Genomic DNA, 64669 nt, shown 5'->3' on the forward strand with positions numbered 1-64669 from the left:
TCCGGCCATTTGGGACTGAACGAGACGGGCCGGACACTCCCTGGAGCCCTCCCGCGGTCCCTCCCCAGCTGGCCAACCTCCCGTGTCCCTCGCCGGCCCCGATCATGCACCCGTGGGGTCCCTCAGCCTGACCTGCGCCCTCTCACCATCTGGGACCCCTCGGGGGATGTCGGAGAGCTGGTTTCGGCCCGATCCCGCAGGCCAGGCCCAGGGACCCCACGGGTGCATGAATTCGTGCACCGGGCCTCTAGTATGAATATATTGCTCTAGCTGGTTTGGCTCAGTGGGTACAGCGTCAGCCCGCGGACTGAAGGGTCCCGGGTTCGATCCCAGCCAAGGGCAGGGAGCTTGGTTGCAAGTTCCCCAGGCCCCGGTCAGGGTGCGTGCAGGAGGCCACCCATCAATGTGTCTCTCTCACATGGATGTTTTTCTCTGTCTCTCTCTACCTTCCACGCTCTCTAAAAAATCAATGGAAAAATATCCTTGGGCGCCGAAACCGGTTTGGCTCAGTGGATAGAGCGTCGGCCTGCGGACTGAAGAGACCCGGGTTCGATTCCGGTCAAGGGCATGTGCCTTGGTTGCGAGCACATCCTCAGTGGGAGGTGTGCAGGAGGCAGCTGATCGATGTTTCTCTCTCATCAATGTTTCTAGCTCTCTATCCCTCTCCCTCTCTGTGAAATATCAATAAAATATATTTAAAAAAAAAATCCTTGGGCGAGGATTAACAACAACAACAACTATCTATAGCTATGCTAATAAAAGGGTCATATGCTAATTAGACCGGACGTCTTCCGGACGACCATCCGACGTCCTTCCGGACAAAGCCATGGTGGCGGGGGCGAGGCTGAGGCAGTTAGGTGCCATCAGGCAGACAGAGTGTTTAGGGGCGATCAGGAGGGCAGGCAGAGTGGTTAGGGGCGATCAGGCAGGCAGGCAGGTGAGTGGTTCAGAGCCAGCGGTCCCGGATCGCCAGAGGGATGTCTGACTGCCGGTTTAGGCCCGGTCAGCAGTCGGACATCCGGGATCGGGCCTAAACCGGCAGTCCGACATCCCCCCAAGGACTCCTGGATTGGAGAGGGTCCAGGCCAGGCTGAGGGATAAACCCCCGCCCCCCCACGGTGCACAAATTTCATGCACCGGGCCGCTGGTCCTATAGATTAAAGAGGTAATATGCAAATGTGACCCTCACGCCATCACAAGATGGCTGCCTACGACCAGGCCGGCAGGGGCATTAGTGAGGGATGACCAAATGACTGAACAGTGGGCTGTGTGGGGCGACCAGGCTGGCGGCGAGGGGCAGTTGGGGGTGACCAGGCCAGCAGGGGGGGGGGCAGTTGAGGGCAACCAGGCTGGCAGAGGGGGGGCAGTTGGAGGTGTCCAGGCCGGCACGCAGAGGCAGTGAGGGGTGGTCAGGCCGGAAATGGGGGCAGTTAGGAGCGACCAGGCAGGCAGGTAGGTGAACAGCCATCCAGAATGGTGAGAGGGGATTGGAGAGGGTGCAGACTGGGCTGGGGGGACCCCCCGCTGTGCACGAATTTCGTGCACCGGGCCTCTAGTATATATATAAAAGGCTAATACACAACGTGTCCCCTCAGGAGTGACCACCAGGGGGCAGACGCTCAGTGCAGGAGCAGAAACCACAGGCGTGAATACAAAACAGACGGATGAATCTCAGAGGGAGGCGGGGAGGCGGGAGGGGAGAGGGTGGGAAGAGACGAACCGAAGATCTTATATGCATATTGGAGGCCCGGGGCACGTGCCCCAGGGGGGTCCCTCGGCCTGGCCTGCGGGGATCAGGCCAAAACCAGCTCTCCGAAATCCCCTGAGGGGTCCCGGATTGCAAGAGGGTGCAGGCCAAGCCGAGGGACCCCACCGGTGCACGAATCCATGCACCGGGCCTCTAGAATCTATACTAATAAAGGGGTAATATGCTAATTAGACCGATTAGACCAGACGCCTTCCGGACGTCCTTCTGGACAGAGCCACGGCGGCGGGACTGAGGCAGAGGCGGTTAGGGGCGATCAGGTCAGCAGGGGAGAGCGGCTAGGGCCGTGGTCGGCAAACTGCGGCTCGCGAGCCACCTGCGGCTCTTTGGCCCCTGGAGTGCGGCTCTTTCACAAAATACCACGGCCTGGGCGAGTCTATGTTGAAGAAGTGGCGTTCAAAGGAATTTACGTTTAAAAAATGTGGCTCTCCAAAGAAATTTCAACCATTGTCCTGTTGATATTTGGATCTGTTGACTAATGAGTTTGCTGACCCCTGGGTTAGGGGCAATCAGGCAGGCAGGCAGAGTGATTAGGGGGCGATCAGGCAGGCAGGCAGAGTGATTAGGGGGCGATCAGGCAGGCAGGCAGAGTGATTAGGGGGCAATCAGGCAGGCAGGCAGAGTGATTAGGGGTGATCAGGCAGGCAGGCAGAGTGATTAGGGGGTGATCAGGCAGGCAGGCAGAGTGATTAGGGGGTGATCAGGCTGGCAGGAAGAGTGATTAGGGGTGATCAGGCAGGCAGGCAGAGTGATTAGGGGGTGATCAGGCTGGCATAGTGATTAGGGGGTGATCAGGCTGGCAGGCAGAGTGATTAGGGGGTGATCAGGCAGGCAGGCAGAGTGATTAGGGGGTGATCAGGAAGGCAGGCAGAGTGATTAGGGGGTGATCAGGCTGGCAGGCAGAGTGATTAGGGGTGATCAGGCAGGCAGGCAGAGTGATTAGGGGTGATCAGGCAGGCAGGCAGAGTGATTAGGGGGTGATCAGGCAGGCAGGCAGAGTGATTAGGGGGTGATCAGGCAGGCAGGCAGAGTGATTAGGAGGTGATCAGGCAGGCAGGCAGAGTGATTAGGGGGTGATCAGGCAGGCAGAGTGATTAGGGGGTGATCAGGCTGGCAGGCAGAGTGATTAGGGGGTGATCTGGCAGGCAGGCAGAGTGATTAGGGGGTGATCAGGCTGGCATAGTGATTAGGGGGTGATCAGGCTGGCAGGCAGAGTGATTAGGGGGTGATCAGGCAGGCAGGCAGAGTGATTAGGGGGTGATCAGGCTGGCAGGCAGAGTGATTAGGGGGTGATCAGGCTGGCAGAGTGATTAGGGGGTGATCTGGCAGGAAGGCAGAGTGATTAGGGGGTGATCAGGCTGTCAGGCAGAGTGATTACGGGGTGATCAGGCTGGCAGGCAGAGTGCTTAGGGGGTGATCCGGCAGGCAGGCAGAGTGATTAGGGGGTGATCAGGCTGTCAGGCAGAGTGATTACGGGGTGATCAGGCTGGCAGGCAGAGTGCTTAGGGGGTGATCCGGCAGGCAGGCAGAGTGATTAGGGGGTGATCAGGCTGGCATAGTGATTAGGGGGTGATCAGGCTGGCAAGCAGAGTGATTAGGGGGTGATCAGGCAGGCAGGCAGAGTGATTAGGGGGTGATCAGGCAGGCAGGCAGAGTGATTAGGGGGTGATCAGGCTGGCATAGTGATTAGGGGGTGATCAGGCAGGCAGAGTGATTAGGGGGTGATCAGGCTGGCATAGTGATTAGGGGGTGATCAGGCTGGCAGGCAGAGTGATTAGGAGGTGATCAGGCAGGCAGGCAGAGTGATTAGGGGGTGATCAGGCTGGCAGAGTGATTAGGGGTTGATCAGGCTGGCAGGCAGAGTGATTAGGGGGTGATCAGGCGGGCAGGCAGAGTGATTAGGGGGTGATCAGGCAGGCAGAGTGATTAGGGTGTGATCAGGCAGGCAGGCAGAGTGATTAGGGGGTGATCAGGCAGGCAGAGTGATTAGGGGGTGATCAGGCAGGCAGGCAGAGTGATCAGGGGGTGATCAGGCAGGCAGGCAGAGTGATTAGGGGGTGATCAGGCAGGCAGGCAGAGTGATTAGGGGGTGATCAGGAAGGCAGAGTGATTAGGGGGTGATCAGGCAGGCAGAGTGATTAGGGGGCGATCAGGCAGGCAGGCAGAGTGATTAGATGGTGATCAGGCTGGCAGGCAGAGTGATTAGGGGTGATCAGGCAGGCAGGCAGAGTGATTAGGGGGTGATCAGGCTGGCATAGTGATTAGGGGGTGATCAGGCTGGCAGGCAGAGTGATTAGGGGGTGATCAGGCAGGCAGGCAGAGTGATTAGGGGGTGATCAGGAAGGCAGGAAGAGTGATTAGGGGGTGATCAGGCTGGCAGGCAGAGTGATTAGGGGTGATCAGGCAGGCAGGCAGAGTGATTAGGGGTGATCAGGCAGGCAGGCAGAGTGATTAGGGGGTGATCAGGCAGGCAGGCAGAGTGATTAGGGGGTGATCAGGCAGGCAGGCAGAGTGATTAGGAGGTGATCAGGCAGGCAGGCAGAGTGATTAGGGGGTGATCAGGCAGGCAGAGTGATTAGGGGGTGATCAGGCTGGCAGGCAGAGTGATTAGGGGGTGATCTGGCAGGCAGGCAGAGTGATTAGGGGGTGATCAGGCTGGCATAGTGATTAGGGGGTGATCAGGCTGGCAGGCAGAGTGATTAGGGGGTGATCAGGCAGGCAGGCAGAGTGATTAGGGGGTGATCAGGCTGGCAGGCAGAGTGATTAGGGGGTGATCAGGCTGGCAGAGTGATTAGGGGGTGATCTGGCAGGAAGGCAGAGTGATTAGGGGGTGATCAGGCTGTCAGGCAGAGTGATTACGGGGTGATCAGGCTGGCAGGCAGAGTGCTTAGGGGGTGATCCGGCAGGCAGGCAGAGTGATTAGGGGGTGATCAGGCTGGCATAGTGATTAGGGGGTGATCAGGCTGGCAAGCAGAGTGATTAGGGGGTGATCAGGCAGGCAGGCAGAGTGATTAGGGGGTGATCAGGCAGGCAGGCAGAGTGATTAGGGGGTGATCAGGCTGGCATAGTGATTAGGGGGTGATCAGGCAGGCAGAGTGATTAGGGGGTGATCAGGCTGGCATAGTGATTAGGGGGTGATCAGGCTGGCAGGCAGAGTGATTAGGAGGTGATCAGGCAGGCAGGCAGAGTGATTAGGGGGTGATCAGGCTGGCAGAGTGATTAGGGGTTGATCAGGCTGGCAGGCAGAGTGATTAGGGGGTGATCAGGCGGGCAGGCAGAGTGATTAGGGGGTGATCAGGCAGGCAGAGTGATTAGGGGGCGATCAGGCAGGCAGAGTGATTAGGGGGTGATCAGGCAGGCAGGCAGAGTGATCAGGGGGTGATCAGGCAGGCAGGCAGAGTGATTAGGGGGTGATCAGGCAGGCAGGCAGAGTGATTAGGGGGTGATCAGGAAGGCAGAGTGATTAGGGGGTGATCAGGCAGGCAGAGTGATTAGGGGGCGATAAGGCAGGCAGGCAGAGTGATTAGATGGTGATCAGGCTGGCAGGCAGAGTGATTAGGGGTGATCAGGCAGGCAGGCAGAGTGATTAGGGGGTGATCAGGCTGGCATAGTGATTAGGGGGTGATCAGGCTGGCAGGCAGAGTGATTAGGGGGTGATCAGGCAGGCAGGCAGAGTGATTAGGGGGTGATCAGGAAGGCAGGCAGAGTGATTAGGGGGTGATCAGGCTGGCAGGCAGAGTGATTAGGGGTGATCAGGCAGGCAGGCAGAGTGATTAGGGGTGATCAGGCAGGCAGGCAGAGTGATTAGGGGGTGATCAGGCAGGCAGGCAGAGTGATTAGGGGGTGATCAGGCAGGCAGGCAGAGTGATTAGGAGGTGATCAGGCAGGCAGGCAGAGTGATTAGGGGGTGATCAGGCAGGCAGAGTGATTAGGGGGTGATCAGGCTGGCAGGCAGAGTGATTAGGGGGTGATCTGGCAGGCAGGCAGAGTGATTAGGGGGTGATCAGGCTGGCATAGTGATTAGGGGGTGATCAGGCTGGCAGGCAGAGTGATTAGGGGGTGATCAGGCAGGCAGGCAGAGTGATTAGGGGGTGATCAGGCTGGCAGGCAGAGTGATTAGGGGGTGATCAGGCTGGCAGAGTGATTAGGGGGTGATCTGGCAGGAAGGCAGAGTGATTAGGGGGTGATCAGGCTGTCAGGCAGAGTGATTACGGGGTGATCAGGCTGGCAGGCAGAGTGCTTAGGGGGTGATCCGGCAGGCAGGCAGAGTGATTAGGGGGTGATCAGGCAGGCAGGCAGAGTGATTAGGGGGTGATCAGGCTTGCAGAGTGATTAGGGGGTGATCAGGCTGGCAGGCAGAGTGATTAGGGGGTGATCAGGCTGGCAGAGTGATTAGGGGGTGATCAGGCAGGCAGGCAGAGTGATTAGGGGGTGATCAGGCTGTCAGGCAGAGTGATTACGGGGTGATCAGGCTGGCAGGCAGAGTGCTTAGGGGGTGATCCGGCAGGCAGGCAGAGTGATTAGGGGGTGATCAGGCTGGCATAGTGATTAGGGGGTGATCAGGCTGGCAAGCAGAGTGATTAGGGGGTGATCAGGCAGGCAGGCAGAGTGATTAGGGGGTGATCAGGCAGGCAGGCAGAGTGATTAGGGGGTGATCAGGCAGGCAGAGTGATTAGGGGGTGATCAGGCTGGCATAGTGATTAGGGGGTGATCAGGCAGGCAGGCAGAGTGATTAGGGGGTGATCAGGCAGGCAGGCACAGTGATTAGGGGGTGATCAGGCAGGCAGAGTGATTAGGGGGTGATCAGGCTGGCATAGTGATTAGGGGGTGATCAGGCTGGCAGGCAGAGTGATTAGGGGGTGATCAGGCTGGCAGAGTGATTAGGGGGTGATCAGGCTGGCAGGCAGAGTGATTAGGGGGTGATCAGGCTGGCAGGCAGAGTGATTAGGGGGTGATCAGGCAGGCAGAGTGATTAGGGGGTGATCAGGCAGGCAGGCAGAGTGATTAGGGGGTGATCAGGCAGGCAGAGTGATTAGGGGGTGATCAGGCAGGCAGGCAGAGTGATTAGGGGGTGATCAGGCAGGCAGGCAGAGTGATTAGGGGGTTATCAGGCAGGCAGGCAGAGTGATTAGGGGGTGATCAGGCAGGCAGAGTGATTAGGGGGTGATCAGGAAGGCAGAGTGATTAGGGGGCGATCAGGCAGGCAGGCAGAGTGATTAGGGGGTGATCAGGCAGGCAGGCAGAGTGATTAGGGGGTGATCAGGCTGGTAGGCAGAGTGATTAGGGGGTGATCAGGCTGGCAGGCAGAGTGATTAGGGGGTGATCAGGCTGGCAGGCAGAGTGATTAGGGGGTGATCAGGCTGGCAGGCAGAGTGATTAGGGGGTGATCAGGAAGGCAGGCAGAGTGATTAGGGGGTGATCAGGCTGGCAGGCAGAGTGATTAGGGGGTGATCAGGCTTGCAGAGTGATTAGGGGGTGATCAGGCTGGCAGGCAGAGTGATTAGGGGGTGATCAGGCTGGCAGAGTGATTAGGGGGTGATCAGGCAGGCAGGCAGAGTGATTAGGGGGTGATCAGGCTGTCAGGCAGAGTGATTACGGGGTGATCAGGCTGGCAGGCAGAGTGCTTAGGGGGTGATCCGGCAGGCAGGCAGAGTGATTAGGGGGTGATCAGGCTGGCATAGTGATTAGGGGGTGATTAGGCTGGCAAGCAGAGTGATTAGGGGGTGATCAGGCAGGCAGGCAGAGTGATTAGGGGGTGATCAGGCAGGCAGGCAGAGTGATTAGGGGGTGATCAGGCAGGCAGAGTGATTAGGGGGTGATCAGGCTGGCATAGTGATTAGGGGGTGATCAGGCAGGCAGGCAGAGTGATTAGGGGGTGATCAGGCAGGCAGGCACAGTGATTAGGGGGTGATCAGGCAGGCAGAGTGATTAGGGGGTGATCAGGCTGGCATAGTGATTAGGGGGTGATCAGGCTGGCAGGCAGAGTGATTAGGGGGTGATCAGGCTGGCAGAGTGATTAGGGGGTGATCAGGCTGGCAGGCAGAGTGATTAGGGGGTGATCAGGCTGGCAGGCAGAGTGATTAGGGGGTGATCAGGCAGGCAGAGTGATTAGGGGGTGATCAGGCAGGCCGGCAGAGTGATTAGGGGGTGATCAGGCAGGCAGAGTGATTAGGGGGTGATCAGGCAGGCAGGCAGAGTGATTAGGGGGTGATCAGGCAGGCAGGCAGAGTGATTAGGGGGTTATCAGGCAGGCAGGCAGAGTGATTAGGGGGTGATCAGGCAGGCAGAGTGATTAGGGGGTGATCAGGCAGGCAGAGTGATTAGGGGGCGATCAGGCAGGCAGGCAGAGTGATTAGGGGGTGATCAGGCAGGCAGGCAGAGTGATTAGGGGGTGATCAGGCTGGCAGGCAGAGTGATTAGGGGGTGATCAGGCTGGCAGGCAGAGTGATTAGGGGGTGATCAGGAAGGCAGGCAGAGTGATTAGGGGGTGATCAGGCAGGCAGGCAGAGTGATTAGGGGGTGATCAGGCAGGCAGAGTGATTAGGGGGTGATCAGGCAGGCAGGCAGAGTGATTAGGGGGTGATCAGGCTGGCAGAGTGATTAGGGGGTGATCAGGAAAGGCAGGCAGAAGCAATTAGAGGCGATCAGGCAGGCAGGCAGAGGGGTTAGGGGCGATCAGGCAGGCAGGCAGGCAGGCAGGTGAGCAATTAGGAGCCAGCGGTCCTGGATTGCGAGAGGGATGTCCGACTGCCGGTTTAGGCCCGTTCCCGCAGTCAGACATCCCCCAAGGGGTCCTGGATTGGAGAGGGTGCAGGCCGGGCTGAGGGACCCCCCTCACCCCCCCGTGCATGAATTTTGTGCACCGGGCCTCTAGTGTATATATATATTAAAGATTAACCATCGAGTTCTTATATGCCTCAGCCACTCCATTCCTAGGTATGGAAGCCACAGACACGGAAACACACGTCAACCCCAAACATTCTAAACGTGGAAGCCGCCCCCAACGTCCACAGATGGATGAAGGGGAAGCAGAGCGGGGTCCATCCACACGGCGGAATAGTACGCAGCCCTGAAAAAGGAGTGAGGCTCTGGCCCCGGCTACAGAGTGGATGCACCTGGAACACAGGAGGCTCAGCGAGAAGAGGCAGACACCCAAGGTCCCACGGTGTGTGACTCCATTTACATAAAACTAGAGGCCCGGTGCATGAATTTGTGCACCTGTAGGGTCCCTCGGCCTGGCCTGGGGGATCGGGCGGAAACCAGCTCTCCGACATCCCCCGAGGGGTCCCGAATGGCGAGAGGGAGCAGGCCAGGCCGAGGGGCCCCACCGGTGCACGATCGGGGCTGAGGAGGGACACAGGAGGTTGGTCAGCCAGGGAGGGACCGCGGAGGGCTCCAGGGCGTGTCCGGCCTGTCTCGCTCAGTCCCCATCGGCCAGACCCCCAGCAGCAAGCTAACCTACCAGTCAGAGCGTCTGCCCCCTGGTGGTCAGTGCACGTCATAGCGACCGGTCGACTGTCTGCCCCCTGGTGGTCAGTGCACGTCATAGCGACCGGTCGACTGTCTGCCCCCTGGTGGTCAGTGCACGTCATAGCGACCGGTCGACTGTCTGCCCCCTGGTGGTCGGTGCACGTCATAGCGACCGGTCGACTGTCTGCCCCCTGGTGATCGGTGCACGTCATAGCGACTGGTCGACTGTCTGCCCCCTGATGGTCAGTGCACGTCATAGCGACTGGTCGACTGTCTGCCCCCTGGTGGTCAGTGCACATAATAGCGAGCGGTTGACTGTCTGCCCCCTGGTGGTCAGTGCACACCATAGCAACTGGTCAACTGTCTTCCCCCTGGTGGTCAGTGCACGTCATAGCAACTGGTCGACTGTCTGCCCCCTGGTGGTCAGTGCACATAATAGCGAGCGGTTGAGCGGCCTTAGCATATCATTAGCATATTACACTGTGATTGGTTGAACGGCCGACCGGCCAACCAGACACTTAGCATATTAGGCTTTTACTATATAGGACTAGAGGCCCAGTGCACAAAATTTGTGCAGGTGGGGGGGGTCCCCTCAGCCCAGCCTGCACCCTCTCCAATCTGGGACCCCTCAGGGGACATTCCTCTCACCATCCTGAACCGCTGGGACCTAATCGCTCACCTGCCTGCCTGCCTGGTCACCCCCAACTGCCCCCCCTGCTGGCCTGGTCACCACCAACTTCCTCTCCCGACCCCCGCTGGCCTGGTTTCCCCCAACTGCCCCCCCCTGCTGGCCTGGTCACCCCACGCAGCCTGACTGTTCAGTATTTGGTCGTCCCTCACTAACCCCTGTGCCAGCCTGGTCCCAGGCAGCCATCTTGTGAGGACGTGAGGGTTAATTTGCATATTACCTCTTTCTTACATAGGATGTCCAAAAAAGGGTCCTGCATAGAGACAGGACATGGGAGGGGGGCGGTGACTTCTTCCCCGGGCTCACGAGGGGCGATGACAAACGTACTTTGGAACCCTCAAATCCTTTTCCATCACCTCGGCCTCCTGTATGCCCCCCTACTGGGGATCGAGACCCCCCCCCCCCAACCCGGGCACGTGTACCGATTGGACATCGAACCGTGACCTCCTGGTTCAAAGGTCGACGCCCGACCACCGAGCCCCACTTTGCCGGGCATGGCTTTAAATATTTAATGTGCCAGGGCTTCTCGGAATAAAAAGGAAATCTGATCCTTCGTGAAATTGTGTTTCTCATCAGTGTATCCCCGGAGGCAACAGACGTCCCCCCCCCTTTTTAATGTTTTTTTTTTATTTTTTTTTAAATTAAAAAGATAAAGAAACTCTTAATGTCTCCTTAGCCCAGAAAAATAGGGTGGTGGTTTCCCTCCCATTAAAAACCGCCAATGGGGTTACCGACTGGGGACCCAGGCGGGGGTGGGGACGGTGGCTTCGCCCGCCTGTGGCCAGAGGAATGGCTGGAGACAGATTGCGTTTTTGCTTTTTAAATGATTCAACTGAATTATTCACGTAAGCGGTAAGATTCATATTCGGTGTCAACCGCTGGACACTTTGTGATGGGAAAGGGCCCCTTCTTCATCCCGGAGAAGAACGTGATGGGATCGGGCAGTGGACCAGCGACGGCTTACAGACGGAGACCTCAGGGTCCGGCCTGTGTGGCTCAGTGGCTAGAGCGTCGACCGAGGAACCAGGAGGTCACGGGTTCGATTCCCGGTCCAGGGCACCTGCCCGGGTCGTGGGCTCCATCCCCAGGTGGGGGCGTGCAGGAGGCAGCCGGTCCATGATTCTCTCCTCCCCCCCTCCCCGTCCCTTCTTCTCTGAAATCAGCAAAAATATATTAAAGAAAAATAGCCTCAGGGGAGGATTTAAAAAAAAAATAATAGTAGGAATAAATTATACCTCAATGAATAAATAAACGGATAAATAAGTACATGATGGAGGGAGCATAATTCCTCCTTAAAAAAAAAAAAAAAAAGGGAAAAGATGGCTTTTGCCCTGGCTGGTGTGGCTCAGTGGGTAGAGCGTCGGCCTGAGGACTGAAGGGTCCCGGGTTCGATTCCCGGTCAAGGGCACATGCCTGGGTTTCGGCCTCGATCCCCAGGTGGGGGCGTGCGAGAGGCAGCGGATCCATGATTCTCTCTCCTCATGGATGTTTCTCTCTCTCTCTCCCTCTCCCTTCGATCTCTCTCTAAAAATCAATTAAAAATATTTTTAAAAATTGATAGCTGGAGGGACCACTGTGTGTGTGGGTGACTTGTGTACCCCATGTTCAGGTGAGTGTTTTCTGGGGACCCCAGCTTCCCCCGACATCCCCAAGATGTGCCTGTTAAGTGACAATTATTTGATCGTTTTAGCATCCTCCCGGGATTAACAGCATTGTTATATGAGGAATGATTCTCATCATGGATGTTTCTCTCTCTCTCTCTCTCTCTCTCTCTCTCTCTCTCTCTCTCTGTCTCTCTCTCTCCCCCTCCCTCTCCCTTCCTCTCTGAAATAAAATGCATAAATAATAAATAATATTGTCATAAATAATATTGTCATGTGTTAACAGTGATTTTTTTTTTTTTTTTTTTTTTTTTTTTTTTGCATTTCGGATGGTTCTGGGTCCTCATCGACGGTAGATAAATATATATGGTGACGAATTTATGCATTTCAGGTCTCTATTCTATGAGCTGAGACTTTATTGGATATTTTTTCCTATCACTTCATATTATTATTATTATTATTATTATTATTATTACTAGAGGCCCAGTGCACAATATTTGTGCATAGGGGTGTGTGTGTCCCTAAGCCCTGCCTGCACCCTCTCCAATCTGGGACATCCCTCTCACAATCCAGGACTGCTGGCTCCCAACGGCTCACCTGCCTGCCTTCCTGATTGCCCCTAACCGCTTCTGCCTGCCAGCCTGATCACCCCCTAACCACTCCCCTGCCAGCCTGATCACCCCCTAACCACTCCCCTGCCAGCCTGATTGATGCCTAACTGCTCCCCTGCTGGCTCAATTGCCCCCAACTGCCCTCCCCTGCAGGCCTGGTTCCCCCTAACTGCCCTCCCCTGCCAGCCTCTAACTGCCCTCTCCTGCCAGCCTGGTCCCCCCAAACTGCCCTCCCCTGCAGGCCTGGTCTCCCCCAACTGCCCTCCTGTGCAGACCCGATTGCTCCAAACTGCCCTCCCCTGCAGGCCTGGTCGCCCCCAACTGCCCTCCCCTGCAGGCCCGATTGCCCCCAACTGCCCTCCCCTGCAGGCCTGGTCTCCCCCAACTGCCCTCCTGTGCAGACCCGATTGCTCCAAACTGCCCTCCCCTGCAGGCCTGGTCGCCCCCAACTGCCCTCCCCTGCAGGCCCGATTGCCCCCAACTGCCCTCCCCTGCAGGCCTGGTCTCCCCCAACTGCCCTCCTGTGCAGACCCGATTGCTCCAAACTGCCCTCCCCTGCAGGCCTGGTCCCCCCCAACTGCCCTCCTGTGCAGACCCGATTGCTCCAAACTGCCCTCCCCTGCAGGCCTGACCCCCACAACTGCCCTCCCCTACAGGCTGGTCCCACCCCAACTGCCCTCCCCTACAGGCTGGTCCCACCCCAACTGCCCTCCCCTCTGGCCTGGTCACCCCTAACTGCCCTCCTCTGCAGGCCTGGTCACCACTAACTGCCCTCCTCTGCAGGCCTGGTCACCCCTAACTGCCCTCCCCTGCAGGCCTGGTCCCTCCCAACTGCCCTCCCCTACAGGCCTGGTCACCCCCAACTGCCCTCCCCTGCAGGCCTGGTCCCCCCCAACTGCCCTCCCCTACAGGCCTGGTCCCCCCCAACTGCCCTCCCCTGCAGGCCATCTTGTGGTGGCCAGATTTGATCACATGGGGGCAGCCATCTTGAGTGATGGAGTGACGGTCAATTTGCATATTACCCTTTTATTAGAGAGGACTATTCGTTTAACCATGTCTTCGTGATTTCTCCCTCAGTACGTCCACTGTCCTTTCGTTCTTCTACTTCTCTTTCCTGGACGCCATGTTCTTTGGAAACGTGTGCAGACCAAGTTTATGGCCATTTAGGTTGCCTCCACGTGAATAGGAGTTCGCTTTTTGAATAATAAGAATTCTATGTCCTGGGGGTGGGGGAGGGCATTGGGATTTTAAACACGCTTCGGTTGGGGACCCCTGGGCTGGGGGACCCCTCTGATCCCCGCGTGGGTCCCAGCCACACCCCCAGAGGCCCCCCACGGGAGCAGGGGACATATTAGCAGATGGGGACAGAGCAAGAATTGGAATGCCTTTTGAAAAAATAAAAATATCCCGAAGGCAGTTGGGCCAAGCCGGCTTCCCACTCGGGAGACGGAGCCCACACACAAGCCTCGGACAAGGGTCCCTGTGTCCGGCCGCTCTCTGGACACGGAAGAAAGAATGGAATGGAGGAGGGAGGTGTGTGTGGGGTGGGAAACGCAATAGAAGAACCCCAGACCATTTGGGGACATTTCTGGCCCCCGGGCGACCGGAGACTCATGGTCTCCTTCTAAGGAGGTGTCTGGGTCTTGGGTGTGTCCTCGAAAAGCCAAGGATTTGGCCCTGACCAAATTAACAATTGATTAAAAAAAAAAAAAAAAAAATATATATATATATATATATATATATATATATATATATATATATATATATATATATATATATTAGAGGCCCGGTGCATGAATTCATGCACCAGTGGGGTCCCTCGGCCTGGCCTGCGGGATCGGGCTGAAACCGGCTCTCCGACATCCCCCGAGGGGTCCCGGATGGCGAGAGGGCGCAGGCCAGGCTGAGGGACCCCACCGGTGCATGATGGGGGCCGGGGAGGGACACGGGAGGTTGGCCAGCCGGGGAGGGACCGCGGGAGGGATCCAGGGTGTGTCCGGCCCGTCTCGCTCAGTCCTGATCGGCCGGACCCCAGCAGTAAGCTAACCTACTGGTCAGAGCGTCTGCCCCCTGGTGGTCAATGCATGTCATAGCGACTGGTTGACCGGTCGACTGTCTGCCCCCTGGTGGTCAGTGCACGTCATAGCGAGCGGTTGAGCGGCTTTAGCATATCATTAGCATATGACGCTCTGATTGGTTGAATGGCCGACCGGACAACTGGACACTTAGCATATTAGGTTATTGTTATATAGGATTTTTATTCATTTCAGAGAGGAAGGAATGGAGAGAGAGAGAAACATCCATGAGGAGAGAGAATCACGGATCGGCTGCCTCCTGCACGCCCCCTACTGGGGATGGAGCCCACAACCCGGGCCTGTGCCCTTGACCGGGAATCGAACCCTGACCTCCTGGTTCATAGGTCGATGCTCAACCCACTGAGCCACACTGGCCAGACAGGAAGAGCAGGGTGTCTTAAACTATTCTTTAGGCTCATCATCATTTAAAAGTGACCACGGTCACGAACCCTGTCCTCTAGACCCTGTTAATTTTTTTTTTTTTTAATTTTTTAAAAATATTTTTTATTAATTTTTTACAGAGAGGAAGAGAGAGGAGAGGGATAGAGAGTTAGAAACATGGATGAGAGAGAAACATCCATCAGCTGCCTCCTGCACACCTCCTACTGGGGATGTGCCCGCAACCAAGGTACGTGCCCTTGACCGGAATCGAACCCGAGACCTTTCAGTCCGCAGGCCGACGCTCTATCCACTGAGCCAAACCGGTTTCGGCTAGACCCTGTTAATTTTTTAATGCTGGGTCAGTAGTTCAATTTTTGTTGCTGTTAATCCTCCCCAATTTTTGTATTGATTTGTAAAACCAATACAAAAAAATGAGGATATTTTTGTATTGATTTTTAGAGCGAATGAGAGGGGTGGGGGAGAGACACAGAGCGATAGAAACATCCATGAGGAGAGAGAATCACGGATCGGCTGCCTCCTTCACGCCCCCTCCTGGGGATCGAGCCCGCAACACAGGCGTGTGCTCTTGACCGGAATCGAACCCGGGACCCTTCAGTGCACAGGCCGACGCTCCATCCACTGAGCCACACCGGCCAGGGCTGGAGCCGATTTAATGGAATGGGTTTCTTAATGCATTTGTATTTTATTTTATTAAATACATTTTATGGATTTTTTATAGAGAGGAAGAGAGAGGGAGAGAGAGTTAGTAACATCGATGAGAGAGAAACATCCATCAGCTGCCTCCTGCACACCTCCCACTGGGGATGCGCCTGCCACCAAGGTCCATGCCCTTGACCGGAATCGAACCCGGGACCCTTCCTTCCGCAGGCCGACGCTCTACCCACTGAGCCACACCGGCCAGGGCATGCAATTCTTATTTTTTTTTACGTCCACCTTTAATGCCAATACCGTGTCCTCCTTACGCGATCTTTCTACCCGTCCTTTATTCTTGCATCGGTTCCTAAGAGACACGATTGTGCTATTTTATCCTCTCTCTCTCTCTCTCTCTCTCTCTCTCTCTCTCTCTCTCTCTTTCTCTCAACTCATCAATATCCTTTTCTCACCCAAAGTCAACTCCACGTGGGCCGTGCGGGCTGGAGCGACTTGAGGGACGGCGGGCCAGCGTGCGTTGAATGGGCAGATTGAGATACACAGAAAAAAAAGGAATTGGTGTTTGAAAAGCTACTTCCTCCTAGAGTCGTGGGCAAACTACGGCCCGCGGGCCGGATCCGGCAGGTTCTATCCGGTTCTCTTGCTCTCCCCTCCGCTCCTTTACTTTGAATTTATATTAGTTCACACAAACACTCCATCCATGCTTTTGTTCCGGCCCTCCGGTCCCATTGAAGAACCCATGGTGGCCCTCGGGTCAAAAAGTTTGCCCACCCCTGTATAACCAACAGGAGGGAGATGCTGTTCCTGAAACCGTCTCTCGGGGGGACGGCTTCTCAGAAGATGAACATCTCTGACAGGGTCTCAAATGCTGCTTTCATCGGCTGCCAATTCCCATAAAGACACGCTTCCCAGTCCGGCCCGTGTGGCTCAGTGGTTGAGCATCCACCTAGGAACCAGGAGGTCAGGGTTCGACTCCCGGTCAAGGGCACAGGCCCGGGTTGTGGGCTCCATCCCCAGTAGGGGGTGTGCAGGAGGCAGCCGATCCGTGATTCTCTCTCCTCATGGATGTTTCTCTCTTTTTTAAAAAAATATATATTTTTATTGATTTACGCCTCCTACTGGGGATGGAGCCCACAACCCGGGCATGTGCCCTTGACCGGGAATCGAACCCTGACCTCCTGGTTCCTACGTGGATGCTCAACCCCTGAGCCACACCAGCCGGCCTCAATATGGATGTTTCTATCTCTCTCTCTCTCCCTCTCTCTTCCTCTCTAAATATACACGGAGTGGCCAGATGAGGATGACCTCTGAACGCATCATCATCTGGCCACTCGGTGCATATCCTATAGAATAAAAGGCTAATATGCAAATGGTCCCCTCGACCAGGAGTTCGACCAGCAGGCAGGCCGGCCAACCGCCCATGTCCCCTCCCCCTGGCCAGGCTGGCCGGACCCCACCCATGCACGAATTCATGCACTGGGCCTCTAATATAAATATATATATATATATATATATATATATATATATATATATATATACACACACACACACACACACACACACACTGAGTGGCCAGATTATTATGTATATATATATATAATTAATATATATATAATTTATATATATATATATATATATATATATATATATATATATATATCAAGTGGTCAGATTATTATGCGTTCAGAGATCATCATCATCTGGCCACTCCGTGTATAATCTGCCCTGGCTGGTGTGGCTCAGTGGATAGAGCATCAGCCTGGGGACTGAAGGGTCCCGGGTTCGATTCTGGTCAAGGACACATGCCCGGGTTGTGGGCTCCATCCCCAGTAGGGGGCGCCCGGGAGGCAGCCGATCCGTGATTCTCTCTCGTCATGGATGTTTCTCTCTCTCCCTCTCCCTTCCTCTCTGCAATCAATAACAATATATTTTAAAAATAAATATATGGATATGATTTGATTGTCAAAAGAATTCACTACCAGACCTCAAACTTTCATTTCTATCATCGTTTAAAACAAACAAAAAAACACAAAATTGCAACTGCCCAGCAGGGGGCGTGCGGGAGGCAGCCGGTCCATGATTCTCTCTCATCATTGATGTTTCTCTCTCTCTCTCTCTCTCTCTCTCCCCTCTCCCTTCGCCTCTGAAATCAACAAAAATATGTTTATTTTATTTTTTACTCGCCAACTGAGCAGATCCTCTGAATCTCGGTCACATTATCTTTCTGTGGTGGAAACAATCACTTTTACGGAAACCCCAGGTCTCCATGGAGACGGTGGTCACAAAACAACAGAGTCCCAGCCTGAGTCATAACCCATCAGCTAAGGGAGGGAGGGGGGAGGGGGGAGCAGGGACTGCATCCTGGGGCCCCCTCCCCCTCCCCCTTCCCCTCCCCCTCTCCCTCTCTCTCTCTCTCTCTCTTCTTTGGTAAATTCATCACCGGACCTTGTTCTCCGGTGGGTGGTAAAACTCACCAGAAGTAATCCTGTTATTTGCAGATGTTAAACATTTCCTACAAGTTTTGTGATATTATACTTTGTTAGTGCAGTCTGGGTGATATTATTATATTTAAAAACCTTTTCTTTAAATGATGTTTAATGCATGTAATATTATTATATTTAAAATCTTCTCTTTAAATAATGTTTATTGCATGTAATATTATTATATTCAAAATCTTTTCTTTAAATAATGTTTAATGCATGTAATATTATTATATTCAAAATCTTCTCTTTAAATAATGTTTAATGCATGTAATATTATTATATTCAAAATCTTTTCTTTAAATAATGTTTAATGCATTTAATATTATTATTTTAAAAATATATTTTATTGTTTTTTACAGAGAGGAAGGGAGAGGGATAGAGAGTTAGAAACATCGATGAGAGAGAAACATCCATCAGCTGCCCCCTGCACGCCCCCACCTGGGGATGTGCCCGCAACCAAGGTACATGCCCTTGACCGGAATTGAACCCGGGACCATTCAGTCTGCAGGCCGACGCTCTATCCCCTGAGCCAGACCGGTTTCGGCTAAATTTCTTTATTGATTAAGGTGTTACCTATGTGTCCTTATTCCCCCCATTCCCCCCCCACCTCCCAGTCATGCCCCACCCCCCTGTTGTCTGTGTCCACTGATTAGGCTTATATGCATGCATACAAGTCCTTTGGTTGCTCTCTCCCCTAAAAAAATATTAAAAAAAAATAACACGTTCGCCCTGGCTGGTGTAGCTCAGTGGTTGAGTGTCGACCTAGGAACCAGGAGGTCAGGGTTCGATTCCCGGTCAAGGGCACAGGCCTGGGTTGTGGGTTCGATCCCCAGTAGGGGGCGTGCGGGAGGCAGCCGGTCCATGATTCTCTCTCCTCATGGATGTCTCTCTCTCTCTCTCTCTCTCTCTCTCCTTTCCTCTCTGAAATCAATAAAAAAAATATTTTAAAAAAATAACACTTTCAACCTGGCTGGTGTGGGTCAGTGGTTAGAGCCCCCACTCATGCACCAAAGGGTCAAGGGTTCGATTCTCCATCAAGGGCACATGCCTGGGTTGTGGGCTCCATCCCCTGTCGGGGGCGTGCGGGGGGCAGCTGATCCATGATTCTCTCTCCATCATCATCTCTCTCTCTCTCTCTCTCCTCTCTCTCTCTCTCTCTCTCTCTCCCCCCCCCCCGTCTTCCTCTCTGAAACCAATAACAATAAATTCAAAATGAAACGAAATAAAAGTAACCCTTGCAAAGTCAGGGTTTCTTTTTCATTTCCTCCTTGAAAATATCTTTTTGGATTCTGTCCTCTGTCACCTGTCCGGCTCCTGGGCCTGCAGACAGACACCCAAGGTGGGCGTGGCCTGCACGTCCCGCCCCATCTGGCCAGCCTCCCCGCTCCCTTCCTCCATCCAGCTTGAGTGACAGCTGCTGGTTCCTCAGGGCTAGGGCGTCTGGGGGATTGGGGGTGGGGTGGGGTGTGTCTGTGTGTGTGTGTCGGGGCGGGGGGGGGGGTGCTGAGTCACTCGGGGAGGAGAGGCCAAGTGCACCCAGAGATCCTGGACTTGGTTTGGAGGGTGCAATGCCAGAATATGAGTCAGGACAATTTCACCGTCTGAGATGCTGGCTCGGCACCCACTGCGGACACACGGGCAGAATTTGAAGCTGGATATCTTCCTCAAAAAGAAAGAAAGAAAGAAGAGATGGTTCAAAGGGGCAGTGGAACCGAATGGACAAAATAAACGGGTGGACGGAGTGGAACCAGGGACATACACGGAGTGGTCAGATGAGGATGATGTCTGAACCCATAATCATCGGGCCACTCCGTGTCTATCCTATAGAATAAAAGGCCAATATGCACATGGTCCCCTCGACCAGGAGTTCGACCAGCAGGCAGGCTGGCCAACCGCCCATGTCCCCTCCCCCTGGCCAGGCTGGCCGGACCCCACCCATGCACGAATTCATGCACCAGGCCTCTGATATAAATATATATGCACTGAGTGGCCAGGTTATTATGCATTTAGAGATCATCATAATCTGGCCACATCGGTGTCTATCCTATAGATTAAAAGGCTAATATGCACATGGTCCCCTCGACCGGGAGTTCGACCAGCAGGCAGGCCGGCCCCACCGCCCATGTCCCCCTCCCCCTGGCCAGGCTGGCCGGACCCCACCCATGCACGAATTCATGAACCAGGCCTCGAGAGAGAGAGAGAGAGAGAGAGAGAGAGAGGAGAGAGAGAGAGAGAGGCCAGATGATTATGCATTCAGAGATCATCATAACATCATAATCTGGCCACTCCATGTATGAGGGAAGGCGGGGAGGGAGGGTGGGTGGGAGGTGATCAACCAAGGACCTTATATGCGGACTAGACGCCCGATGCACCAAATTCATGCAAGGGACTCGGCCCTTGCAGTCACGGCTTCGTCCGAAGGTCGTCCGGAAGGACGTCTGGAAGATCATTCGGCTGTCTGGTCTCATTCGCATATTACACTTTTATTATTATAGATTATTATAGATTAGAGGCCCAGTGCACGAAATCTGTGCATGAGGGCAGTGCGGGGGGGGTGGGGGGGGGGGGGCGGGGGGGGGGGTTCCTCAGCCCGGCCTGCACCCTCTCAAATCGGGACCCCTTGGGGGATGTCTGACTGCTGGTTTAGGCCTGCGGGATCGGGCCTAAACCGGCAGTCGAACATCCCTCTCGCAATCCAGGACCGCTGGCTCCTAACTGCTCACCTGCCTGCCTGCCTGATCGCCCCTTACTGCCCCCCCCCCCCCGCCAGCCTGATCGCCCCTCACTGTCCCCCTCTCCCGCGGGCCTGGTCACCCCACACTGATCCCCCCTGCCGGCCTGGTCACCCCACACAGCCTGCTGTTCTGTTGTTACTGTGAGGGTGTCATGACCAATTTGCATATTACCATTGTATTCGTTTAGATCGTACCAAGAATTAGAGTTATATATATATAAAGAAAGAATCAAATAAAAATACTCATAAGAAACAAATATAGCCGGAAGCCACCGCCTGCCAGCACTACCAGGGACATGCGCCGTGGAATCGCTTCGATTCTTGACGACCAGTTTACAATCGCAAGGATTGCAGGAGGCCCAGGACCTTGGGCGTTCATTAGGAGGGCTTCTCCTGGGTGCCGAGGGTTCGATAATTTGGGTGAAGGCGTCGGTGGCTCGAAGCAATTTCCTGACCTCATAGGCCCCCCCAAGGAAATGTTTACTGGACCTTACTGATCCTTACGGACTTTTTTTTATTTTTATTTTTTTAAGATTTTATTTATGTTTTTTTAAAAAATATATTTTATTGATTTTCTACAGAGAGGAAGGGAGAGGGAGAGAGTTAGAAACATCGATGAGAGAGCAATCAGTACTTTATTCAGCCCAGGAACACAACTTGCTTTATAGCCAGGTGCACACATTTTACACTTTTTTAAAAAATATATATATATTTTATTGATTTTTTTGACAGAGAGGGAGAGGGAGAGAGAGTTAGAAACATCGATGAGAGAGGACACATCCATCAGCTGCCTCCTGCACGCCCCCTCCTGGGGATGTGCCCGCCACCGAGGTACATGCCCTTGACGGGAATCGAACCCCGGGACCCTTCAGTCCACAGGCTGGTGCTCTATCCACTGAGCCACACCGGTGAGGGCGAGTCTGAGGTTTTTAAAGGCCTCTAGGCGGGCGTTTTCTGGGCGGAGAATGCTCTGTGCCGGTGCGGATTCTTGGAAAGTCCAGAGGGGAGAGAGAATGGCCTTAGCAAGTGAATGTGAGCTATGCACGTGGAATGTCCATTGCGAAGTGGCCTTAAAGGTCAGCTCCCAGGATAGCGATTCAGTTCTCTGATCAGACCTGACCCTGTAGAAACATTCTATACCAATGAAAGGGTAATATGCTAATTAGACCGGATGTCTTCCGGACGTCCTTCCGGACAAAGCCACGATGTCGGGGGGGCCAAGGCAGAGGTGGTTAGGGGTGATCAGGCTGGCAGGGGAGGGCAGTTAGGGGGCGATCAGGCTGGCAGGGGAGGGCAGTTAGGGGCGATCAGGCTGGCAGGGAAGGGCAGTTAGGGGTGATCAATCAGGCTGGCAGGGGAGGGCAGTCAGGGGTGATCAGGCTGGCAGGGCAGGGCAGTTAGGGGTGATCAGGCTGGCAGGGGAGGGCAGTTAGGGGTGATCAGGCTGGCAGGGGAGGGCAGTCAGGGGTGATCAGGCTGGCAGGGAAGGGCAGTCAGGGGTGATCAGGCTGGCAGGGAAGGGCAGTTAGGGGTGATCAGGCCAGCAGGCAGAGATGGTTTGGGGCAATCAGGCAGGTAGGCAGGCAGGCGAGTGGTTAGGAGCCAGCGGTCCCGGATTGTGAGAGGGTGCAGATCGGGCTGAAGGACCCCCTCCTTTGTGCATGAATTCATGCACCGGGCCTCTAATATATATATATATATATATATATATATATATATATATATATACACACACACACACACACACACACACTGAGTGGCCAGATTATTATGTATATATATAGAATTAATATATATAGAATTAATATATATATAGAATTTATATATATATATATATATCAAGTGGCCAGATGATTATGCGTTCAGAGATCATCCTCATTTGGCCACTCCGTGTATATAATATATATATACATATATAGGTAACAAAGTAGGTACATGAAATCAATGTACATAGTTTGAAAGTCCCTATTTTAATGAATCTTTAAGACAGTATCAATTGTAAAGGTTTTGTAAATAATCAAATAAAAAATATTCATTAAAAAAACAAACTATATCTATCTAGATCTTTCTTTCTTTCTCATCTATTTATCTATCATCTGTTATCTATCTATCATTTCGGGCCTGGGACAGGGATTTTCGGGGACCTGAGCCCCCCCTCCTCTATGGGAACTGGGGGAGGGGTCGCCTGTGCCCCAAAGCCCGCCCCCACCCAATCTGGATTTCTGTGGGGAGCAGGAGTGCAGGGGGTGGCAGTCCGCCCCAACTTCTCCCCCAAAGATAGAGGATTTCATTCCCTCTCCTTTGGCGCATGAGGGTCGGAGGGGGTCCCGTTAGGGTCTGGAAGGGGCTGTGGAGAGAAGAAGGGTCCCCCCCCCCCCCCGGACCCCATTTGCTGAGAAGGGAGGGGGTTTCCCTGTGTTACGTAGAAAAACCACGCTGGAGTGGGGGGGGGTGTGCGCCTTAAAAAGGGGGGGCGGGTTGAAGAGAAGGTATGGGGATCGGGTCCCCCCCCCACACACCCACTTTCCGGGGCAACCCGGGGGTTCCCTAGGAGCAGATACAGGTCCCCCAACTTTTTCTGATCTAAGCCGTCCAGGGGGAGACCCGCCCCGCCCCTGCCCCCCCCCCTTTCAGCTCCGCGCGCGCTCAGCCGGGGACCCGGGTGGCCACAGGCGGGGGGGGGGGGGGGGGGGGAGGGGGGGCCCGGGCGCAGAAGGGACAGGGTGCCAGGGCCGCGCCCCTTCTGCTCCACCAGCCGCCGGCTCCGCCCCAAGGGGCGGGGTGGGGTGTGTGTGTGTGTGGGTGTCGGGGGGTGGGTGGGGTCGGTCCCCGGGCTACAGCCCGCGCGCGCAGGACACTACGGATCGTGCCTGCGGCGAACCGGCCTCACCATGGCGCGCTGGGCAGCCCTCGCGCTTCTGTCGATTGGCCTCCTGGACACGCTGGTGTCCAGCCAAGGTGAGCGCGCGGCCGGGCTGTTGGGGGGACCCAGGGGGCGGACCAGGTCCCCCGGGCGGGCCGAGGACGCACGGGGTGGGAGGGGGCGCCCGGGGTAGGAGAGGCCCTTGACGAGGCGCACGGGGTGTGAGACGGTGGTAGGGGGGGGCGCACCGGGTGGGGGGAGGCGCTGAGAACGCGCACGGGGTGGGAGGGGGTCCTGGGGGGCGCGCATGGAGTTGAAGGGGGCGCACTGGAGCGCACGGGGCGGGATGGGACCCTGATGGGGCTCGCGGGGGGCCACTCGCGTTCTCTCCGCCGCCGCCCGCGCGACTCGCGGTGCCCACGGGTGGCCAACGCCCCGAAGAGGCAGCGGGCTGTGTTTCCTGAAACTTTGTTCCTGGGCCGCGGGAAACATCAGGTTTTTTTTTTGTTTTTTTTTTTCCCCTCTTCCTCCCCAAATCCCCAGCTCTGAACAGTCGCAAGGGCCTGAGAGAGCGGTGGGATTCGGCTTACGAACGCCGGGGAGGTGGGGGTGTCGGGTGTGTGTGGGGGGACCCGCCTTGGCGCCCCCTCCCACTCCGCGTGGGCTGGGATCCCCCCAGAGCGCGCCTTTGTTCAGGGGCGGCCTCGCGCTGCCACGCCCGGCCTCCCCGGCCTAAATTTGGACGCGCGGCTCGCGAGCCTGACAGCCAGGCGGGGGAGGGGAGGGAAAGGTTAGACAACACTGGGCCTTGGACACGGCCAGAAACACGTTGAGAAACACGCTCGCAAACACGCCGTGCGTCTGCAGGTCTCCGGGATTGGAGCGCTGGCCGTGGGGGCCGACGGCCCTGGAGAGACCAGCAACGGGTCCTCCGTGGATAACAATGTTGCCAACCGACCCTCACTGGATACAATGTTGCAAGGAGAGGATTCGGGGAAACACAAAGCTTCCCGGGGAAAGACCGGATAGGGTCCTCATTGGATACAATGTTGCCAGCGGGTCCTCAGTAGATACAATGTTGCAAAGTAGAGAATTCAGGAAACGCAAAGTTTTCTGGGGAGGAAAACTCCGCGCCTCACCTCCTTCTCCCCACTCCCCCCGCCCCGCACCGCTGTCCCGGCCTATCCCAAGTTTGCGATTTTCTTTCTCTTTTTAAAATGGAAGTTGGATCGGTCTTGTCTGCCCCTTCTTCGTTTTAAAAGGAAAAGTTGGCGTTTTGTCGGCCTCTCCTTCCCTCCTTCCCTTCCTCCCTCCCTCCTTTTATTTTACTTTATTTTTTTTAAAATATATTTTATTGATTTTTTTTACAGAGAGGAAGGGAGAGGGATAGAGAATTAGAAACATCAATGAGAGAGGAGCGTTGAGCCCTCGCGGGCTTGGCTCAGCCGATAGAGAGTCACCCTGCGGACTGAAGGGTCCTGGGTTCGATTCTGGTCCAGGGCACATGCCCGCGTTGCAGGCTCCATCCCCAGTGGGGGGCGTGCAGGAGGCAGCCGATCCATGATCATCTCTCCTCATGGATGTTTCTCTCTCTCTCTCCCCCTCCCTTCCACTCTCTCTCTGAAAATCAATGGGGGAAAAAAAAAAAAAAACAATCCTAGCGTGAGGAATAACAATAAAATAATAATAAGAAGAAAATAAAATAAAATGGAAGTAGGATCTATCTTATCTGCCCCTTCCCTCGTTTTTAAAAGGAAAGTTGGGATTTTGTCTGCCTCTCCCACCCCCCACTCCCTCCTTTTAAAAGGAACTTTGGCCCCCACCGGTGTGGCTCAGTGGATAGAGCGTCGGCCTGCGGACGGAAGGGTCCCGGGTTCGAATCCGGTCAAGGGCATGTACTTTGGTGGCGGGCACCTCCCCAGGTGGGGGGCGTGCAGGAGGCAGCTGATGGATGTTTCTAACTCTCTCTCTCCCTCTCCCTTTCTGTCTGTAAAAAAAGCAATAAAATATAATTTTTTTTTTTTTTAAAAAAAAAGGAACTTTGAGACTGTGGTGAGCCAGCGGGCGTGGTATTGGATAACTCTCTCCAGCTGTTTAACGGCCTCCGCGGTAATAAACAGACACTCATTTAAGCGGCCAGCGGGGTGGGTGTGGAGTTTCAGGGCCGGTGGGATGGGCGTGGAACATTCTTTTAGGACCAGAAATGGGAGGGACGACAGAGGAGGCGTCCGGAGAAAAAAAATGACACCTGATTCTTTTTTTTTTTTTTTTAAATATATTTTATTGATTTTTTACAGAGAGGAAAGGAGAGGGAGAGAGAGTTAGAAACATCGATGAGAGAGAAACATCCATCAGCTGCCTCCTGCACACCCCCCACTGGGGATGTGCCCGCAACCAAGGCACATGCCCTTGACCGGAATCGAACCCGGGACCCTTCCGTCCACAGGCTGACGCTCTATCCACTGAGCCAAACCGGTTTCGGCGACACCTGATTCTTGGGGGACATCTCTCTCTCTCTCTCTCTCTCTCTCTTTCCTACATGTCCTTTCTCATCCCCTGTGGCTGCCCCACCACAGAAATCATTTCTTTCCTATTAAAAAACGCTTTTTATGGATTTTAGACAGGAAGGGAGAGGGAGATGGGGAAAAACATCACCTCAATGATGATGAGAGAGAGTCATGGATCGGCCGCCTCCTGCACGCCCCCTCCTGGGGATCGAGCCAGCAACCCGGGCCTGTGCCCTTGACCGGGAATCGAACCCATGACCGGGAATCGAACCCATGACCTCCTGGTTCCTAGGTCGATGCTCAACCCTTGAGCGATGCTGGCCAGTTCTTGGGGTTGACTATGGAGTGTGTGTGTTTACAGAGGGAATTTCCAGAGCCTCATAGAATGAGACGGACACACGGCACCGAGGCACAAAATCCATCTTTTTTCTTTCTTTTTTTAAAAAACTATATTTTATTGATTTTTTACAGAGAGGAAGGGAGAGAAATAGAGAGTCAGAAACATCGATGAGAGAGACACATCCATCAGCTGCCTCCTGCACGCCCCCTCCTGGGGAGGTGCCCGCCACCAAGGTACATGCCCTTGACCGGAATCGAACCCGGGACCTTTCCGTCTGCAGGCCGACGCTCTATCCACTGAGCCACACCGGCTAGGGCACAAAATCCATCTTTTTTCTATTGGCTTTTACAGAGACAATGGGATACAACGTGTTTTTTTTTTAAGAGACCCTCTTGTAGTGTTGGTAAGAGTTACACACATTTGAAATGGACAGAAAAAGAAATTCTGAAAGAAAAGGAGGGACTGTTATTATTATTATTATTATTATTCCTCTTCTTTTTTTTGGGGGGGGACTGATATTTTAATATATATATATATATATATATTTGTATTGATTTCAGAGAGGAAGGGAGAGGGAGAGAGAGAGAAACATCCATGAGGAGAGAGAATCGTGGATCGGCTGCCTCCTGCACGCCCCCTACTGGGGATCAAGCCTGCAACCCTGGGCATGTGCCCTTGACCGGGAATCGAACCCTGACCTCCTGGTTCCTAGGTCGACGCTCAACCCCTGAGCCACACCAGCCGGGCTGTGGCAGAATTTACAAAAGTCTCAGCGACCCCGGCCCGGGATGGCTGGGTGGCCCACTCACCCAAGGATGGAGGCCATGATCTCATTTAGGAAAAGAGGTCGGCCTGACCCTCACCGGTGTGGCTCAGTGGGTAGCGCGTCGGCCTGGGGACGGAAAGGGTCCCGGGTTCGATTCCGGTCAAGGGCATGGACCCTGGTGGCGGGCACATCCCCAGGTGGGAGGTGTGTGCAGGAGGCAGCTGATGGATGTTTCTGTCTCATCATCCATGTTTCTAACTCTCTATCCCTCTCCCTTCCTCTCTGTAAAAAAAAAAAAAATTTTTTTTAAATCAATAAAATATGTAAAAAAATTTTTTTAAAAAATCAATAAAATATCTAAAAAAAAAAAAAAAAAAAGGTCAGCCTGTGGCGTCCCTTCGACCCATCCCCCACGGAGGGAGGGGTCATGGCGGGATTCTGTGGACGATGCTCTGAACCTATTTTTCCAGCTGATGTTTTTTTCCCCAAGGGAGACGCACGGACACCCACGTGGAGTTCCGGCTACTCCTTCCCCCCCCCCCCGCGCCCCCCCTGGCTTTTGCAATCACGAGGTGCAGTTTTTGGGGTGGAGGGGTTTCCCTGTGGGGTGACTGGGCCGGCCACGAGATGCACGATGTGTCTTGGGAGAATGGAAAGCTATCGGGCGGTGATTCTGGGCCCACGTTGTATTGTTCAGACGCCCAGATTGATATATATTTTTTAATATATTGTTGTTGGTTTTTACAGAGAGGGAGGGAGAGGGAGAGAGAGAGAGAGAGAGAGAGAGAGAGAGAGAGAGAGAGAGAGAGAGAAACATCCATGAGGAGAGAGAATCATGGATCGGCTGCCTCCTGCACGCCGCCTACTGGGGATCGAACCCACAACCAAGGTCCATGCCCTTGACTGGAATCGAACCCGGGACCCTTTCATCGGAGGCCTGATCCTCTCTATCCACTGAGCCTCACCGGCTAGGGCATTAAAAAAAAAAATTATATACACTGAGAGGCCAGATTATGATGATCTCTGAACACATAATCATCTGGCCACTCAGTGTATATTTATTGATTTTAGAGAGGAAGAGAGAGAAAGAGAGAGAGAGAGAGAGAGAGAGAGAGAGAAACATCCATGAGGAGAGAGAACCATGGACCAGCTGCCTCCTGCACGCCCCCTCCTGGGGATGGAGCCCACAACCCCGGGCATGTGCCCTGACCGGGAATCAAACCCTGACCTCCTGATTCCTAGGTCGATGCTCAACCCCTGAGCCACACCAGCCGGGTGGGGGACTGTCATTTTATTTTTTAATTTTTTTAAAATACATTTTTATTGATTTCAGAGAGGAAGGGAGATGGGGAGAGAGAGAGAAACATCCATGAGGAGAGAGAATCATGGACCAGCTGCCTCCTGCACGCCCCCTCCTGGGGATCCAGCCCACAACCCGGGCCTGTGCCCTTGACCGGGAATCGAACCCTGACCTCCTGGTTCCTAGGTCGATGCTCAACCCCTGAGCCACGCCCGCCGGGTGGGGGGACTGTCATTTTATTTTTTAATTTTTTAAAATACATTTTTATTGATTTCAGAGAGGAAGGGAGAGGGAGAGAGAGAAACATCCAGGAGGAGAGAGCATCATGGACCGGCTGCCTCCTGCACGCCCCCCCCCACCCCCTGCTGGGGATGGAGCCCACCACCCGGGCACGTGCCCCCGACAGGAATCGAACCCGGGACCGCTCCGTCCACGGAGCCAAACCCGCTAGGGCTCATTCCTCTCTCTCCAGCGAGTCCCGCTCAGGAGTTCACTTTCTTGAAATTCCTGTTCTAATTCTTCGCCTAGCTGGGTCCTCTCCTCCACCCCCCCCACCCCTCCCTGCCACACCCCCCTCCCCCTCCTTCCCCCCTCCCCCCACCCCCCCAGTTTTGGGAGTGTCACACGTGGGTGTGCTTCAGTTTTGTCTCCCAATGACTCAGCCTTGCCACCATCCCTGGTGTGGTCTCACGAGTCATAGTAGGACGATTTTTTTTTTCTTTTTTTTTTTAAAATCGAAATCCCCTAAACAGGAAACATGCCACTTCCTTCTTACTCACCCGGGAGGTGGAGGCAAACCGTAAGGCAGACTTCGGCGAAAAGCCCATCGAGACCCGTGGGTGGGCTGCGGGTTGGGGCAGGTGGGTGGGCCGTGTTCAAGACGAGAATTGAGCCCTGGCCGGTGTGGCTCAGTGGATAGAGCGTCGGGCTGCAGACGGAAGGGTTCAGGGTTCGATTCCCGGTCAAGGGCACAGGCCCGGGTTGTAGGCTCCATCCCCAGTAGGGGGCGTGCAGGAGGCAGCCGATCCATGATTCTCTCTCCTCATGGATGTGTGTGTCTCTCTCTCTGCCTCTCCCTCTCTGAAATCAATCCTCTATAATAAAAGCCTAATATGCTAAGTGTGCGGTCGTCCGGTCGGTCATTCAACCAATCACAGCGTCATATGCTAATGAGATGCCAAGGATGCTCAGCCGCTCGCTATGACGGGCACTGACCACCAGGGGGCAGACGCTCCGACCGCACGGAGGGACGCTCCATGCTCTCCACGTCCCTCCGTGCGGTCTCAACGGGTGAGAGACACACCTTTTTCACGGCTGCGTAGTATTCCACGGTGTCGATGGACCATCATTTTTTTAATCCACTCGTCTACGGATGGGCACGTGGACTGTTTCCAGATCTTAGCGATGGTGAATGGTGCTGCTGTGAACAAAGGGTCCCGGGTTCGATTCTGGTCGAAGGGGTGCCTCTATCCTTTCTGATGGGCGTTTCTGGCTTCTTGGGATATATGCTGATGGGGTCTGGTGGATCGGGACTGAGCGAGCTGGGCCGGACACGCCCTGGTGCCCTCCAGCGGCCCCTCTCCGGCTGGCCAACCTCCTGCGTCCCTCCCCGGCCCTGATCCTGAGGGATTCCCCCCCCCCCGCTGAGTGCATGAATTTCGTGCACTGGGCCTCTAGTATATATATATATATATATATATAAAAGAAAATAAAAAAAGAAGAGAATTAAGTAACCCTCGCCTGTCTGGCTCAGTGGATAGAGCGTCAGCCTGCAGACCAAAGGGTCCCGGGTTCGATTCCGGTCAAGGGCACATACCTTGGTCGCAGACTCCCCCCTGCCCCCCCGGACCCGGGCCCTGGTTGGGGCATGTCCAGGAAGCAACCAATTAGATGTTTCTCTCTCTCTCTCTCTCTCTCTCTCTCTCCGTCTCTCTCTCTCTCTCTCTCTCTCTCTGTCTTTCTATCTCTCTCAAATCAATGGAAACATATTTTTGGGTGAGGATTATTAAAAAAAAAGAGAGAATTAAGTAGATTAGAGTGGGAAATACCTCAGCCAGCACGTCACACACACACGTCCTGTTTGGTGAGTGTGGGTACGAATTTAAAATATATATATATTTTATTGATTTTTTTACAGAGAGGAAGGGAGAGGGATAGAGAGTTAGAAACATCGACCAGAGAGAGAAACATCCATCAGCTGCCTCCTGCACACCCCCACCTGGGGATGTGCCCGCAACCAAGGTACGTGCCCTTGACCGGGAATCGAACCCGGGACCCTCCCGTCCGCCGGCCGACGCTCTATCCACTGAGCCACACCGGTCAGGGCCACAGTATTCATTTTAAATGTGTCGAGCGAACTGGCTGCCTCGCCTCTGACCAGCCGGGACTCTGTTCTCTACGTCCACGAGTCCGTTTTTATTTCGCTTGTGAGTGTATTTGGTTCATTCGCTTCCACGCAGGAGTGAGGACATGGGAGATGCGTCTGTCTCTGACCGGCGTACGTCCCCCAGCATCATGGTCTCCAGGTCCCTCCGTGCTGTCTCAACGGGTGAGAGACCCACCTTTTTCACGGCTGCGTAGTATTCCACGGTGTCAATGGACCATCATTTTTTTTTAAATATATTTTATTGATTTTTTACAGAGAGGAAGGAAGAGGGATAGATAGTCAGAAACATCGATGAGAGAGAAACATCCATCAGCTGCCTCTTGCACACCTCCTACTGGGGATGTGCCCACAACCAAGGTACATGCCCTTGACCGGAATCGAACCCGGGACCCCCCAGTCCGCAGGCTGACGCTCTATCCACTGAGCCGAACCGGTTTTGGCAGGACCATCATTTTTTAATCCACTCGTCTACGGATGGGCATGTAGACTGTTTCCAGAACTTAGCGATGGTGAATGGTGCTGCTGTGAACATAGGGGTGCCTATATCCTTTCTGATGGGTGTTTCTGGTTTCTTGGGATATATTCCTAGAAGTGGGGTCCCTGGGTCCAATGGGAGTTCCATTTTTAGTTTTTTTTTTTGAGGAAACTCCATACTGTTCTCCACAGTGGCTGCCCCCCGTCTGCATTCCCACCAGCAGTGCACGAGGGTTCCCTTCTCTCCGCCTCCTCGCCAGCCCTTGTCGTTTTAATTTGCATCTCTCGGATGCTGAGTGACTTTGAGCATCTATATACACGGAGTGGCCAGATGATGATGGTCTCTGAATGCATTATAATCTGGCCACTCAGTGTGTGTGTGTGTGTGTGTGTGTATATATGTGTGTGTATATATATTAGAGGCCCAGTGCATGAATTCGTGCATGGGTGGGGTCCAGCCAGCCTGGCCAGGGGGAGGGGACATGGACTGGTTGGGGAGGGCAGTAAGGGGTTACCAGGCCTGCAGGGGAGGGCAGTTAGGGGTTACCAGGCCTGCAGGGGAGGGCAGTTGGGGGCAACCAGGCCTGCAGGGGAGGGCAGTTAGGGATTACCAGGCCTGCAGGGGAGGGCAGTTGGGGGGACCAGGCCTGCAGGGGAGGGCAGTTGGGGGCGACCAGGCCTGCAGGGGAGGGCAGTTAGGGGTTACCAGGCCTGCAGGGGAGGGCAGTTGGGGGGACCAGGCCTGCAGGGGAGGGCAGTTAGGGGTGACCAGGCCTGCAGGGGAGGGCAGTTAAGGGTGACCAGGCTGGCAGGGGAGCAGTTAGGCATCAATCAGGCTGGCAGGGGAGGGGGGCAGGGGTGGGCAAACTTTTTGACTCGAGGGCCACAATGGGTTCTTAAACTGGACCGGAGGGCTGGAACAAAAGCATGGATGGAGTGTTTGTGTGAACTAATATAAATTCAACGTAAAGGAGCGGAGGGGAGAGCAAGAGAACCCTCCGCTCTTTTGGCTCTGCGGGCCGGATAGAACAGCCGAACGGGCCGGATCCGGCCCACGGGCCGTAGTTTGCCCACGGCTGGGTTAGGGGGTGATCAGGCTGGCAGGCAGAAGCGGTTAGGGGCCATCAGGAAGGCAGGCAGGCGAGCAGTTGGGAGCCAGCAGTCCTGGATTGTGAGAGGGATGTCCCAGATTGGAGAGGGTACAGGCTGGGCTGAGGGACACACATCCCCCTCCCACCCCCCACCCCCTGTGCATGAATTTTGTGCACCGGGCCTCTAGTATGTGTGTGTGTGTGTGTGTGTGTGTGTGTGTGTATATATATATATATACATATATATATATATATACATATATATATATATATATATTTTATTATTTATTTATTGATTTCAGAGAGGAAGGGAGAAATAGAAACATCAAAGGTGAGAGAATCATGGATCGGCTGCCTCCTGCACACCCCTCCTCCCTCCCCACTGGGGATCGAACCCACAACCCAGGCATGTGCCCCTGACCGGGAATCGAACCCGGGACCCTTCCGTCTGCAGGCGGACGCTCCATCCCCTGAGCCCCACCGGCCAGGGCCACAGTATTCATTGTAATGGGCTGAGGGAGCCGCTGTGGCATTCCTGAGCTGGGAATGCTGGGAAGGCATTACTCATGCTGATACAATGTAGCCAGATTTCCTGTCACTCACCATCCAGATGCGGGGGCCTCTGGGAGGGATGCAGACAGACTCGAAATTAGGTGTCGGGCCCTGGCCGGTGTGGCTCGGCGGATAGAGCGTCCGCCCGCAGACCAAAGGGTCCCGGGTTCGATTCTGGTCGAAGGGCACGTACCTGGGTTGCAGGCTGCTTTCCGGCCCAGGCCCTGGTCTGGGGGGTGCAAGAGGCACCCCATCAAGGTCCTCCTCTCACATCGATGTTTCTCTCCCTCTTTCCCACACGCCCCTCAGGGGAGCCATTTTATTTTTAAAGGGGGGCCATTCGAGAATGAGTTATGGACAGTGAATTTTTATTTATTTTTTTTTGCATTTCTTAGGGTTCTAGGCCCCTCATCTATAGTCGATAAATATAGGTGGTGACATATTTATGCATTTCTTTTTTTTTTCATTTTTATTGATATTTTACAGAGAGGAAGGGAGAGGGATAGAGAGCTAGAAACATCGATGAGAGAGAAACATCAACCAGCCGCCTCCTGCACACCCCCCACTGGGGATGTGCCCGCAACCAAGGCACGTGCCCCTGACCGGAATCGAACCCGGGACCCTTCAGTCCGCAGGCTGACGCTCCATCCACTGAGCCAAACCGGTTTCGGCATATTTATGCATTTCAGTTCTCTATTCTATGGTATGAACCTTTATTGGCTATTTTTTCGTATCACTTCATATTATATATATATTTTTAAACAATTTCTTTTTTTAATTTTTTTTCCAAATATATATATTTTATTGATTTTTTACAGAGAGGAAGGGAGAGGGAGAGAGAGTGAGAAACATCGATGAGCGAGACACATCCATCAGCTGCCTCCTGCACGCCTCCTACTGGGGATGTGCCCGCCACCAAGGTACATGCCCTTGACCGGGATCGAACCCGGGACCCTTCCGTCCGCAGGCCGACGCTCTATCCACTGAGCCACACCGGTCAGGGCAACCTCTCTGTAATAGTTTTATACTTAAAATCCTTTTTTTCCTCCTTGAAATATGAATGTTTATTGCCGGTAATATTAGTATGTTTAAGGTTCTTTTTCTTGAATAATTGGTGTTTATTGCAGGTAACATTATTATATTTAAAATCGTTTTTCTTTTTTATTAAAAATATTTTTATTGCTTTTTCACAGCTGCATGGAAGGGAGAAGGAGAGAGAGAGAGAAACATCCATGATGAGAGAGAATCATCCATCGGCTGCCTCCTGCACGCCCCCCTACTGGGGATGGAGCCTGCAACCCAGGCATGTGCCCCTGACTGGAATCAAACCTGGGACCCCCCCGCTCCCCCCCCCCCCCCCCCAGTCTGCAAACCGACGCTCTATCCCCTGAGCCAAACCAGCCAGGGCTAAAATCGTGTTTCTTGAGATATTAATGTTTATTACATGAATTATCATATTTAAGAAAAAAAATAAAAATAAAATATTTTTTAAAAAAAGATCAATGCGAAAATACCCTCAGGGGAGGATTAACAACAACAACAACAACAACAACAACAACAATAATAATAGAGTGTAAAAAAAAAAAAGGAAAATGTGTGCCTCACATTATCCGTGGACAAAGAATCCATAAATCCTATTGTCCCAGGAGCAAATGGACTTGCAGGGGGGGGGTCTCGATTTTTTTTTTTAAGTCCTGCAGGAAGGCAGCTCTTGCCAGTTCACTTCTGCTTTTATCGGCCGACTTCTCAGTACAGAAAGGGTGTGGGTTCCGTGCAGACCGTGGGTTAAAAGGATTCCGCTTTTTCACGCGTATTCAGCAGAAAGTGCGCATCGCCACATGAAAGGGTCCAGAAAGGAGAACTGTTGGGTGCTTGGCACACAGCCACGCCATGCCGCCAGAAAGAGGGAGGGCGTGGCTGGGGTTCAGGGTAAGGGGCAGGGCTAGGAACAGCTGTGTCCCAGCGGTGGGGGGGGGGGGGGGCTGCGTGAATGGTGAGGGTGGGGTGTCTACCTGCTGAGGAAGTGACTTGGGGACCAGGGCCTGGTTGGAGTGAGGATGCGGTAGATGCTGGGTAGATGGGTGGGTGGACATGAGAGATGATGGATGGATGGACGGACGCATGGATGGATGGATGGGCAGATGGACACAATAGATGACTGATGGATGGATGGATGAACATGGTAGATGATTGATGGATTGATGGGTGGATGGATGGATGGATGGATGGATGGATGGACAAATGGATATGATAGATGATTGATGTGTTGATGGATGGATGGATGGATGGATGGATGGATGGATGGATGGACATGATAGATGATTGATGGATTGATGGGTGGATGGATGGATGGACAAATGGATATGATAGATGATTGATGTATGATGGATGCATGGATGAATGGATGGATGGATGGATGGATGGATGGACATGATAGATGATTGATGTGTTGATGGATAGATGGCCTGGTGGACACAACAGATGTATTGATGGACGGATGCATGGATGGATATGATAGATGATGGATGGGTGGATTGATGGATGGATGATGGACATGGTAGATGATAGCTGGATAGATAGAGAATAGATGGATAGAAGATAGAGATAGAGAGAAGGACAATCTTTTTATCCATGCATCCATCCATCCATCCATGCATCCATGCATCCATCCATCCATCCATGCATCAATCCATCCATGCATCCATGCATCCATCCATCCACCCACACATCCATCCATCCATCCATCCATGCATACATGCATCCATCTATCCATGCATCAATCCATCCATCCATCCATGCATCCATCCATCCATGCATCAATCCATCCATCCATCCATGCATCGATCCATCCACCCACACATCCATCCATCAACCCACACATCCATCCATCCACCCACACATCCATCCATCCACCCACACATCCATCCATCCACCCACACATCCATCCATCCATCCATCCATCCACACATCCATCCACGCATCCATGCATCCATCTATCCATGCATCAATCCATCCATCCATCCATGCATCGATCCATCCACCCACACATCCATCCATCCATCCATCCATCCATCCATCCATCCATCCATGCATCCATGTATCCATCTATCCATGCATCAATCCATCCATCCATCCATGCATCGATCCATCCACCCACACATCCATCCATCCACCCACACATCCATCCATCCATCCACACATCCATCCATGCATCCATCCATCCATGCATCCATCCATCCACCCACACATCCATCCATCCACCCACACATCCATCCATCCATCCATCCATCCATCCATCCATCCATCCATCCATCGGAGTTTTCCTCGCGTGGGGAGAAGAGGGTTGATTTTGATGGCCAAGTAGAGTGTCCGAGTGAAGGCTCGAGAAGAGTGGAGGTGCCCAAGCCATGGGACTCTCAGGGCCTCACCACTCATTTGCAAGATACTGGGAATGATGATGCATCTTCAAGCGACAAACAGTGACACCTACTGGACACCCCAGGAACTATGACGAGAGACTGGGGTTCACTGGGGTTCTGGACCCTGTACTCTGCAGGAGGGGGACGAAGCAGAGGGTCCCGGGAGGTCCCTACCTCACCGTGAACCTCAAAGTATGTCCTCAAAGAGGGGCCCCCCAGGCAAGCTGGGTCAGGGTCCCCCAGATAATTGTTACAAATGCAACTATCCTTCTTACTATCGAATATATTGTAAAATTAGCCCTGGCTGCTGTGGCTCAGTGGGTAGAGCATCGGCCTTCGGACTGAAGGGTGCCCCGGGTTCGATTCCAGTCAAGGGCATGTGCCTTGGTTGCAGACTGGATCCCTGGCCCCGGTCAGGGTGTGTGCGTGCGGGAGGCAACCGATGGATGTGTCTCTCTCACCTCCATGTTTCTCTCTCTGTCTCTCCCTCTCCCTTACATTCTCTAGAGAAATCAATGGAGGGAATATCCTTGGGTGAGGAGGAAAAAAAAATAAGGTCCTAGCTGGTGTGGCTCAGTGGATGGAGCGTCGGCCTGTGGCCTGAAGGGTCCCAGGTTCGATTCCCGGTCAAGGGCACATGCCCGGGTTGCGGGCTGGATCCCTGGTGGAGGGCTTGCAGGAAGCATCCGATCCATGATTCTCTTTCACCATGGATAATTCTCTCTCTCTCCCTCTCCCTTCCTCTCTGAAAACAATAAAAATATATTCAAAATCAGGGGAATCAAGATCTACACTAAGAAAAGGGTAATACGCTAATTAGATGGGATGGATGGGACGTCTTCCGGATGTCCTTCTGAACAAGGCCACGGTGGTGGGGGCCGAGGCAGAGGCAGTTAGGGGCGATCAGGACAGCAGGAGAGAGCAGTTAGGGGCGATCAGGTCAGCAGGGGAGAGCAGTTAGGGGCGATCAGGCCGGCAGGGGAGAGCAGTTAGGGGGATCAGGCCTGTGGGATGGGGCCTAAACCAGCAGTCAGACATCCCCTGAGGGGTCCCGGATTGGAGAGGGGGCAGGCTGGGCAGAGGCCCCCCCCGCCCCGTCTCCCATGCACGAATTTCATGCACCGGGCCTCTAGTCTGAAAATAAAAAAATAAAAATCAGTGGAAAAAGTATCCTCGCGTGAGGATTTAAAAAAAAAAAAAAGAGTCAGCAGGGAAAATGCTCTGAGCATGAGTCATGCCTGTCACTGGGTGGGTGGGGCCCTGGCCTCGCCCTGGGGTGACTCACCGCCTGTTTTCGGAACATCTGGAGTTTGGAAGGGCCGCCTGGAAACCGGGGGTTATCCGGCCTAGGGCTCACAAGTTTAGGGCGACACCCACGTGTTGCATTTTCTGCGGCCAGAAGGTTGCATCTCTCTGTCCCTGGACCACCCGTGGGCCCCTTGCCCCTGACCTCAGGGGGTCACGGTCCCCGGCTTGCAGCTGCCAGCCTGGTTCTCAAAGTTGGTGACAAGCTCTGGCCGGTGTGGCTCCGTGGAGAGAGCGTCGGCCTGCGGACTGAAGGGTCCCGGGTTCGATTCCGGTCAAGGGCATGTACCTTGGTGGTGTGCACATCCCCAGTGGGAGGTGTGCAGGAGGCAGCTGATGGATGTTTCTCTCTCATCGATGTTTCTAACTCTCTCTCCCTCTCCCTTCCTCTCTGTAAAATATCAATAAAATATATATTTTTAAAAAAGTCAATGACATAGCTCAGGAAAAGGTCACAGGGTTTGGTAGTCTTGAGGGTCCGTTTTTCTTTTCTTTTTTTTTTAAAAAAATATTATTTATTTTTATATATTTTATTGATTTTTTACAGAGAGGAAGGGAGAGAGATAGAGAGTTAGAAACATCGATCAGCTGCCTCCTGCACGCCCCCTACTGGGGATGTGCCCGCAACCAAGGTACATGCCCTTGACCTAGATCGAACCCAGGACCCTTCAGTCCGCAGGCCGATGCTCTATCCACTGAGCCAAACCGGTTAGGGCTGGATCGCTACTTTTAAAAATATAAACTGAGTGGCCAGATGATGATGATCTCTGAATGCATAATAACATGGCCACTCCTGTGTGTGTGTGTGTGTGTGTGTGTGTGTGTGTGTGTGTGTTAGAGGCCTGGTGCATGAATTTGTGCATGGGTGGGGCCCGGCCAGCCTGGCCAGGGGGAGGGGACATGGGCGGTTGGCCGGCCTGCCTGCTGGTCGAACTCCCGGTCGAGGGGACCATTTGCATATGAGCCTTTTATTCTATAGGATCGACACGGAGTGGCCAGATGGTGATGCGTTCAGAGATGATCCTCATCTGGCCACTCCGTGTATATAGCCCTGGCCAGTTTAGCTCAGGGGTTAGGGGCAGGGTCAGCTGGGGGGAGGAGCTGCGGGAGGTTGGGGGCGGGGAGGGGGGCAATCGGGCTGGGATTGGGCGGTTGGCCACCCCAGTGCATGTCATAGCAACCGGTCATTCCGGTCATTCTGGTCGTTCTGCTGTGTCCTCACTCAATTCGGGACCCCTTGGGGGATGCCGGAGAGCCGGTTTTGGCCGGATCCCCGCAGGCCAGGCCAAGGGTCTAGGGTGCGGGTGAACCGGGTTCAGGGACAGCAGTACCCCAGCAGCCACCTAACTCAGGGCTGGCTCTGCCAGGAAGCACATTCCCTCCTCTACTGGTCAGAGCGTCTGCCCCCTGGTGGTCATTGCGTGTCATAGCTACCGGGTGAACAGTCTGATGCTCGGATGGTCCGATGGTCGGACGGTCACTTAGTACGGTCGCTTAGGCGTTTATATATATATATATATATATATATATATATACATATATATATATATATATATATATAAAGATATATTTTATTGATTTTTTACAGAGAGGAAGGGAGAGGGATAGAGAGCTAGACACATCGATCAGCTGCCTCCTGCACGCCCCCTACTGGGGATTGAGCCCACAACCAAGGTCCATGCCCTTGACCGGAATCGAACCCGGGACCCTTCAGTCTGCAGGCCGACGTTCTATCCACTGAGCCACACCGGTTAGGGCTATATATAGATATTTTAAATATATTTTTATTGATGTCAGAGAGGAAGGGAGAGGGAGAGAGAGAGAGAAACATCCATGATGAGAGAGAAACATCCATCAGCTGCCTCCTGCACACCCCCTCCTGGGGATGTGCCCACAACCAAGGTGCATGCCCTTGACCGGAATCGAACCCGGGACCCTTCAGTCCACAGGCCGACGCTCTATCCACTGAGCTACACCAGTGAGGGCCCAGCTTCCTTATTATTATTATTTTTTTAATATATGGTTTCCTTCATTTTCAAGTGTAGTTTGCTTTTTCCTTGTTTCTAACTGGATTCTTTTTCTCCTAGGTGATTTTGACTTAGCGGATGCCTTTGACGGTGAGTGCTATGAACAGCATGTCATTATTATTTTATTTTATTTTTTCTAAACATTGTACTAGTGTACTTTTTACTACCTGGAGGTGGAATAATACATTTGTATTTTTTAAAATATATTTTTATGGATGTCCGAGAGGAAGGGAAAGGGAGAGAGAGAGACAGAAACATCCATGAGGAGAGAGCATCATGGATCGGCTGCCTCCTGCACGCCCCCCTACTGGGGATGGAGCCTGCAACCCGGGCACGTGCCCTTGACCGAGAATCGAACCCAGGACCCTCTGTTGCCCGGGACAACATTGTAACTAGCTTAGCTACCCAGCCAGGACTATTCGTGTTAAAATGAAAATAAAATGCTTTCACTATTTTTTTACACACACACACACACACACACACACACATATATGTGTGTGTGTATATATATATATATATATATATATATATATATATATTTAAGCAAACCCTGTTCATTGTTCTTAAGCATTTGAAATGCTTCTTTTATATATATGTATATATATTATTTTTTTAAAGAGAGGAAGGGATATATATATTATTGATTTTTTTAGAGAGAGGAAGGGATATATATATATATTTATTTTTTTAAGGGAGGAAGGGATATATATATATATTATTGATTTTTCTAAAGAGAGGAAGGGAGATATATATGTATATATATATATTTATTTATTTTTTTAAAGAGAGGAAGGGATATATATATATATATATATATATATATATATATATATGTTATTGATTTTTTAAAGAGAGGAAGGGAGAGGGAGAGAGAGTCAGAAACATCGATGAGAGAGAAACATCGATCAGCTGCCTCCTGCACGCCCCCCACCTGGGGATGTGCCCGCCACCAAGGTCCATTCCCTTGACCGGGAATCGAACCCGGGACCCTTCCGTCCGCAGGCCGACGCTCTAACCACTGAGCCACACCGGCCGGGGCATCTTTTTATTTTATTTTATTATTATTATTATTTTTTAATGGAGCATCGTTGAGAGTCGACCCTGCTTCCAAGATGCAAGCGGCACTGACCGGAATGTGTCCTTTCTCCGCAGATGGACCCAAGAAGCCGACGCCGACGCCGAAGAGGCCCAGTTCCGGTGAGAAGTTCATGTTCTTGGTGCGCAGGGGAGGGGGATGGGCGAGTCAGAGACGAGTGTGAAGACGGGGAATCCAGGGGCCGGGGGTTCCGTGCGGTTAATCACGTGACTGCGGCCCCGGCCGGTGTGGCTCAGTGGGTAGAGCGTCGGCCTGCGGACGGAAGGGTCCCGGGTTCGATTCCCGGTCAAGGGCATGGACCTTGGTGGCGGGCACATCCCAGTGGGAGGTGTGCAGGAGGCAGCTGATGGATGTTTCTAACTTTGTATCCCTCTCCCTTCCTCTCTTTAAAAAAATCAATAATATATATATATCCCTTCCTCTCTTTAAAACAATCAATAATATATATATATATATATCCCTTCCTCTCTTTAAAAAAATCAATAATATATATATATATATATATCCCTTCCTCTCTTTAAAAAAATCAATAATATATATATATCCCTTCCTCTCTTTAAAAAAATCAATAATAATATATATCCCTTCCTCTCTTTAAAACAATCAATAATATATATATATATATCCCTTCCTCTCTTTAAAAAAATCAATAATATATATATATCCCTTCCTCTCTTTAAAAAAATCAATAATAATATATATCCCTTCCTCTCTTTAAAACAATCAATAATATATATATATATATATCCCTTCCTCTCTTTAAAAAAATCAATAATATATATATATATATCCCTTCCTCTCTTTAAAAAAATCAATAATATATATATATCCCTTCCTCTCTTTAAAAAAATCAATAATAATATATATATATCCCTTCCTCTCTTTAAAAAAATCAATAATATATATATATATCTCTTCCTCTCTTTAAAAAAATCAATAATATATATATATGTATCCCTTCCTCTCTTTAAAAAAATAAATAATATATATTTATATATATATATCCCTTCCTCTCTTTAAAAAAATCAATAATATATATATATATCCCTTCCTCTCTTTAAAAAAATCAATAATATATATATATATATCTCTTCCTCTCTTTAAAAAAATAAATATATATATATATCTCCCTTCCTGTCTTTAAAAAAATCAATTCTATATATATATATCCCTTCCTCTCTTTAAAAAAATCAATAATATATATATATGTCTTCCTCTCTTTAAAAAATAAAAAAATATATATATCTTTCTTCCTCTCTTTAAAAATATTATATATATATATATATATATATATATATATATATATATATATGAAGCATTTCAAATGCATAAGAACAATGAACAGGGTTTACTTAAATAAATATATATATAAAAGAAGCATTTCAAATGCATAAGAACAATGAACAGGGTTTGTGTAAAAAAATAGTGAAAGCATTTTATTTTCATTTTAACACGTATTGCCCTGGCTGGGTAGCTAAGCTAGTTACAGTGTTGTCCCGGGCAACAGAGGGTCCTGGGTTCCATTCCTGGTCAAGGGCACGTGCCCGGGTTGCAGGCTCCATCCCCAGTAGGGGGCGTGCAGGAGGCAGCCGATCCATGATTCTCTCTCCTCATGGATGTTTCTCTCTCTCTCTCCCTCCCTCGCCCTTCCTCTCTGAAATCAATAAAAAAATATATAAATAAAAATGAGCCGTAGCCTGTGTGGCTCAGTGGATAGAGCGTCGGCCTGCGGACAGAAGGGTCCCGGGTTCGATTCCGGTCAAGGGAATGTACCTTGGTTGCGGGCACATCCCCAGTGGGAGGTGTGCAGGAGGCAGCTGATGGATGTTTCTCTCTCATCGATGTTTCTAACGCTCTATCCCTCTCCCTTCCTCTCTGTAAAAAATGGATAAAAAAAAAAATATATATATATATATATATATCTCCCTTCCTCTCTTTAAAAAAATCAATAAAATATATTTAAAATAAATAATGTGACCTCCAATGACTCCTGTGAGAAGGATGGTGATGATTCTATATGATACTGTGGGGTCATTTGGACAGTATTTCTGGCTTTCTTTATTTTTTTAAAACATATATTTTTATTGATTTCAGAGAGGAAGGGAGAGAGAGAGAGAGAGAGAGAGAGAGAGAGAGAGAGAGAGAGAGAGAAACATCCATGAGGAGAGAGAATCATGGATCGGCTGCCTCCTGCACGCCCCCTCCTGGGGATCGAGACCACAACCCGGGCAGGTGCCCTTGACTGGGAATCAAACCCGGGACCCTTCCGTCCACAGGCCGACGCTCTATCCACTGATCCACACCAGCTAGGGCTCTGAGTGATGCATGATGGGAAAATTGATTGGGGATTTGGTTGTTTCCATGGAGATCCTAGTCAAGATAATTATGTAGGGATTTGGGGGTGCAGCGTTTTCTCCGAAGAAGGGTGTTTCCCTCTGATTTCCCCCCAACACCCCAACTTGGTTATTAAAATCAATTTCTCCTCCTGCAGGCGATGACCTAAGCTTAGAAGATGCCCTGGGCGGTGGAGGACACAGTGAGTACCTTTCTTTTTATTTTTTAAAAATAGATTTTTATGGGTTTCGGAGAGGAAAGGGGAGAGAGAGAGACAGAGAGAGAGAGAGAGAGAGACATCCAGGATGAGAGAGAATCATGGATCGGCTGCCTCCTGCACGCCCCCTCCTGGGGATCGAGCCCGCAACCCTGGCATGTGCCCTGGACCAGGAATCGAACCCGGGACCCTGCCGTCCGCAGGCCGACGCTCTACCCACTGAGCCACCCCGGCCAGGGCTACGTCTCCGTTTCTATTGGAGGCACGTGAACGTCACTGTTGCAGGTGGTCGACGATGGAAAGCCAGCCTCAGGCGGTGGAGGGTCTATGGCAGATGTGGGGAACCCCCCCCCCCGTCCTCCCCCAAAAGGGCCATTTGCTATATTTATTTATTATTATTATTTTTTTTAAAATATCTTTCATTGACTTTTTACAGAGAGGAAGGGAGAGGGAGAGAGAGAAACGTCGATGAGAGAGAAACATCCATCAGCTGCCTCCTGGGTCCATGACCTTGACCGTAATCGAACCCGGGACCCCTGAGTCCGCAGGCCGACGCTCTATCCACTGAGCCACACCGGCCAGGGCCATTTGCTAGTATCCACTTAAAAAGAGATTTAGGCTGTTAGCACCACGTCCGAGAGCTAAGGTCTGGAGACAGGCCGGGTGCCCATCCGTAGACGAGTCGATAAATAGCAATGGGTCCGTCGACGCCGTGGAATACTATACAGCCATGAAAAAGGGGGTCTCTCTCCCGCTGAGACAGCACGGAGGGACCTGGAGAGTATGAAGCTGAGCGACATAAGCCGGTCGGAGAAAGACACGTCTCCCCATGTCCTCACTCTGACGTGGAATCTAATGAACCACATACACGGGTGAACAGAATAGACCCAGAGACACAGAAGTGTCGAACACACCGTCCAACCTCAGAGGGAAGGCGGGGGAGGGCGGGTGGGTGGGGAAGAGGTCCACCAGTGAACGTGTATCAGCCGTGGGCAAACGACGGCCCGCGGGCCGGATCCGGCGGTTCTGTCCGGTTCTCTTGCTCTCCCCTCCGCTCCTTTACTTTGAATTTATATTCGTTCACACACACACGCCATCCGTGCTTTTGTTCCGGCCCTCCGGTCCAGTTGAAGAACCCATGGTGGCCCTCGAGTCAAAAAGTTTGCCCACCCCTGGTGTAGATGCATCCCCCATGGACACAGACAATGGGGTGGTGAGGACCTGGGGTAGGGGGTGGGGGTGTGGGGGTGGGCTGGAGGGCGTCAATGGGGGAATAACGGGGGACCTACCTAATACCGTCAACCATAAAGAATTACTTTATTAAAGAGAAATGACTTTAAATATAAAAATATGACACGCAACGAACATTTATATTTCAAGAGAAAACATTTTTAAATATAAAAATATGACACGCAACGAACATTTATATTTCAACAAAAACGATTTTAAATATAAAAATATGACACGCAACGAACATTTATATTTCAAGAAAAACGATTTTAAATATAAAAATATGACACGCAACGAACATTTATATTTCAAGAAAAACATGTTTAAATATAAAAATATGACACGCAACGAACATTTATATTTCAAGAAAAACGATTTTAAATATAAAAAATGACACGCAACGAACATTAATATTTCAAGGAAAACATTTTTAAATATAAAAATATGACACGCAACGAACATTTATATTTCAACAAAAACGATTTTAAATATAAAAATATGACACGCAATGAACATTTATATTTCAAGAAAAAAGATTTTTAAATATAAAAATATGACACGCAACAAACATTTATATTTCAACAAAAACGATTTTAAATATAAAAATAGGACATGCAACGAACATCAATATTTCAACAAAAACATTTTTAAATATAAAAATAGGACACGCAACAAACATCACTATTTCAAGAAAAAAAGGTTTTTAAATCCTATCTAATAAAAGGCGAATATGCAAATCGACCAAAGGGTGGAACGGCCGGTTGCTATGACGCGCCCTGACCACCAGGGGGCAGTCGCTCAACGCAGGAGCCGTCCCCTTGCTGGTCAGGGCACGCCCCCAGGGGGAGGGGCTCTCAGCCAGAAGCCGGGCTCATGGCCGGCGAGCGCATCGGCGGTTTCCCGAGCCTCTCCCCCCTCCTCGGCAGTCTGACACCCCCCAATGCACCCGGATGCGAGACGGGGCAGGCCGGGCTGAGGGACCCCCCCCCACACACACCCCCAAGTGCACAAACTTCATGCACCGGGCCTCTGGTATAATATCATCATATCACCACAACTGTACTTACCTAGTATCATATCACAAACGCTGAATGTAGGCCATAAAGCATTATTTTTTTAAAAAAAAAATTAGCCTGGCCAAAACCGGTGTGGCTCAGTGGATAGAGCGCCGGCCTGCGGACTGAGGGGTCCCGGGTTCGATTCCGGTCAAGGGCATGTGCCTGGGTGGCAGGCACATCCCCAGTGGGGGGTGTGCAGGAGGCAGCTGATCGATGTTTCTCTCTCATCGATGTTTCTAACTCTCTATCCCTCTCCCTTCCTCTCTGTAAAATATCAATAAAATATGTTTAAAAAAAAAAAATTAGCCTGCTCTATTTGGTCCAACACGGAGTGAACTCTCACCCCCAAAGGGTGGGCAAGGTCGGGCGACTTCACGGGTTTTTCTCCAGCTCACAGATGGGGGGCGTTCCGCACCCCCCCCCCCCCAGTCTACGGTTTTGCCCCACCCAACAAGGCCCCGGGGCGCGCCCGGTAAACGGTTTACCGGCAAATGCACGTTCCGCGCCTTCTCTCCTGGGAATGTCTCGCGATCGCAATTCTGCTCTTTTACCAACAGGTGACCCAGGCGTCCCGAGTCCCCCGAGACCAAAGCCGAATCCGAACCCAAAGCAGCCGGGAACCTCCGGTAAGACCCCCCAAAGCCCTGGTCCGAGACCCACCGCTTCCGGTCCAATCTGTGTGTGTGTGTGTGTGGTTTTTATTTTTTTTGGTCTTTTTTTTTTTCAGAAAACTGTGTTTTTTTTTTCTCCACGTCATCTGAGCAGGGGGTACATTCAGATGTGCATGTGCTGACTGATCTTCTCTGTTTGGGGGAAATTCCAAAGTTCTGGCAGTGGCAGCAACGTTTCAAAAAGATATTATTTTTGGGGTTTTTTTGCATATGATTTGTTTCTAATTTGCATTTTTTTTTATTGATTTCAGAGAGGAAGGGAGAGGGAGAAAGAGAGAGAAACATCCATGAGGAGAGAGAATCACGGATCGGCTGCCTCCTGCACGCCCCCCACTGGGGATGGACCCCGCAACCCGGGCACGTGCCCTTGACCGGGAATCGAACCCGGGACCCTTCGGTCTGCAGGCCGACGCTCTCTCTGATAGGGCCTTTGTTCTCGCTTACATTTTCGGATATCCAGTCTCCTCACCGGTTCTTTGATTTACAGCTATTAACGATTCCCAGTGATTTATGACGAAAATATCTACCCGCTTATTTTGGCCTTTGAATATTCTTGACAGTATTTTTTTAAAAAATATTTATTGTTGAACGTAGTACAGATGTCCCCCCCCCTTTTTTCCCCCCTTTGACCCCCTCCATCCCATACCTGCCCCTCCTAAGCCTTCACCACACTATTGTTTGTGTCCACGTTTAACAGTATTATTATTATTGTTGTTGCTGTTATTTTAAAGGAGGTTTCTTTATTTTTTAACATATTTTATTGATGTCAGAGAAGCAGGGAGAGGGAAAGAGAGATAGAAATGTAAATAACGACAAAGGAATGATGGACCGGCTGCCTCCTGCACGCCCCCGACCGGGGATCGAGCCCGCAACCTGGGCATGTGCCCTTGACTGGGAATCGAACCCGGGACCCTTCCGTCTGCAGGCCGACGCTCTATCCACTGAGCCACACTGGCTAGGGCTGTATCTTTTTTTAAAAAATATATATATCTTTATTGATTCCAGAGAGGGAGGGAGGGAGAGAGAGAGAAACATCCATGAGGAGAGAGAATCACGGATCGGCTGCCTCCTGCACGCCCCCCTCCTGGGAAGGTGTCCGTGGTCATCAAGGCAGATGGCCTTCTGTTTTTTTATTTTCTTTTAACCCAGGAATCGGAAGGTTTACACGGAAATATGTTTTTCTATAGAACTAGAGGCCCAGTGCATGAAATTTGTGCACGGGGTTGGTGGGGGGGTGTCCCTGAGCCCGGCCTGCACCCTCTCGCGATCTGGGACTGCTGGCTCCTAACTGCTCACCTGCCTGCCTGCCTGATCGCCCCTAACCACTCTGCCTGCATGATCGCCCCTAACCTCTCTGCTTGCCTGCCTGATCACCCCTAACCACTCTGCCTGCCTGGTCACCCCTAACCACTCCCTTGCCTACCTGATCACCCCTAACCACTCTGCCTGCCTGGTCACCCCTAACCACTCTGCCTGCCTGATCACCCCTAACCACTCTGCCTGCCTGCCTGATCGCCCCTAACCACTCCCCTGCCTACCTGATCGCCCCTAACCGCTTCCCTGCCTGCCTGATCTCCCCTAACCGCTCCCCTCCCTGCCTGATCTCCCCTAACCACTCCCCTGCCTGCCCGATCGCCCCTAACTGCCTCTGCCTGCCTGATCGCCCCTAACCACTCTGCCTGCCTGATCACCCCTAACCACTCTCCTGCCTGCCTGATCGCCCCTAACCACTCTCCTGCCTGCCTGATTGCCCCTAACCACTCTCTGGGGGGCGGAGCCAGCCAGGGCTAGGGGCTGTGGTCATTCTGGTCATTCCGCCATTTGGATAGCTGGGCTTTTATTATATAGGATATATCTTTGGCCCAGCCAGTGTGGCCCAGCCAGTGTGGCTCAGCGGTTGAGCATCGACCTATGAACCAGGAGGTCACAGTTCGATTTCCGGTCAAGGGCACATGCCCGGGTTGCGGGCTCGATCCCCAGTAGGCGGTGTGCAGGAGGCAGCCGATCTCACTCTCCCTTCCTCTCTGAAATCAATAAAAAGATCTTTAAAAATTTATATATATATATATATATATATATATATATATACATATATATATATATATATATATATCTTTGCATTCATGGAATAACCTGTAGCTGGTCAGGATCGGTTTCCGTAAACCGATGGATTAAGTTGGGTGTGTGTCAGCTTGCTGTTGTTGTCTGCCGAGCCGTTCTTAAATCCAGAGCCTTAACGTGTTTAAAAAGTGATGATGTCTAAGGTATGTGGGCTGGGCGTGGTGGAGGTTGGCGTGGCTGTGGTGTGTCTGGGGTCATCTTGTCCGGGCTGATATTTCCTGGGGTGATTAAGTTTCTCCTCAGGTCACACCCTGACCTTAGCCTTACGTCCACTCATTCTTATGGGGCAGGCACACCATCCCCCAAAGATTATATAAAAGTATTGGTTTGTGTCCCATTTTGCTAACATCTTTTTTAAAAAATATATAGATAGATAGATGTATACACACACACATACACTGAGTGGCCAGATTATGATGATCTCTGAATCATAATCATCTGGCCACTCCGTGTCTATCCTATAGAATAAAAGGCTAATATGCAAATTGTCCCCTTGACCAGGAGTTCGTCCAGCAGGCAGGCTGGCTGGACCCCTCCCCCTGGCCAGGCTGGCTGGACCCCACCCATGCACGAATTCATGCACCGGGCCTCTAATATATGTATGTGTATACACACACACACACATATATATATATATATATATATATATATATATATATATATATATATACTGAGTGGCCAGATTATTATGCATTCAGAGATTATAATAATCTGGCCTCTCTCTCTCTCTCTCTCTCTCTCTCTCTCTCTCTCTCTCTCTATATATATATATATATATATATATATATATATATATATATATATAATTATTATTATTATTATTGATTTCAGAGAGAGGAAGAGAGGGGGAGAGAGAGATCGCAACATCATCGATGATGAGAAATAATTATAGACCGGCTGCCTCCTGCACGGCCCCTCCTGGGGATCGAACCCACAACCCAGGCCTGTGCCCTTGACCGGGAATCAGTCCAGTGACCTCTTGGTTTCTGGGTCGATACTCAACTACTGAGCCGTGCCATCTGATTTTTTAGAGCGAATGGGAGGGAGGGAGAGAGAGAGAGAGAGAGAGAGAGAGAAGATTGATGTGAGAGAGACACATCGATCGGCTGCCTCCTGCATGCACCCCGACCGGGGATCGAACCTGCAACCCAGGTACGTGCCCTTGGCCCGGAAGGCAAGCCGCTCTACCACTGAGCCACACTGGCCAGGGCTGCGTCATTGCATTTTTTTCGGGGGGGGGGGGAAGATGTGGACCCACAAGTCATTCCTGGGTGTTGTCCACCCAGATCTGTGTTGGTTTCTAATGGGGTTTCCTTCAGGCCAAGATATTGGGGGACACCCCCCGTCCCCCCGAGAATTGCGATATGACAGATGACACCGTTTTTTCTTTCCCAGGGGGATTTTCTGATTCCGACCTGCTGGACGGGACCTCCGGAGGAGGTAGGGTTATGGATTCCTTCTTGTCTCTTTTCTTTTCTTTTCTTTTCTTTTCTTTTCTTTTCTTTTCTTTTCTTTTCTTTTCTTTTCTTTTCTTTTCTTTTTTTTTTTTTTAAATATATTTTATTGATATTTTACAGAGAGGAAGGGAGAGAGAGTTAGAAACATCGATGAGAGAGAAACATCCATCCGCTGCCTCCTGCACACCTCCCACTGGGGATGTGCCCGCCACCAAGGTCCATGCCCTTGACCGGAATCGAACCCGGGACCCTTCCGTCCGCAGGCCGATGCTCTATCCACTGAGCCACACCGGTTTTGGCCTCATTTTTATTTTTAAAATAGATTTGTATTGCCGAAACCGGTTTAGCTCAGTGGATAGAGCGTCGGCCTGCAGACTGAAGGGTCCCGGGTTCGATTCCGGTCAAGGGCATGGACCTTGGTGGCGGGCACATCCCCAGGTGGGGGCGTGCAGGAGGCAGCTGATGGATGTTTCTCTCTCATCGATGTTTCTAACTCTCTATCCCTCTCCCTTCCTCTCTGTAAAAAATCAATAAAATATATTTTTTAAAAAAAATAGATTTGTATTGATGTCAGAGAGGAAGGGAGAGGGAGAGAACGAGAGAGAGAGAGAGAGGAAGAGAGAGACATCCATGACGAGAGAGAATCACGGATCAGCTGCCTCCTGCACGGCAACCCCCCCCCGGCCCCGGGGATCGAGCCTGCAACCCGGGCATGTGCCCTTCACCGGGAATCGAACCCTGACCTCCTGGTTCCTAGGTCGGTGTTCAACCCCTGAGCCACACCGGCCGGGCTGCACTGATAGTAACTAAACTAATTTCTTAAAAAATAGTTTTATTGATGTCAGAGAGGAAGGGAAAGGGAGAGAGAGAGAGAAACATCCGTGATGAGAGAGAATCATGGATCGGTTGCCTCCTGCACGCCCCCTGGTGGGGATCGAGTCCGCAACCCGGGCGTGTGCCCTTGACCGGGAATCGAACCGTGACCTCCTGGTTCATGTGTGACGCTCAACCACGGAGCCACGCCAGTCGGGCAACATCGTAGGGTTTTAAAATTATGTAATTTCATGTAAGTGCAGACGTGAATTGTCTCCTGACGGGCCAGCAAGGTTCAGACGCGGAAACACGCGTGATCTCGTGACCAGGAAGCAAGGTGTTAATATATTTTATACTAGAGGCCCAGTGCACGAATTCGTGCATGGGTGGGGTCCCTTGGCCTGGCTTGCCGATCAGGGTGGCTGACAGGCCAGGGGGAGGGACCGCCGGAGGTTGGTTGTGGGAGTGTACTGACCATCGGGGGGCAGCTCCTGTGTTGAGCGTCTGCCCCCTGGTGGTCAGTGTGGGTCATAGCAACCGGTCGATCCTTTGGTCATTTGGTCGCTTAGGCTTTTATATACATAGATGTCTGGGAGGCGACAGAAATATGTCTTGGATTTCTCCGCCCCCTCGCCCCCAACACCGTGGGCTGGGTCTCAGGTGGACTCCAGGACCGAGCTGGGATGGTCCCCGAGCCCAGTGGGAAGTTACAGAATTTTTTTTTTTTAAAGATGTTGTTTTTATATATTTTTAAATATATTTTATTGATTTTTTACAGAGAGGAGGAGAGAGGGATAGAGAGTTAGAAACATCGATGAGAGAGAAACATCCATCAGCTGCCTCCTGCACACCCCCATGGGGGATGTGCCCGCAACCAAGGTACATGGCCTTGACCCGAATCGAACCCGGGACCCTTCCGTCCGCAGGCCGACGCTCTATCGACTGAGCCAAACCGGTTTCGGCAAGTTACAGAATTTTTGAGGCCCCTTCAGGACTCACTGGGGCAGAGGCGCGGGGGGGGAGGGGTTGTCTCCTGGGGCCCACCACGGCAAGGATGGTTTGAGTCAGGTTTTTGCTCAATGCGAGTGAGACAGATGATACTTGCCAAAGAGCAGGGACATTCCGGTCGGCGATGGAAAAGGACTCCCTGGATATTCAATGTCCTTGTCGCCGGCATGATCATGTCTGGGAATGTCCCTTCACGTGTCACAGTCACAGGAGCTAGTCCTTGGGTTACATTTTTTTTTAAAAAAATGTATTTGTATTGATATCAGGGAGAGGGAGGGAGAGGGCGAGAGAAAGAGAGAGAGAGAGAGAGAGAGAGAGAGGAATATCGATGTGAGAGAAACACATCGATTGGTGGCCTCCTGCACCCCAATACTTGAATACAGCCCTTGACCGGGAATCGAACCCAGGGCCCTTCAGTCTGCAGGCCGATGCTCTGTCCACTGAGGCAAAATGGCAAGGGCTAGGTGTTATTTATTTTAAATTTTTAAAATAATTTATTTTTATTTTATTTTAAAATATATTTTTATTGATTTTAGAGAGAAAGGGAGAGGGAGGGAGAGAGAGAAACATCCATGAGGAGAGAGAATCATGGATTGGCTGCCTCCTGCACGCCCCCCCCCTGGGGATGGAGCCCACAACCCGGGCCTGTGCCCTTGACCGAGAATTGAACTGTGACCTCCTGGTTCCTAGTTCAATGCTCAACCCCTGAGCCACACTGGCTGGGTGGCTTGCATTTTTCTTCACCCCAAACCTTACCGATGCCATACGTCCAATGTGTTTGACGCTCTCTTACAGCCGGAGGTGGAGGTGGTGGCGGTGGCGAAGACAGCGCTGCTGGTGGAGGAGGAAGTCCGAGGCATGAGGGAGATGGGCAGAGTACGTACCCATGGTTTTCGGACATCTTGTCTCTGGATTTTTTTTTTTTTTTAAATATGTTTTTTTAATCGAATTTTATGTTTTAATTCTATTGTGTTTTTTTCTTTTTTAATGTTCACCAGAGGATATTTTTTTCCATTGCTTTTCAGAGAGAGTGGAAGGGAGGGGGAGAAACACACACACAGAGAGAGAGAGAGAGAGAGAGAGAGAGAGAGAGAGAGAGAAATATCGATGTGAGAGAAACACATCGATTGGTGACCTCCTGCACCCCAATACTTGAATACAGCCCTTGACCGGGAATCGAACCCGGGGCCCTTCAGTCTGCAGGCCGATGCTCTGTCCACTGAGGCAAAATGGCAAGGGCTGGGTGTTATTTATTTTTAATTTTTTAAATAATTTATTTTTATTTTATTTTTAAATATATTTTTATTGATTTTAGAGAAAGAGGCAGAGGGAGGGAGAGAGAGAAACATCCATGAGGAGAGAGAGTCATGGATCAGCTGTCTCCTGCACGCCCCCTCCTGGGGATGGAGCCCACAACCCGGGCACGTGCCCTTGACCGGGAATCGAACCGTGACCTCCTGGTTCATAGGTTGACACTCAACGACTGAGCCACACTGGCTGGGCCCAATGTAGAACTCTATTGATTGATTGGGCAATGTAGACTTCTATTGATTGATTGATTTCAGAGAGGAAGAGAGAGAGAGAGAAACATCCATGATGAGAGAGAATCATGGATCAGCTGCCTCCTGCACGCCCCCCACTGGGTATGGAGCCCACAACCCGGACACGTGCCCTTGACCGGGAATCGAACCTGAGGCCCTTCCGTCCGCAGGCCGACGCTCTGTCCACTGATCCACCCCAGGTAGTGTGGGTTGGCCTTTTATATCTTGTAACAGGAGTGGAACCCGTGTTTGGGAATTTTATTTTATTTTCCATTTTATTTTTTAATTTTTTCCAATGACGCCCAGCGATGGGGTTCCTTCTAGGGACCCCCCGGGATGCATCTCCAGCCTTCTTTGTCGGGAAGGGAGACAGAGAGAGAGAGAGAGAGAGAGAGAAACATCGATGGGAGAGAAACACACATTGATGGGTGGCCTCCTGCAGCCAAGGTCTAACCTGCCCCTCTTGCCCTACGACCTCTCCATGAATGGATCCCCCAATACCAGTGTCTCTGTCTGTTCTCCCCGCAGCCGAACCCCAGGGCGTGATCCCTGGCATCATTGGGGCCGTGGTGGTGGCCGTGGCCGGAGCCATTTCGAGCTTCATCGCTTACCAGAAGAAGAAGCTGTGCTTCAAGGGAAATGGTAAGCTCCTTAGCCAGTGTGGCTCAGTGGTTAGAGCGTCGGCCTGGGGACGGAAGGGGCACGGGTTCGATTCCCGGTCAAGGGCACAGGCCCGGGTGGCGGGCTCCATCCCCAGGAGGGGGGCGTGCAGGAGGCGGCCGATCCATGATTCTCTCTCCTCATGGATGTTTCTCTCTCTCTCTCTCTCTCTCTCTCTCTCTCTCTCTCTCTCTCTCTCTCAAATCAATTAAAAAATACTTAAGAATCAATAAAAAAATATTTAACTCCCCGCCCCCGGCCAGTTTGCCTCAGTGGTCAGTGCATCCACGTGTGGCCCGAAGGGTTTGATTCCTGGTCAGGGCACAACCCCCCGGTTTTAGACTCCATCCCCAGGTGGGGGCGAGGCAGGAGGCAGCTGTTGCTGTATCTGTCTCACATCAACGTTTCTCTCCCTCCCTCTCTCTTTCTAAAAATCAATAAAAATTCTTCTTCAAAAATGAGAGCCGTATTGCCGGAGACGGTGTGGCTCAGTGGATTGAGTGTCGGCCTGTGGACTGAAGGGTCCCGGGTTCGATTCCCGGTCAAGGACACATGCCCGGGTGGTGGTCTCGATCCCCAGGAGGGGGCGTGCAGGAGGCAGCTGATCCATGATTCTCTCTCCTCATGGATGTTTCTCTCTCTCTCTCCCTCTCCCTTTCTCTCTGACATCAATAAAAATATTTTTTAAAAAAATTACAAAAAAAATAGAATAAGCCTCAAATAAAAAAAAAAAAAAAAGAAATCTCTAAAACGTATATGAACTGACCAGAAACATCATAGCCCACCCAAACCATTGTAAAAAAATCACCAAAAACAAGGAATTTGAGAAGGATTATTAACAAGGATTATTATGTGTTCAGAGATCATCATAATCTGGCCACTCAGTGTGTATATATATATATACACACTCTAATATATATATATTAGAGGCCCGGTGCACGAATTCGTGCATGGGTGGGGTCCGGCCAGCCTGGCCAGGGGGAGGGGACATGGGCGGTTGGCCGGCCTGCCTGCTGGTCGAACTCCCGGTTGAGCGGACCATGTGCATATTAGCCTTTTATTCTATAGGATCGACACGGAGTGGCCAGATGATGATGTGTTCAGAGACCATCTTCATCTGGACACTCCGTGTATATCTTCTCTTTGCACTCACCCTGAGCGTCTCCTGTTCTCATTTTTTGTGTTTTTGTGTGTGTTGTTTTTTTCCAGCCGAGCAAGCTGACATCAACTTGGAGAATCATCGCAGCATCAACGCGGAGCCACCAGGTGAGAAGGGACTGTCACTTCTTTTTTTCTTTTTCTTTCTTTCTTTTAAAATATTTTTTATTGATTTTGAGAGAGAGAGAGAGACATTCGGGAGATCATGATGCTTACGATTTTCGTTAAAAATAAAGTCTGGCTGGCGTGGCTCAGTGGTTGAGCGTCCACCTAGGAACCAGGAGGTCAGGGTTCGATTCCCGGTCAAGGGCACATGCCCGGGTTGCGGGCTCCATCCCCAGGAGGGGGCGTGCAGGAGGCAGCCGATCCATGATTCTCTCTCCTCATGGATGTTTCTAGCTCTCTCTCTCTCTCCCTTCCTCTCTGAAATCAATAAATAAATAAATATATATATATATATATATATATATATATATATATATATATATATATATATATAAATGAAAATCCATCATTTTTTTTAATGAAAAAAAAAATCTCTAAAAGGTATCTGACCTGGTCAGAAACCATAGCCCCCAAACCGTTGTAAAAATGACAAAAACCACAGAACCTTCTCGGAGGACGAGAGGCCGGGTGCACAAAATTGGTGCCCTCAGCCCGGCCTGCACCCGCTCACAGTCTGGCCGTCCTCCTCAGGGGATGTCCGACTGACAGCTTAGGCCAGGGGTGGGCAAACTTTTTGACTCGAGGGCCACCATGGGTTCTTCAACTGGACCGGAGGGCCGGAACCAAAGCATGGATGGAGTGTTTGTGTGAACTCATATAAATTCAAAGTAAACATCATTCCCTAAAAGGGTACGGTCTTTTTTTTTTTTTATTATTTCAATAGTTTTATTCATTTCAAACATTTTAACAAGAAGAATGTAAACACTAATTATTATCATTTGAAACTTAAAAAAAAAATGGAGGAATCATAGCACAATAACATACCTTCTATGGAAGATGGCAAAGGCAAAATAGAATTGCCTAACAAAGGAAAGGTACAAAAGCCTTTCCAATTAAACTTAAATATAATAAAATGATTTAAAACTAAAACAAATAGAAAAGAACAAAATGTGTAAACAGTCAATTAAACATTTTCTTTAGTGCAACTTCCAAATGATGCCCGGGACGTTGATGTAGATGGCCATGTAGACTGGGTTGAAAGGTTTTTGGTCTTTAAAACATCCACTTCAGTGGGAACAGTGTTGTTGGTCTCCTTTTTAGCTAATGCTCTGATCCTGTGCTCTCCAGGGGCGTGTCTCCCTACATCACCACGATGACGTGTCTCCGCATTCCCAGGGTGATGTCGGGGGACGCGTCCGCGGGCATTCCAAGGAGCCTCTGGAAGATGGAGAGGTTGTTCCTTCTACTGAATGGGGATATAAATCCGCCCCCTCAGAAGAAGGAGCTGCGGCCGTGTTTCCTGACGTTGCCATGTTAACGCTGCTGCTGCTGAAGGAGCGAAGGGGAGAGCAAGAGAACCCTCCGCTCTTTCGGCTCCGCAGGCTGGATAGAACAGCCGAACGGGCCGGATCCGGCCCGCGGGCCGTAGTTTGCCCACGGCTGGCTTAGACCCGCTCCCCGCCTAAGGCACCCGTGGGACATCCTTAGCGTTGCCGTGGAGGCCGGAGAGGCTCACGTCGCCGCTCACCCCGGGCTGACCACCCGGGGGCAGCTCCTGGGTTGAGCGTCCGCCCCCTGGTGGTCAGTGCGTGTCATTGCGACCGGTCATTCCGCCGTTCAGTCCATTTGCATAGTAGCCTTTTATGATATAGGATTATTAGATAGGATTCTTAGATAGGATTGTTTATTCTGAAATGGGATATTGTGTTTTCCAGAAAGGACGAGATTCCCATGTGATTGGCATCGCAGTGAAATCCATCAACCCTGTCCTTGTAGATTCCTTCTGGTCGTTGACAGACAGTCACTTATTTTCATCTAATTCATTTGGGAAAATGTTACGTCTTCTGAGGGGTTCCATGGAAAGGACTCTTGACGTGTTCAGATCACCTCCTTTGAAGTGGATGGAAACCCTTAGGATTCTATAGATGATCTGAATGTATAAAGTCACTGGCAGGAAAAATTGATTACGGAATGGAAAGCACTGAGAATATACAGTTTTTGTAACTTTTGTGGAAAGCATGGCTGATTTTTATTTATTTTTAGATATATTTTTATGGATCTCAGAGAGGAAGGGGGGAGGGAGGGAGAGAGAGAGAAACAGCATTGATGGGAGAGAATCGTGGATCGGCTGCCTCCTGCACGCCCCCGACTGGGGATCGAGCCCACAACCTGGGCCTGTGCCCTTGACCGGGAATCGAACCCGGGACCCTTCCGTCCCCAGGCCGACGCTCTATCCACTGAGCCACCCCGGCCAGGGCTATTGCTGATTTTAAAGACTTTTTGTTTTTCAGATATAAGGAAGTATTTTTAAAGCAATTTTGTAAATTATATATATATATATTTAAAATATTTTATTGCCCTAACTGGTTTGGCTCAGCGGATAGAGCGTCGGCCTGCGGACTGAAGGGTCCCAGGTTCGATTCCAGTCAAGGGCATGTACCTTGGTTGCGGGCACATCCCCAGTGGGGGGCGTGCAGGAGGCAGCTGATCGATGTTTCTCTCATCGATGTTTCTAGCTCTCTATCCCTCTCCCTTCCTCTCTGTACAAAATCAATAAAATATATTAAAAAAAATAAAATAAAATATTTTATTGATTTTTTACAGAGAGGAGGGGAGAGGGATAGGGAGTTAGAAACATCGATGATGAGAGAGAAACATCCATCAGCTGCCTCCTGCACACCCCCCACTGGGGATGTGCCCACCACCAAGGTCCATGCCCTAGACCGGAATCGAACCCGGGACCCTTCCGTCGGCAGGCCGAGGCTCCATCCACGGAGCCAACCCGGTTTCGGCAAATTATATATATTTTTTGAACTGCAAGCATGTCACACTCACAAGCTTGTTCAGATCCCTCCCGAATTTGGAAATTCTTAGTGAGCGATTCCTGGCAGTACGTTTATTTTTTATTATCTCAGAGAAGTCACTAGTAGAAAATGCCTCTGTCTTTTTTTTTTTTTTATCTTTTTCTTTTTAAAAATGCTCTTTATTAATTTTTAGAGAGAGAGGAAGGGAAAGAAATAGAGAGATAGAAACATCCATGGGAGAGGAAATTCATCCATCGGCCGCCTCCTGCACGTCCCCCCCCCCCCCCTCTACTGGGGATCGAGCCCCCAACCCGGGCAGGTGCCCTTGACCGGGAATCGAACCCTGACCTCCTGGTTCCTAGGTCGACGCTCAAGCCACGGAGCCGTGAACGGCCAGGTCTCTCTCTCGTTTTTTTTCCAGCTCTTTCTCGTGTATGTCCTTGTTCTAGCAGCTCCAGTTGTACCCCAGAATGGAGTTCCTTTATTTTTATTTTTATTTATTTTTATTTTTATTTTTATTTTTATTTTTATTTTTATTTTTATTTTTATTTTTATTTTTATTTTTATTTTCATTTTCATTTTTATTTTCATTTCTAGCAGATTAGATCTAGTCTGGGCTGCCCCTGAGCAGTTTGGAGCCCACTTATCTTACATCTAAATTGATTCACCGCCCTAGCCGGGGTGGCTCAGTGGATAGAGCGTCGGCCTGCGGACGGAAGGGTCCCGGGTTCGATTCCGGTCAAGGGCATGTACCTTGGTTGCGGGCACATCCCCAGTGGGGGGTGTGCAGGAGGAAGCTGATCGATGTTTCTCTCTCATCGATGTTTCTAACTCTCTATCCTTCTCCCTTCCTCTCTGTAAAAAATCAATAAAATATTTAAAAAACATAAATTGAGTCACCGCTGTTGAAACTTGGAAGAAGTGGGAACGCATCTTGAAATCTTATTTTTGTTTTAAAACCTATTTTTATTGATTTCAAAGAGGAAGCGAGCGGGGGAGAGAGAGAGAGAAACATCCATGAGGAGAGAGAATCATGGATCGGCTGCCTCCTGCACGCCCCCTACTGGGGATCGAGCCCACAATCTGAGCAGGTGCCCTGGACTGGGAATTGAACCCGGGACCCTTCCGTCTGTAGGCCGACGCTCCCAGCCGTGGGCAAACGACGGCCCGCGGGCCGGATCTGGCTGTTCTATCCGGTTCTCTTGCTCTCCCCTCCGCTCCTTTACTCTGAATTTATATTAGTTCACACAAACACTCCATCCATGCTTTGGTTCCGGCCCTCCGGTCCCGTTGAAGAACCCATGGTGGCCCTCGAGTCAGAAAGTTTGCCCATCCCTGCTCTATCCACTTAGCCAAATCGGCTTGGACGTGACATCTCTTCCTGTCTCTTTGTCCCCCGCAGTGCAACAGACGCTTCTGGCGAGATAGAGCATCCGTGCCGACGGCGAAAAAATACAGTGTTCATAGCATGATGGCCACACGTGCCTGCTGCTGCACCAAAGAATACCTGCAGGAGGGCGGGGCCTGCCCCTCCTGGACCAGCCCAGCCAGGAAGGACCCCACCTGGCCCAGCCCAGTCCCACCTGGCCCCTCCTGGACCAGCCCAGCCAGGAAGGACCCCACCTGGCCCAGCCCAGTCCCACCTGGCCCCTCCTGGACCAGCCCAGCCAGGAAGGACCCCACCTGTCCCAGCCCAGTCCCACCTGGCCCCTCCTGGACCAGCCCAGCCAGGAAGGACCCCACCTGGCTCAGCCCAGTCTCACCTGGCCCCTCCTGGACCAGCTCAGCCAGGAAGGGCCCCACCTGGACCAGCCCAGTCCCACCTGGCCCCTCCTGGACCAGCCCAGCCAGGAAACACTTCTCCTGGCCCAGCCCTGCCAGCAGCCACCACCACCCCTGGCCCAGTCCCACCTGGACCAGCCCAGCCAGGAATGACCCCACCTCGCCCAGCCCAGTCCCACCTGGACCAGCCCAGCCAGGAAGGACCCCACCTGGCTCAGCCCAGTCCCACCTGGCCCCTCCTGGACCAGCCCAGCCAGGAAGGACCCCCCATGTCCCAGCCCAGTCCCACCTGGCCCCTCCTGGCCCAGCCCAGTCCCTCCTGGACCAGCCCACCTGGCCCAGTCCCACCTGGCCCAGCCCAGTCCCACCTGGACCAGCCCACCTGGCCCAGTCCCACCTGGCCCAGTCCCACCTGGCCCAGCCCAGCCAGGAAGGACCCCACCTAGCCCAGTCCCACCTGGCCCCACCCAGTCCCACCTGGCCCAGCCCAGTCCCACCTGGCCCCACCTGGCTCAGCCCAGTCCCACCTGGCCCCACCTGTCCCAGCCCAGTCCCACCTGTCCCAGCCCAGTCCCACCTGGCCCAGCCCACCTGGCCCAGTCCCACCTGGCCCAGTCCCACCTGGCCCAGCCCACCTGGCCCAGCCCAGCCAGGAGCCACCCCCGCCTGGACCAGCCTGGTCTTGCCCTGCGTTTTGCTCAAGGTGGATTCTTTCTCCTCACCTTCCACGGGCTGGGCCCACCTCCTCAGAGTCAGGTGATGTGGACCCAACGATGTGGGCTTTCCCAACCCAGAGGAACATTGTGCTCGCCTCCCACCTCCCAGGCCCCGAGGGGGTCCCCACGCGAGATGGAAAAACGTGTCCATCACACACTCCCCCCCCCCGCGCCCCCCCCCCCCCCCCGTCATTCGAATCCCCGGAAACCGTCTCAGAAGCCGTTTGCAAACCGCGTGGGCCCTTGGGACGCGTCTGAAGGCGGCCGGCCCCTCAGGCAAGTTTTTACAAAGAGCGATGGGACCCTCCCATCCTTGCCTGGGGAGGTACTGTATTTTATTTTATTTTATTTTTTGGGTCCCAATAAAAAGGAGCGAGAAACCACACGCTTTTTTTTGTTTGTTTTTGTTTTTTACTGAAATGTCTCGCGACGGGGTGACATTGACAGGGGGCCTTCGGAGACAGAGGGGGAGGGAGCCCGCGGTCCATTTTCGGGGTCCCTAAGACACTCGATCCACCTTGGTGCTCGCTCGCCGCCCTGGGGAAATGTATTTATTTGTTTATCTTGACCCTGTTCTGTTCACGTGCCTCCTCGCATCCCGGACAAGGACTTCTTGGCGTTCAGATACTCCCCTGTCTTTGGATATTCCCCTCTGCGTTCAGATAATTCCCTGAATGCAGAAAATCCTACCAGTTAGACACTCCTTTGCATGCAGACCCCCCCTCACACACATGCAGACACTTCCCCTGCATTCAGATATCCCCCCCGTTCAGATACTCCCCCCTGCGTTCAGATACTCCCCCCTGTGTTCAGATACTCCCCCACATGCAGACCCTTCTCCTGCGTTCAGATACTCCCCCAGCATTCAGATACTCCCCCACATGTAGACACTTCCCTGCATTCAGATACTCCCCCCTGCGTTCAGATACTCCCCCCTGCATTCAGATACTCCCCCACATGCAGACACTTTCCCTGCGTTCAGATACTCCCCCCTGCATTCAGATACTCCCCCACATGCAGACACTCCCCTGCATTCAGATATCCCCCCCATTCAGATACTCCCCCGTGCGTTCAGATACTCCCCCACATGCAGACACTTCCCCTGCGTTCAGATACTCCCCCACATGCAGACACTTCCCCTGCGTTCAGATACTCCCCCCAGCGTTCAGATACTCCCCCCTGCATTCAGATACTCCCCCACATGCAGACACTTCCCCTGCGTTCAGATACTCCCCCACATGCAGACACTTCCCCTGCATTCAGATACTCCCCCCCGTTCAGATACTCCCCCCTGCGTTCAGATACTCCCCCTGCATGTAGATACTCACCATACATTTATATTATCCCCCTGCGTTCAGATACTCCCCTGTCTTTGGATATTCCCCTTGGTTCAGATAATTCCCTGAATGCAGAAACGCCTACCATTTAGATACTCCTTTGCATGCAGATACTCCCCCCTGCGTTCAGATACACCCCCCCCACATGCAGACACTCCCCTGCATTCAGATACTCCCCTGCATGCAGGTACTCCCCCTGTGTTCAGACACTACCCTGCATTCAGCTACTACCCCTGCATGAAGAGACTCCCCATGCATTCACATACTCCCCCTATTTCCAGGTACTCCCCCTACATGCAGATACTTCCCTGAAGGCATATACTCCCCTGCGTTCAGATACTTCCCTGCATATAGATGCTCCCTCTGTATTCACATACTCCCCTTTATGCAGGTACTCCTCTGCGTTCAGATACTCCCTTTTGTTTAGATGCTTCCCTGAGTGCAGATAATCCACTGCATGTGGATACTCCCCTGTGTTCAGCTACGTCCCTGCATTCAGATACTCCCTTTTGTTCAGTTACTCCCCTGCATGCAGATACTGCCCCTGCATGTGGATATTCCCCCTGCGCTCAGATACTCCCCGGGCAGTCAGATACTCCCCTGCATGCAGAAGCTCCCTTACAGGCGGATACTCCCTTGCATGCAGATACTCCCTCTATGTTGAGATTCTTCCTTGCTACTCCCCTGCGCCGGCTACTCCCCTTCCTCCTCCCCTGTGAGCGAATGCCACCAATTTGAAAACCGTTCGCACCACCTTTACAAAACGTTTTTAACTGCTTTGTGGCACGCAATCCCATTATCGACCCCCTAACAGCTCGGAATGAAGGAAAGGCTTACGCTTCGTCCTTGCAATAAACCATGACTTTTCCACATTTTGGGAATCATTTCCCCATTTGGGGGCCACGTCCACACTCCATGGCTTCCAACAGGCGTGCTTTTTAAATGTCTTTATTTTTTTTTAATTTATTTTATTTTTTATCAATCCTCAGCCAAGGATGGTTTCCCGTTGGTTTTTATTTTATCATTTTTTTATTTTAAATATATTTTATTGATTTTTTACAGAGAGGAAGGGAGAGGGATAGAGAGCTAGAAACATCAATGAGAGAGAAACATCGACCAGCTGCCTCCTGCACGCGCCCCCCTGGGGATGTGCCCGCAACCAAGGTCCATGCCCTTGACCGGAATCGAACCCAGGACCCTTCCGTCCGCAGGCCGACGCTCTATCCACTGAGCCAAACCGGTTAGGGCTACAAATATATATTTTTTAATAATTATTTTTTAAAGAATCACAGAGTGGTGGGTTTTGAAGTCAGGATACAAATTTAACCGCAAAGGAGATGTCAAAAAGAATATGCAACCAATTGGGTAGTTACACCAGATTTTTCTCAGACTTAAATAATAGATGTTCATTGTTTTTATTATTATTATTATTATTTTGGCTTTACGTGGAACAGAGTCCACAGGAAACAAACACACAAACAAACAGAATTGTTCAGCGTCAGGTGGGGAGTTACAGCGATGGATTTCCATTGGGGGAGGTTTTGGCAAAAGAAGAGCCGTTAACCCTTTGCCATCACACCTGTGACCCCCTCGCCCGCCGCTGAGTGGCCCCAAGGTGGTAATAAGACGCCATGATGACAGCGTTCCTCTTTTTAAAAAAATATATTTTATTGATTTTTTACAGAGAGGAAGGGAGAGGGATAGAGAGTGAGAAACAGCGATGAGAGAGAAACATCCATCAGCCGCCTCCTGCACGCCCCCTACTGGGGACGTGCCCGCCACCAAGGTCCATGCCCTTGACCGGAATCGAACCCGGGACCCCTTCAGTCCGCAGGCCGACGCTCTACCCACTGAGCCACACCGGCCAGGGCCCAGCATTCCTCTTTTATGACCCTAACAGCAGCTCCCGGCTTCTTCCTTTAACTCCCCATCCCCCCCACACACCCCCACCCCCATTTCTGAGTGGACTGAATGGGGTGAGGGGTGTCCCGGGTTCGATTCCGGCCAGAGGCACAGGCCCGGGTTGTGGGCTCCATCCCCAGTAGGGGGCGTGCAGGAGGCAGCCGATCCATGATTCTCTCTCCTCATGGATGTCTCTCTCCCTCTCCCTTCCTCTCTGAAATCAATAAAAATATATATTTTTAAAAAAAAGTAAAATAAAAAAAATAAAAAGAAATTCAACCTGGCCGGTGTGGCTCAGGGGTTGAGCATCGACCTAGGAACCAGGAGGTCACAGGTTCGATTCCAGGTCAAGGGCACATGCCCGGGTTGCAGGCTCGATCCCCAGGTGGGGGCGTGAGAGAGGCAGCCGATCCGTGTTTCTCTCTCCTCATGGATGTTTTTATTTCCCTCTCCCTTCCTCTCCGAAATCAGTACAAATATATTAAAAGAAGAAAGAAATCCCAGCTGGTGTGGCTCAGTGGTTGGAGTGTCGGCCTGCGGACCGAAGGGTCCTGGGTTCGATTCCCGTCAAGGGCACGTGTCTCGGCTGTAGGCCTGATCCCTGGCCCGGGCAATGGTCGGGGCTCATTCAGGAGGCAACCCCTCCATGTGTCTCTCTCCCATCGATGTTTCTCTCCCTCACTCTCCTCTCCTCCCCCCTTCCACTCTCCCTAAAAATCCATGGAAAGGGGGGTGGGGGTGGGCGTGGCCTGGAAGGGGTTCATGGGGGGAGGAAGGGGGACATATGTAATGCTTTCAACAACCCTATGTAATAAATAATCCCATATAATAAAAGCCTAATATGCTAAGTGTCCCGTCGTCCAATCATGCATTCAACCAATCAGAGCGTCATATGCGAATGATATGCTAAGGCCGCTCAACCGCTCGCTATGACGTGCACTGACCACCAGGGGGCAGACAGTCGACTGGTCGACCAGTCGCTATGACGTGCACTGACCACCAGGGGGCAGACAGTCGACTGGTCGACCAGTCGCTACGACGTGCACTGACCACCAGGGGGCAGACAGTCGACTGGTCGACCAGTCGCTA

The 64669-nt window shown here is 51.7% G+C and overlaps 1 protein-coding gene across 1 annotated transcript; it reads left to right on the plus strand.

Moving 5' to 3' along the window:
- Window positions 1-23294: 23294 nt before the first annotated feature.
- Window positions 23295-60729, plus strand: CD99 (CD99 molecule (Xg blood group)). Its single transcript, XM_080652697.1, has 10 exons — window positions 23295-23438; window positions 39571-39600; window positions 40663-40707; window positions 43098-43142; window positions 46003-46071; window positions 49633-49677; window positions 52311-52391; window positions 53585-53698; window positions 54926-54982; window positions 59246-60729. The coding sequence occupies exons 1-10, from the start codon at window positions 23372-23374 to the stop codon at window positions 59269-59271; spliced, it is 579 nt and encodes a 192-aa protein (XP_080508823.1). The 5' UTR covers window positions 23295-23371; the 3' UTR covers window positions 59272-60729.
- The last annotated feature ends 3940 nt before the right edge of the window (window positions 60730-64669 follow it).

The sequence above is a fragment of the Plecotus auritus genome (assembly GCF_963455305.1).
Source record: "Plecotus auritus genome assembly, chromosome: X".
NCBI lineage: Eukaryota > Metazoa > Chordata > Mammalia > Chiroptera > Vespertilionidae > Plecotus > Plecotus auritus.

Excerpts from the sequence above, each read along its gene's own strand:
- CD99 (XM_080652697.1), top strand. The coding sequence starts at position 23,372 with ATGGCGCGCTGGGCAGCCCTCGCGCTTCTGTCGATTGGCCTCCTGGAC. Across the intron at positions 23,439-39,570 it reads CACGCTGGTGTCCAGCCAAG|GTGATTTTGACTTAGCGGAT; the intron begins GTGAGCGCGCGG and ends TTTTTCTCCTAG. Across the intron at positions 49,678-52,310 it reads GGACGGGACCTCCGGAGGAG|CCGGAGGTGGAGGTGGTGGC; the intron begins GTAGGGTTATGG and ends GCTCTCTTACAG.